Raw genomic sequence first — 67,086 nt, forward strand, 5'->3', positions numbered from 1 at the left:
ATGTGAATCCACACAAAAAATATACGTAGAATATCGAAGCTAAGGAAAAAGAATTTCTTTTTTAATCCAAACATGCAACAAAGCATATGTCACATGGAAGTCTAAATATATTCCAGTTAACAACTAGGATAACTTTGTGAAAAATTAAAAGCGGGAAAAGTACAATATATAAAAGAAGATGTGGTATGATTGCCAATGAGACAACTGTTCACAAGAGACCAAAATGACACAAACATTAACAACTATATGTCATCTTACGGCCTTCAACAATGAGCAAAGCCAATGCAGCATAGTCAACTATAAAAGGTCCCGATAAGACAATGTAAAACAATTCCAACGCGAAAACTAACGGCCTTATTTATGTAAAAAATGGAACGAAAAACAAATATGTAACACATAAACGAACGACAAACACTGAATTACAGGCTCTTGATTTGGGACAGGCACATACAAAAATAATGTGGCGGGGCAAGTACACCATTGCACATACACTAAATATGTTTTTTGGTCTGTGTAACAAATATAAGAAAGAATTGTAGATCATAATAAACATTTGACATTATGTGTTAAGAAATAATAAATTCATTTGTAATAGTATATCAACATGCACATGCATCAATTTCACTATCACTTTCATAATTCAAAATGGCGAACCATGATTGTGTGTTTGTTTTTCCTGTGTCTGTGTTTATATTTTGATTGAACTCTTTTTTCTACTTTTTTACCTAACGATATCTACATCTTGTATGTCTATGTTTTTCATAGATTTCATAAGCACAGTTCGATTCAATAACGTTTCGACATTGCCAAATTCGATGATGTCAACATTGTCTAAATTGATGATCTCGACATCTAGGTACATATTAGACATGATTGCAATTGTTTGCACATAACAATTTTTAAGTTGAGTCATATTTGTAAGACACCATTTAAACATATTGATTGGGTGAAATAAACCTTATCATATCAATGTTATACTTGAATACATGCACAAAAATATATGTCAAACATATCTTCAAACTTGAAATATGCACAAAGGTATTATTTTAAAGTCATTGATCTATAAACCTTTAATCGGAAGACATTTACATAAGTCGCATTTACTTAACTTTGATGTTAAATACCATGATACGTGTTGATTTAAAATGTAAAATTTGCCTATTTCATTTAGTCTTATAAATATAGGCAACATATATATGATATGGTATAACCTACGTATCTGTCTTGACATATTGCCGAAAGAAAAGGTTCATAAAACTGGAATTTGTTTATGTCTGTTTGTCTTTACTGTTCATTTTTACTGTTTCAAATTAGTTTGAGGTTCATACTGTTGTGGGTGTTTGAGATTAATTCCAAAATTGTATTGTGAATGACGAGTTGTTTTACCTTGAACATCATAAACATGTTAAGCCAGTTTCATTATTTCAGAGTTCATTATATTCTCTTAGAAAATTGAACAACTGATATACATCATATTGTTTTAGAATAAAGATTTTTGTATGTAAAAACAAAGCTTAAACTATTTTAGTTAAAATCAACTTCCATGTCTAAATAAAAATACTGACTGTTATCAGCTAGAGTTGGTTTGCTAGACCTGTGTTTGAATGATTATCAAACTCATTGAAATCGTAATTCTAATGCAACAACGTTTGTAACGTTCATTTTTATTGGATAACGTCACTTTCTTACATGGCATCAATTGACAATTGATGCTATGGGACCTACGCGCAAACGCAGACGGCATATGACAGATTTTAAATACATGTTTTAACGTTGTTTTCTGTCAGTTTCATTAGAATGGAGATAACAATATTGTATTTTAAGCTCCGACGGCATCAATTGGGGATTTGATGGTCGCAAATACCCGTTTACTGTCTCCGCTAACGCGTCGCCAGTAAACTTAATTTGCGACCATCAAATCCCCAATTGATGCCGTCGGAGCTTAAAATACAATACAGTTATCTCCTAATTGTCAAATCAAGTTTACAATTTCAACATGATAACTGGACCTAGACAATATTGCAGTGTGTGTTTATGTGAAATCAAAGCTTAAAGCAAAATAGTATTCTAACTTGCAGACATTGTATTGTTGGCCAATGTTTTGGACATATTCTTGCATTGCAAAATTAATTGAACAGGTTTTCAATTTTTGTATCTTTCAGTCAACAAAGTATTTTGTTTTATCTTCTTTCTATCTTCGTGTCCTCACCTTTCTATTCAATTAAGAAACTGGACAGTTTTTTTTTTCTAATTTGTTTTCAATTTCTTAATTTGGTTTGTCTCCAGAAGTATCATCCATTCATCAATCAGCACTTCGATATTTATATGATTTGTGACAAACCTTTTTAAAAGCGGAAATGTCATTCAAACTTTTACTAAATTATTCCATAGATGCAAAGATTTGATTAGTAAATATGGCTGTATCTGTAGAAAGCGAAGTATATAATGTATTTCACATAATGATTTTTACGGTAATATTGTGATTGTGTAAACTCATCGATTTTTCAAACAGGCTCATAAGTATAGGTTATCTTACCACATGTACCAATGTTGTGAATAGATCTAATATTATAGTTAACATTGGCATAACTATCGATTTTGTCATCTTCAATTTAACATATAAACTATTTTCTATGAACCAACTATATCAATGTGTCCTTTAGTTTTGATTGCGGAACATAAACCCCTTGGTGAATGGTGAAGGATAGACAAATTTATTGACATTATCTCAAGATGAAAGGGTTTAGATTAGATGATCTTTAACATATTTAGATTTTTTTTTATATTCACATCTGATTCACGCGACCTCTAGAATGGGTAGTTTCAAAAAAGCTTTGAAACCCTGATTTGGTTGCTGATGAAATTGATGTTAATTTTGGAAAATGTTTTTTTTTTTGTGTTGAGCACTTGAGAGCAGAATTTGCGACACTTCATTTTCAAGGACTTGTATTTGTATTAATGAATTTGATTAAGAAATCATTAGTTTGCTATATTTGTGATGGTTTTATTTATCAGAAAGATTTTCAATCCGCTTATGTCGGTGAAAAAATTGCTTGCTCAGGTATGTTGGTAGCAATCATTCAAAACCCTGTATGGTTCAAGACAGTCACGCTGAATTAATTTATTAACAATGTTTCAGTCCACAAGAAGAATGACACTGAGTCGACCATTTTTCGTCTTACTCTCAATAACCGTGTATGATTAAAAGGAGAAGCAATATAATAAACCATTGTAACTCAGCCTCTTATGAATAATAAAACGAGTCGACGACTGCGCACCGTTGGATCCCATGGAAATGACAATCGGTTTTTTTTTTCGTCTTATAAACTGTATAATATATTTTAACAGTTAACGAATTCAAATATCTTGAAAAGGTCAGTTTCTGATTTTCCATTAAATCAAAATGATTTTTTTTTACAAATTACGATTTATTTTTCCTACGTCAGGATAATTGTAGCTATGTTAGCCATATTTTTTCTAAGAAACAAAGCAGAACCAACTCTATCAATGTATCCTCGGTTTACATTGGGTAATATATATTTTGGTGTAAGATAACTTGTTGAAATCATTACAAGATGAAAGGGTGTTAGATTAGATGTACTCTAAAAGATTATTTTTTTATATTCACATCTGATCCACGCGGCCTCTAGAACAGGTAATTTCACAAAAGCTGTAAAGCCTGCATTTGATTGCTGATAGAATTATATATTGATGTTAATTTTGGAAAATATTTTATTTGGTGTAGAGCACTTGAGAGTCGAATTCGCGACGATTCACGTTCAAGAACTATTATTCTTATTAATTAAGAAATTATTAAACTTTTTTATATTCAATTTTTTTGGTCTTCGAAATATATAAAATCCGCTGATGTCGTAAAAATATATTGCTTGCAAAAGTATGTTGGATGTAAGTATTCAAAATCCTGTTTAGTAATAAAAGAGGGACAAAAGATACCAAAAGGGACAGTCAAACTCATAAATCTAAAACAAACTGACAACGCCATGGCTAAAATTGAAAATGACAAACAGAAAAACAATAGTACACATGACACAACATAGAAAACTAAAGAATAAACAATACGAACCCCACCAAAAACTAGAGGTGATCTCAGGTGCTCCGGAAGGGTAAGCAGATCCTGCTCCACATGCGGCACCCGTCGTGTTGCTTATGTGATTACAAATCCGGTAAATAGACTAATACTAAACCGTCACGCTGAATTGATTTTTTTAAATATTGAATCCCACAATAAGAATAACACTGAGCCGGCCATTTTTACATCTTACTCTTAATATAGTGTATAATTAAGCGGAGAAGCAATATAATAAACCACGCCTTCAGATCGAACCTCTGACATCCCAGACCCTAGATTACAACCTAGAAACGAGTCTCTAGAGAGGGTTAGGTACAAGCTATAATAAATGTGCATCCTGACTAAATTCATTATTTCGATCTATTAATAAATATGACTGTTGTTTCAAAATGAAATTTATAATCGAATATAAATTAACGAGGTATATATTTATTCCTGAAATATTTCGTAGCGTTTTTCTTGCTAATAAAATAGCGTTTCACTTTATTTCTTTTAAGTTTAGAAACTAAAGGGTTTCTGGCCATAAATCTTGAACAGTTTATTTTACTGGCCATTTCATCTTGTGGCTGATGTGAAAGGTCTATTCCATATTCTTCCAAAAGACTGTCCATGTCGCGCTGGCTGTCGTAATAAAATGTTTCTAAAAGGCTTCTCGTTTCGTTCATTATTGGCGACCTTTTATAAGTTTTATACTCCAACTCTCTACATGCCATTTTCTCAAGTACATACGGTCCTACTTCGTCTGTAAAAAAATACATTCATTTTTTTACATAAATAAGGCCGTGAGTTTTCTTGCTTGAGCTGTTTTACATTGTCTTATCGGGACCTTTTATAGCTGACTATATGCGGTATGGACTTTGTTCATTGTTGAAGGCCGTACGGTGACCTATAATGGTTAATGTTTGTGTCATTTTGGTCTTTTGTGGATAGTTGTCTCATTGGCAATCATACCACATCTTCTTTTTTATATATTCAATTAATGTTCTATAACAGGAAAATATACACTTTTGCGCATGTCACAAGTCAGGAACCCTGGCCTTTGCTAATCTTGTTTGTGTTTTTTTTTATTTTATATCTTTAGCAGTTTAGTATGACGTCATTTATTCTTGAACTAATACTGTGGATTCATTATTATTCGTTGGATACCATTTTTTGTGGATTTCGTGGGTACGGGTGAACCACGAAATTAAATGTGCAACGAATGACAGATTTTCTATAGGAGTGTATGCAGACTTTGGCAAAACCACGATAAACAAGGTATTAATTAAAACTGGAAATCAACATCAAGTTTAGAAAACCTCCATTTCTTCTTACCTCTTAATTTCATGGTGTTAGTTCAATTATTTTTTAATTTGATGTAATTACCTTTTTTTTCTGTTTAGTTGGTTTTTTTCATATTCAACCTATTAATTATGTTTTACATACATATTGTGCATTATAATTTACCTTAGGAAATAAATTGCAAAACTTGATAGTAAGGCTTAACCTTTTCATGATTTGTAAACATGAAAATTTAGAAACTAAGCTTACTCCATGCATGCATGGACGAAGGTAACTAACGTTAACTTAGTCCATGCATGCATGGACTAACACAACAGACTTAGTCCATGCATGCATGCACTAAGGCAACTAACCCTAACTTAGTCCATGCTTGCATGGACTAACACAACAAACTTAGTCCATGCATGCATGGACGAAGGCAACCAATGCTAACTTAGTCCATGCTTGCATGGACGAAGGCAACTAAAATTAACTTTTTTAAAGTTTGAAAAATTTATAAATGCAAAATATTTGAAAAAATCAAATTTTTCAAAATTAAAAAAAAAAAAAAAAGTATTTAAAAAAAAATTTCTTTTAAAATTAAATTCTTATAAAAATAAATGAAAAAAACATGAAAAATTTACAAAATCATATTTTTCCAAAATTAAACAAAATGAAGAAAAAAATGGTTAGTTATCACCACCAGATATAGGTATAAATGCCACATGAGAATATTCACGTCTGCCAAAAGATTGGAATGTGTTCACATTTCATTTCAATGGTAAAAACTCTTCACTGAACAGATCAGTTGGAGGTGATTTGTTTAACATAACCTGGACAGTAGCTGCAATTAGTTCCTGAAAGTTCCTATTCATTTAGTAGTGGTAAGTGTTATTTTAGTTTGTTGTTATTATATCTGTAATAAACATGTTTTGTTGCACTATGATTTTTGCCTTTGTCTCAATAGCAGCCAACTTTTTGTATATATTGTACATGTACATTTGTACATGCATTTAGTCGTCAAATCATCAACCCAACAATGTAAGATCTGTAAATTTGCTTTCAAGAATTTTTTGTTCTTCCCATGCCGGGATTCTAATCCATGCTACTGAGATATTGTGACACCAAATCTGTACAATTTTTAAACACCAGAGAAGAGCAGATGATTTAAACACTTTTGTGTAATCCAGCATTATATAAGATGTTTTTGTATCTAATGTTATTATTGCAGTTTGAGCATTTAAAAACATGTTCATTATGTCCATTGGTTGTGTTTGGTTGCTGTCTGCCATATTAAATGGATTTCCTTTTTTTGTTATTTGCTTAAATTTGTCTATTTGCTTTCTCTTTTGAAATTTAATAAAAACAGTTCACAAATTAAGTGTGCTGGGCTTATTTTAATTAACCTTCATCAGAAACATACTAACAAAAATTTGAAAGCAAATGATGTAGATAGCATTATCTTGGGACTTAATAAGCTCATGTATAACGATCTTTAAATTCAGGCTTTTGCTCATTGTTGAAGACTTCAGGTGACCTGTACTTGTTTACATCAATGCCCTACTATGCAGGGCTAGTAGTTGTCTCAATTGCAATCATTCAATGTATCCTTGCTTTTGTATCATTTAAAGACTTCAATTCTTTAAATCATTTCAGTTAACACATTTTAATTTCAAAACATTCAACAGATATTTCCAAATAACAAATTTTGTAAACAACAGATTTAATTGGTAACTGGTAATTATTTTACAGTCAATATGTTTTTATATTTATCAAGAGGCATCATAATCATGTTCATTAAATTCTTTCCTTGTCAGACTGTTACTGATCTCAAAACCAGTGAAAATTGCAAGTAGCTTTTAGTTTCTAGTAGTACTATTTTGATAAGATGTGTAATTTTTCGTCATTTCTTTTGATATTCTGTCATATCCAGTCAGACTATTTCACATGTTGAACTTTACTCACAATTATATTTCATCTGTAAATGCTAAATTATGCAACTTCTAATGCAGGGAGACATGAGGGTTACTAATTTTTTAAATGTATAACTAGTATTTATCTAATACAGTATATTTTTTAATATCAAAATAAAAATAACTAAAACTGAGTATTTAATAACAATATTTATTTGCCATTTTTTTTCGTTTTCCGTTATCTAACTTTAGTTTGCCTCAACTAAATGTTATGAAACTTATAAATCTAGGAAATGTGTAGAACATATTGTTGTTAATTGACCATGTTGATTTGCCATAATTTATCACATTCACACATATTCATTGCAAAAACATCTTCTTTTTCATAAGTGTCTACAGGAGGTTGTGTTTCTGTATCTTTTCTTTAAAGAATCATCATGATAGCTTCTGTTCCCTTCCCATCGAGACATAAATGAGATCTTCAGGAAAATATCTACTCTTTATATCTTAATCTGAAAAAACAAAACAAAAAATATGCTTTGACATAGTTTGACATATTTTTACAAGATTGTACATACTGAAATGTCTTGCCTGCTTTATGGTCATGATTGAACTTTCTGTTGCATGTTTCAATCTGAAGAATATACCACAATTAGTTCCTAAAACATATACACATGACTAAATTTTTCTTCCAACATGATTTTTATTTATTTACTAATCAAGGTGAGAGTAGACAATGAAAAGTAGATAAACATATATAGATTACCCTAGCTTCTCAACTTTAATTTGATATCAACAAAATGTATTGTGGCAATTTCTCAAATATCAGTGGTGGATCCAAGGGGAGGGTTCCGGTGGTTGGAACCCCCCTTTTTTTGAGACGATCAATGCACTTGAATGGAGACATTTAGTTTGAACCCCCCCCTTTAGGAATGTCTGAATTCACCCCTGAATATAATACAGGTTACCCAATCATCACAGTTGGTTGACCATTATGGATAAACCATTTCACAGATGATATCGGATGTTTCTTACTTCGTACCTACAATCCCCTTTCCTTTTCATGAATGTGACCTACCGAAATAGACTATATATATATACCAAGTTTGTAATAACATGTGGAGCAGGATCTGCTTACCCTTCTGGAGACCCTGAGATCACCCCCAGTTTTGGTGGGGTTTGTGTGGCTCAGTTTTTAGATTTTAATGTTGTTTCTAGTGTACTATTAATTGTCTGTTTGTCTTTTTCATTTTTAGCCATGGCGTTGTCAGTTTATTTTTGATTTATGAGTTTGGATGTTGCTATGGTATATTTCACCCCTCTTTTTTTTAACAGGAGGTTAATAAGCTGTTATTAGCAATGGATGTTAGTAGCCATTTAATTCTTTAAAATTAAAACTAGTCTTAAGTACTGAACCATGTTTGATTGAAATATTTGTAGATGCTATAATGACACACTTCTTCAAACATCAATAACAGTTATAATCATACCTTTGCTGACTTCAGCATTTGGTTATGTCTTCAGTTTCTTTTCTCATCTGTCATAGTATCAATATCATATATGTAGCATACCACCATCTTGATGCATTCTGTATTACAAATAGTTACTCAACAGTTTTATCTTAGCAATCTTGTGTTTTTTTTTATCAGGAACTACATGTTCTATATTCTGGAAATCTTACAATGCATGGAAAAGCTGAAATTATAAATTAGGTAAATAAATTTTAATTAATATGAAACGACACAATCAGCTTTTTTAATGATAAATGTGTACTAAGTTTCAAATTGATTGGACTTTAACTTCATCAAAAACTACCTTGACTTAAAAAATTTGTAAGGGTTCCGCGGAACCCAGTGTCTCGCCTACTTTTGCTGAAAATCAAAGGCTCAACAAAAACGAGAAAAAAATCAATAAAATATTCCTCTTGATACTATCTTTTGATTGTAAGAAGCTTCTGTCTAAGTTTGGTAAAATTCCAGGATAGTTTATGAATCTAATAAATGTTTAAAAACTTTAACTGCAGACTGTATGTAAAGTTAACTGGAAGATAAACTAAGTCCATTTATAAGTAAAATACAGATACCCAGGTACAAAATATTAAAAAAATTTCCTTATAAATACTCGCTTTTGATCATAAACAAGCTTTTATCTAAGTTTGGTACAAATTAAAAGAAGTATAAGAAAGTAATCTATTTTTCTAAAATTTAACCGCAGAGTGAATGTGTTGTTTCCTGGCAGAAAATCTGAGTCCATTTAAAAGTAAAATACGGAAAAAACAGATTTATTTTTTTACAAACTTTACTACTGTATATTATCTTTTGATCAAGAACAAGTTTCTGTCCATGTTTGGTACAAACCCAGGATAGTTTAAGAAAGTTATTAAAATTTTAAAAACTTTAACCACAGAGTGAATGTAATGTTTCCCGGCAGAAAAACTAAGTCCATTTATAAGTAAAATACAGAAAAAAAACAGATTTATTTTTTTACAACATTAACTTCTGTATATTATCTCTTGATCATAAACAAGCTTCTGTCCATGTTTGGTATAAACCCAGGATAGTTTAAGAAAATTATTAAAATTTTAAAAACTTTAACCACAGAGTGAATGTAATGTTTCCCCGCAGAAAAGTCCATTTATAAGTAAAATACGGAAAAAATGGAAATTTATTTTTACAAAATTTACTTCTGGATTCTATCTTATGATCATAAACAAGCTTCTGTCCACGTTCGGAAGTAATCCAGTATAATTTAAGAAAGTTATTAAAATTTCAAAAACTTTAACCACAGAGTGAATATTTGTGGACGCCGCCGCCGACGACACCGACGGAATGTAGGATCGCTTAGTCTCGCTTTTTCGACAAAAGTCGAAGGCTCGACAAAAACTTTAACCTGAAACTGAGGGAACACTTTTAATTTCTATGTTCATGTTAGGTAGAGCATAAAAATTCATAAAAGAACTAGCAAAAAAAGGCACCAACAAAAAGAAACAAATCTAAAGTAATTGTCCATTAACCAGGAAACCCTTGTTTTCCCCTTTTGTTGCTCCTAATTCATAAACAGATTAAGTCATAACTCCAATATTCCAACCCTTACTATCCTTTGGAGTTTTGTGGTGTGGAAACTTCAGGCAATTCTATAAACTGTACTACAAATTATTGTCTGGACAATAGAAAATTGATTATTTGGGCCCCTTTTATACCCCTTTTTCCTACACCAAAGGGACCATAAATTAACTCCCAAATCAATCCAAACCTTCCTTTTTGTGGTTTCAAACTTCAAAGATCTATATTTACTTATGCTAAAACTATTGGCATTTTTTTTAATTAAACTTAAGTTATCATATATATCTTCAAATAACTGATTTTTACTGAAGTTATATATATGTTGGTAAATTTCAAAATCACATCTTTAAGGTGGTACCCAACACTTGAACTAAAATTAATTTGGCTCGTTTAATTTTCTTAAAATTTTGACAAAGTATTTACTTTGACTCTTTGACAAAAATATAATTTTTTTTTTTTTTTTTAACCAACCGTTTTATCAGAAAAATTACACTGGTTATATAGCAGTTTGACAAACACTCATTTTGATCATTGAAAAGCTTAATATCCCTTTAACAACACAACGTAATTACAACGTTAAGCTGACTTTAAAGAGTTATCTCCCTGTGGTGTTAGGTACCACCTTAAAAGTTGTGTGAAATAATTCAAATATAACTTTTGGATTACCTCCCTTACACAGCTTTCAAATTGTCTTGACTATCCTTTAACCAGAAAAATGATTGTTTTTTATCTTTTTTGCCCCTTATTCATAAATGGTTTTATCTATACCCTCAGCCAATCCTAACCATCCCATATAGTAGTATAGAGCATTGGGGTATAATTTCAGAAAGATCATACATGTACACTTTTATTAACCCTTTCCTCCATTGACATTTTTTTTTTTCATACTTGATTCGCATAGGATTTTTCAATAAAAGGCTAAAAACATGCTTTAAAGAATAAGCAAATTGCAACAAACAACTTTTTCATCATATATTTTCAAGTAGTCAGATATTCATATGAATATATCCTTTTCATATTGGATACAAATTTTATTACTTTTGAAGCAACACTTTGTAGTCAAAGCGTTCCAACTCAGGTTCTACACAGGCGTCCAAAGGCGTCATTATGGAGTAAAGGGGGTGGCGTCAAAAGGCGTCACTATGGAGGAAAGGGTTAACTTAAAACTACGCTTGTGTTTGGCCCATCATTTGTGACTCTTTGCCCTATAACCCTAAAAATAAATTCCAACCTCTTCTTCTTATAATATTTAACATTGTGGTACAATTTCAGAGGAATTGAAATACTTATACACAACTTATTGTCCTGAAACTAGATAAATGCTTGTTTTGGTCCCCTTATCCTAAACCTTAGGGACCATAACCCCCAATATCAATCCCAAGCTTCCTTTTGTTGTTTTAAACATTGTGTTAAAATTCTATTCATTTCTATTAACATGATTAACTTATACTAAAGTTATTATCTGGAAACCATCCGTCTTCGAAAGATGCTCAGCTGACCACAAACACGATGTGATACCAATATAATTATATGATTGCAAAAATGTTATGTATAAAAAGGTATTCTAGACTTTAAACTAGAGGCTCTAAAGAACCTGTGTCGCTCACCTTGGTCTACATGTATGTGAATATTAAACAAAGGAAGCAGATGGATTCATGACAAAATTGTGTTTTGGTGATGGTGATGTGTTTGTACATCTTACTTTACTGAACATTCTTGCTGCTTAAAATTATCTCTATAAATAATGAACTTGAACCAGTAGTTTTAGAGGAAAATGTTAGTAAAAATTTACAAATTTTATGAAAATTGTTAAAAATTGACTATAAAGGACAATAAGTCCATAGGGGATTAATTGACCTTGTTGACCATTTCGGTCATGTTGACTTATTTGTAAATCTTTCTTTACTGAACATTATTGCTGTTTACAGTTTATCTCTATCCATAATAATATAAAAGATAAAAACCAAAAACAGCAAAATTTCCTTAAAATTACTAAATCAGGGGCAGCAACCCAACAATGGGTTGTCTGATTCATCTGAAAATTTCAGGTCAGATAGATCTTCACCTGTTAAACAATTATACCAAGTATACCCTTGTCAGATATATGCTCTAAATGCTTTGGTTTTTGAGTTATAAGCCAAAAACTGTATTTTACCCCTATGTTCTATTTTTAGCCATGGTGGCCATCTTGGCTGGTTGGCCGGGTCATCTGACATATTTTTTTAACAAGATACCACAATGATGATTGTGGCCAAGTTTGTTTTAATTTGGCCCAGTAGTTTCAGAGTTCTAGAAGATTTTTGTAAAAGTAACAACGCCGGATGCAAAGTGATGGGAAAAGCTCAGTAGGCCCTTTGGGCTAGGTGAGCTAAACATTACTTTTTTTCTAGTTTATAACTGAGTGAAGGCAATATCATATATATATACCCAATAAATCATCAAATTCTAAACATATTTCTATGTTGATTAAAATGAAGCTTTTTATTATTTGATGCAAATTTTATGTTCGGAGAGCATTCTACAGCTATTTTCCAGTATTCATTTAGGAATTACTTGATCATCATAAAAGCGGTGTTTAAAATATAATACAGGGGACTCATATTCATTTTAACTTTATTTCGTGCTGCTACTTTTGATTTTACACAGTTAAGATGGCTCAGACTTATTCAGGGTGGACAAATATTACTATATAGTATAAAAAGTCCATGGTTACAAAATTTACTAGTATATATTTAGTCCGATATTAGTTATATATGTCCCCAACCAAATTTTCCTAGGTAATCATGTCCTATAAAATCCTATAAAAGATTCAATTACTTGCATTTGCAAATTTAAATCTTATGTTTTAGTAATTTTTAAGAGTCACATAGTTAAATTTTTGATAAAATTTATGTCCCCAGACTATTAATTTTCCCACAAAGTCATGTCCATGTCATTAGAAGTCCTAGGTTTAAATGTCTTTGCCTTTAATTTGTTAAAGTGAATATGAATGTAATGTGTTTTAACATTGTTATAGACAAAACGAAAGAGTTGTGTATCAATCTGTTACAGCTAATTTCCTAAAGCATGTAGAGCAAGACTTAATTAAGTTAGCTTGCTTGTTTTGTATTTAAACTGTACACTCATTAGGATAATATCCAATTGAATTCAAATATTAAATATACAGGTTAAACTATGCCTATATATATTATATAAAGATGACCATCATGTCAATCATATTAACAAAGCTTGTATAAACAATTATACAAACAAAGAAGGCAAGCCAACCAAAGTTTTGCATTACATGCATTAGAAATTAGCTGTAAATAAAATTTGTCTCCAGACTAATTTTCCTAGGAAATCATGTCCATGTCATATTTTCCTAGAAAATCATGTCCATGTCATTAGTATTGAACTCCTAGGTAAAAATGTCCTAGTCCAAATAATTATGACAGCTTGAAAGGCTATTATATTTTTTTTCTTTGACGCCTTACTTCGACGAACTAAGTAAGGCGTCAAAGAAAAAAAATATAAAAGCCTTTCAACTTACAAGACGTCATAATTTGACGAAGTAAGGCGTCAAAGAAAAAAAATATAATAGCCTATCAAGACGTCATAATTATTTGGACTAAAAATGTCCATGTCTTTTATTATAAAAAATGTTATCAGCAAAGGAAACTGAATATTTATGTTTTTAATAATTAGGTTATTAAGGAAATATTCTTCATTTTTATTGGAAAAAAATTTCTTCTATTATCCAATCTTATCTATAAAAAAAAAATCTTCTATTTTAAATATATTTTATGATACAAAAAAACTATTAGAAAAACAAGTCTTGTGACATATTTTCCTAGGAAAACAAGTTACAAACATAAATTACTAGCCTAGGACTGATTTTCTAAGGGAGACAGGGAGAAAGGAGGTAGGAGAAAGGGGTGGGAAAAAGGGGGTAGGAGAAAGGAGAGGAAGGTTGGGAAAAAGGAGAAGTTGGAGAAAAAAATAAAATATGAAGAAATAAAATATCTCTCTTTTTTCCTGTAAATTAAAAAAAATAAAATAAGGAGAAGAGGGGTAGGAGAAAGGAGAAAAGAGGTGAGAGAAGGAAAAAGAGTACCCCCTGTCCTCCCCCTCATATGCATTTTCAGATCCTTTTTTCGCTTGTTCTATTAAAATCTTACCACGTAAATTCCTTAACTCTCTTTTTTATTTAATTGAATGTTGATTTTGTTTGCCTCAAAACAAACTGTTTTTCCTGTGAATAATTTTCAATCTCCTTGCTTCTAGTATGAAAAATTTGCAAATCATCTTTGACAGACGACGCGAGCACGAATCGCAATCTGTCAACAAAGTTCTAAATGCACATAAAAATAGTCCACTGTCGAGTTTTAATTTGATTTAGAATGACAAGACATTTCATCGTTCTTTGTAGAACAAACCATGATATCAATACACATTTGTATTTTATTGATCTTTCTAGGGATGTTGCGACTTTAATAATAAATATTCGTGTAGTAATATGCCCTAACTTTTCTGTACGAAGGCAGAGCAAACGAAACTTGAGGATGAACAAGATGAAGATGAAGATGTGTTGATAAGATCTGAAACGTAAAATGCATAAAACTTAAATTTTCTCGGTAAAAAGTCACTCACTATTATTTCTCTTTCAAAACTGCCATTAAGGAAACACGCATTAAAATACCCGTTTGGAAAAAAAAGGGGGGGGGGAGTCTCGGCTTGATATATAATATTTAGACGTCATGTTAAGAATGTAAATTATTTGAATTAATATGGGAAAGTTTGTTGAAATGTTCGCCGATTATGGCCAGATATTTTTTTTCCATTGATTTGTGACTAGGCCTAATAAACTTTTGAGCTGCAAAAACAAACAGTTTCTTTTAACGGAGCTATCCATTTGATTTTAGGGGGGGGGGGGGGGGGGGGCTAGGATAAAATTTGAAAAAAATAGGCAGGGCAGGAGTTTTGAGTAAAAAAAAGGCAGGATGACACACTTGCAAAAAAAAATAAGACAATTTTGGTAAAAAAGTCAGGATAAACTAAAAAAAAAAAAAGGCAGGACCAGAGACATATATTACAAATTATTATCGTCGTGTCATATGTTTTCGTATGTCATATGTTTTCGTATCAACCACATTTCGTCGATTTCGGCTGCATACGCGTACATTGTGGCGTGTTTTTCGGTTTCTATATTAAGAAGAACAACACCACTACAACTTGAAATATTTAAAACATATTCATCGTCGCTTTTTAAAGGCGTTAGAACAAATTAAATAAAACTGACCTATTTAGCCATTTTTATTTAATGTCAAAAATATGCATCACTAGAATAGTTGTGGAAAAAAATTCTGAAGGGTTAAAATAAAGTCCAGATATGTTTTTTGCAAGTCAGAAACTGGATCTTCAAGACATATGACTGTCATGTGTTTTTTTGGGCCGTTTTAATTACAAACCAGCAAGTTAAAATTAGCAGGGTTCTTATATAAAATGGTTGTTCAAAATCTAATTATTCAATATTTCATTGATAATTTTTTTTTATACATCCTTGATTCATGAAGATGAAAACAGTCTTGACTTTTTATATTTAATCCTAAATTTTGAAAACTGCATTTTATTTTAGAAAAAATAATGTATTTTGTACAAACCAGGTGCCAATCTGAAATTAATCAAAATCTTAAAATTTCAGCACACAATTCACCAACCTAAAACTATTTACTAGTAATTTTTAGTACTGAAAAGTATTTAATAACTTTTTTTATTATTCAAGCGATCATTAGAACCACGACTTTAGAAAATATTAATTTCCGGATTTTGCAGTCATTTCCTGTCCGTGTACTGATCCAATTTTTATTTCATACGAAAACATATGACGCCGTTTTTTTTTACATACAAAAATCGCAAAGTAATCGGAAACAGTAAAAAATCGTAGTAAGCATTGACAAAAAATCTAGATACCTAAAATCAATCTACAGGACATGCTTTTTAAATTTGAGTAAACACCGGAATAAAAACTCAACAGTGAAAACTGTAAGCAGTGAAAATTGTTATTAGTACGAAAACACATTACACGATGATATATCTCCTGGCAGGACCGATCACAGTGAAAAATTTAAAGGCAGGACAGAGATTACAGCTAAAAAAAAGGCAGGACAAAATTTACATCCTGCCCCCCCCCCCCCCCCCCCTCCTATAAAAATCAAATGGTAGCTAAATGGAGCTAACATTTGATTTTTATGGGAGCTACCATTTGATTTTTATGGGGAGGCTAGGATGAAAAATTTTGTCCTGCCTTTTTTTTCAAATTTCATCCTAGTAATAATGATACAACTGATACAAATCAAAATATAGAGAACAAAAATCACAACTTTTCTAATACATCCCTTAATGTCCCTATTACACGTAAAGAAATCAAAGACTGTATTAAGAAGTTAAAAAAGGGAAAATCTGGAGGTCCTGATTTGATAATTAATGAATTTCTAAAGGTGTGGTCAAACACTCTAGTTTTACTTTTGACCAAACTTTTTAATAAGATACTTAACTCAGAAAAATTCCCCAAAATTTGGAACATTTCTCTATTGACATCAATTTATAAATCTGGTGACCCATGATGGCATCTGATTGTGGGAACTATAGAGGTATAAATCAAAATCAAATATATTTTATTGTCAATTAAAGACGCCCATTACAGGCAGAATAATCACAAGTTAAATTTGGTACAATGATTACAAAATGATTACAATTATTTGAATACAATTAAATCAATGATTACAATGAAAAGACAAGAAAGACACACTAATGATCACTAATGTGCATTCATAAAATGTATCATGTTTCAACTTGACAAATACAGTGATCCTAAAAAAAAATGAATATAGGAAACTAAATTTAGATATTCTGGGTTTTCCCCTGGTGTTTTTATGATCCTACATTTAAAATGAGAAGCTTTATAAATATCTAAATTTCTAAATTATGCCTCTGTCTTTTTACAGTAAAATATATAAGTACACTAAGTTTCTAATAGTTGTTTTCGAACAACATTTAAATTATTAATTAAATTGCTTACTTGATTAAAAATGTGACTATCTTCATTGGACATTAGCCAAATAAATTGCGATTGATAGTCTAAATTGTGAAAGTTTTTGTAACTTTTAACTATGTTGGAAATAATGGAAACTCTCTCATTTTCCAAAGATGAACATTTAAGTAAAAAATGGAGTTCATCTTCCACTTCTTTTTTACAAAGATTACAAATTCTATCCATTGCCTGAAGTCACCTGTATCTGCCTCTCTCTATTTCTAAATCATGATTACTAATTCTGAATTTTGTCATCTGAATTCTCAGATTCCTATTACCTATAGCCAAATAAGGTTCAAAATATATATTTCTCTTAAAAAGTCTGTATGTTCTAAGTTTATTTCCAAATGACATATTTTTTCTGTCATCGTTTAAAGATGAATACCACAACTTATTATACTTTAATTTAAGTTTGTTTAAAATAAATCTTGTCAAGTTTGATTTCATATTAAAAACTTGTGATAAATCTATGTCTTAATATTTTGCTAATGAATTTATAGAATTAAACCAACTTTTCTTACTATGGTTTGATAAGGATTTTGATACAAGGAGAGCTTCAGACAATAATTGGTCCTCTGTACTTGTTTAACGTTATAAGTACGAAAAGGATATCTCCCAAGCTCACCTATCACTGCCATATTTGTGCTTCTCTTTCCTACTCCCAGTGAAAATTTACATATTTTAGAATGAATTGATTCAATTTGCAGTTCTTTACATAATTTTTCAAAATAACAATCTCCTTTTTCAGTTAACTTTTTTGAATCTAAAGCACCCCAAATTTCACTTCCATAAGTTAAAATTGGTTTAACTGTGTGGTCAAATATATGAAGTAAAGTTTTAATTTTGGGTTTATGACCTTTAAATATTTTATAAATTTTAAAAAGAGCTTTTAGTCCTCTTTTATATAGATCATATTTAGCCTCTGTAAAGCTTCCAGAGGCACTAAAGTTTATTCCTAAATATGTATACTCTCTAGCTTTGTCAATAGGACAATTATTTAATTTAAAAGATGAATGATTTATTTTTCCTGTACAGTTGAAAACCAAACTTTTTGTTTTTTTAAGGTTAATTTCTAATCCCCGTTTATTACAGTACAGACACAACTTATCTAAACTATTTTGTAAGCCTTCTGCAGTTTCAGACAGCAAAACTACATCATCAGCACATAATAAGAAGTTCAACTGAATTGAATCAAGTTGAACTGGTCACAAGTTTTATCAAATATTTCAGGGAGGTCATTAATGAATAATTTAAAAAGATTAGGGCTGAGATTATCCCCTTGGCGAACCCCTATATTAGATGAGAAGGAGTCTGTCATGTGAGATTTGCTCATTCTCACATTCAACTCAGTCTTTTTAAACATGCTTTTAATAACATTATAATATAAATCACTGATGCCATATTGTCTTAGTTTATAGAAGAGACCCATATATGCCAAACTGTATCAAATGCCTTTTTGAAATCGACAAAACAAGAAAAGAGAAGTTTAGGGCCTATTTGAGTATATTTTTCTATTAATGTTTTGAGAACAAACATATGGTCACTTGTTCTTTTTTTCTTGCAAAAACCAATCTGTTCTTTACATATTATATTTTTCTTTGATAAAAAATTCTCTAGCCTTATGTTTAATATTTTTGCAAATAGTTTTCCTAGTGCACTTCCAATGGTTATACCCCTATAATTTGAGGGGTCATCAGTAGAACCACTTTTGAATATTGGCACTATAAATCCTTTTGCCCACATAGTAGGGAAGGAGCCAGTTAAAAGAATATGATTAAATAATTTTTTAAAACTTGTTAATAGAAATGATTGGCTACATTTTAGCATTTCATTTAGGATCATGTCAAAGCCACTTGACTTCTTATTTTTTAATGTGTATATAGCTGTAATTATTTCTTTATCACTAATTTGGAAGTCAAGTTCTGAGAATATTTTTTCCTTTTCCAATTGCTTAAATCGATTAATAAAATTGTTATCGGTTGCATTAATTTTGCTTTTATTTAGCTCTTTAAAATAGTCAAACCATGTATTACATGGAATGTCTGGAGATGTAGATTTCTTTGTATCTTTTGGTAAATCCTTTAGTAAACTCCAGTATTTATTAGGGTTATTTTCATGAAGGTTGTCAAGTTCATCCATTATACTTCGTCTAAATTCCTTTAATTTCTGTTTTCTAGTTTTTCTGTACAATTTTAATAGTGAAAAATAAGATGTCCTAACAATTGGATCTTTGCTAAACTTTTTAAGGAGTATTTCATTACTATCTAATAAGCATAACAAGCTGTCTTGGTAAAGTCTTTACATCCATTTTACAAAAACGACTTAGTGATTTTCTTGAAACACATAATTTATTTTTTTTCAAATCAAGGTGGTTTTAGAAAAAAATTACAGAACTGTAGATCATGTCTTTATTTTAAAAACAATAATAAACAAATATTTGTTTAAATGTAAAAAGAAACTATATGTGTGTTTTGTAGATTTTAAAAGGGCTTTTGACAGTGTCTGGAGATCAGCTCTGTTCTTAAAATTACAAAATAAAGAAATACAAGGCAAATTTTATAATATACTGCATGACATGTACACTAATACCTTATATTCATGTAAATATCAAAATATGTTTACCAAGCCTTTTCTTGATAATCAGGGTGTCAAACAAGGTGACAGTTTAAGTCCAACTTTATTTACTGTAAATTCAGAAATTATTGCGAGGTTTTGATTATTGCGAAAAATGCGACAGACTTGTAAACGCAATAATTTTAACTCACATTTTAAAATCATTGATATGAATTAAACAGGATTTTTCTCAAAATCATTTTAATTAAAATCGCATTTAAGTCTAAAATGACAAAATCGCAATAATAAATGCACGCAATAATTTCTGAATTTAAGTACAGTAATATATTTGTTGATGACATAGTAAAATACTTAGTTACAAACTTAACTAGTGCAGTAAATTTAAATGGTCAAAAAGTGAACCATTTATTGTATGCTGATGATTTATTATTGATATCAGAATATGCAGATGGTCTCCAGAACTCTCTTGATTCTTTACAAAAACATAGTACTGAATTGAAACTGGACTTGAACCTTAAGAAAACAAAAATTATAATTTTCTCTAAAACTAAAAGTAAATTAAAAAAACGTTTACTTTTATTACAGTTCTAATGCAATTGAAATTGTTGATTGTTATAAATACTTAGGAGTTGATTTTCATAGCTCTGGAAAATTTATACAAGTAGTGTCAAGCCTCTCAGATAAAGCTAAAACAGCATATTTTGCATTGAAGTCAAAACTACCATACATATATAGTGAAAATTTGTCTGTTAAGACTTGGCTCCAGCTTTTTAATTCAATGATAACTCCTATTTTAACTTATGGATCAGAAGTATGGTTATCAGAATTCAAACCATTCAAAGACAAAAGTACATTAGACAAAACACAAAACTCCATATTTAAAAACATACTTGTGGTTCATGAAAAGTCTTCCAATCTAGCAGTGCGGTGTGAATTAGGCACTTTACCCATTCGCATTAAATGTTATCAACTTATGTGTAAATATTATGAGCGTCTCAATAATATTGGTGAACAGTCTGGTGGTCCGCATGAAATTTTCAAGGCTGCTTAAGCCTTTTGAAGTGGACAAAACTCTCACAAATAGAGAAAATTCATGGTCTTATAAACTATCTGAATTAATGAAATATACAATACCCTTTAAAAAGCATTGTAAGAGTAATTTCAAACAGAAACTAGAAGATTTCTACAAAAATAAAATTATATTTTAACTTTCTAAAATAAAAGATGGACACTGTGGTAAACTTTTATTTTTTAGTAAAATTTAAACAACAATAATATTTAAATTTTAATATTCCTAAATACCTTTAACCCTTTCCTCCATAATGACGCCTTTTGACGCCACCCCCCTTACTCAATAATGACGCCTTTTGACGCCTTTGTAGTACCTCAGTTGAAACACTTTGACTACATAGTGTCTGCAGTTGACTTAATAAAATTGGTATCCATTATGAAAAGGAATTTATCATAGGAATATATATATATCCGACTCAAATTTATTTGATGAAATAGTTGTTTTTCGCAATGCCTTAATACTTTAAAGCATATGTTCAGCATTTTATCAAAAAAATCCTATGCGAATCAAGTATGCAAAAAAAAAAAATTCAATGGAGGAAAGGGTTAATTGAAAAAAACTCACTTAATTAATAATAAGAATAATGCACACTCATTAGCAATAGAAACTGGGAGGTATGCAAGACCAAAAATACCATCTAATGAGAGATTTTGTAAATTTTGCACAGGAAAAATTGAAAATGAGATTCATTTCTTGATTGAATGTCTGCAATATAACAAAATTAGATCTAAATATAAAATTAATGATAATAATTTGGATGAAAATTTTACCAAAATGTTAAATCCTATGTCGGAAAAGGAATTAAAATCTATTTGTATGTATATTGAAGAAGCTCTTGATTTGAGAGACCACCATACCGTTTCATCAGATAATAGTCCTTGACAGTAGTTTGTCCATATACATATATATATATATATAAATATCTTATATTGTGTGTTTTAAGTAAATATATGAAAATCTAGAATAATACTGAAATATAAGTCTATGGTATCAATATCAGTTTATAATGTATTTGTATACATAGAATTGTTCCATGAATCTTTATTTCATTTGTGTGTTGTTTTAATATTATTAATTACATGTATCTGTATTTGGATCACGCCTCTATTGTCAGAGCTCTTTCCAATAGAATATTGAATTGAATTGAATAAACAGGAATCTCGGGAGGGGGCACTTCCTATATATATAAGGTGTCAGCTGGGAACAGTATATTTAATACATGTACACATGTTCCCAATGCATAGTCGGATCCTTGCCCCCCCCCTTTCGTGGGAAAAATTGGTTTATCAGGGGCGGATTTATCATTAAGGAGGGGGCCTTCCCCCCCTTTTTAGTTCACCTGGCCTGAAGGGCCAAGTGAGCTTTTCTCATCACTTGGCGTCTGGCGTCGTTAACTTTTACAAAAATCTTCTCCTCTGAAACTGCTGGGCCAAATAAAACCAAACTTGGCCACAATCATCGTTGGGGTATCTAGTTAAAAAATTGTGTCCGGTGACCCGCCCAACCAACCAAGATGGCCGCCATGGCTAATAATAGAACATAGGGGTAAAATGGAGTTTTTGGCTTATAACTCAAAAACCAAAACATTTAGAGCAAATCTGACATGGGTAAAATTGTTCATCAGGTAAAGATCTATCTGCCTTGAAATTTTCAGATGAATCGGACAACCCATTGTTTGGTTGCTGCCCCTGAATTGGTAATTTTAAGGAAATTTTGCTGTTTTTGGTTATTATCTTGAATATTATTATAGATAGAGATAAACTGTAAACAGCAATAATGTTCAGCAAAGTAAGATTTACAAATAAGTCAACATGACTGAAATGGTCAGTTGACCCATTTAGGAGTTATTGCCCTTTATAGTCAATTTTTAACCATTTTTCGTAGAACTTAGTAATGTTTTACAAAAATCTTCTCCTCTGAAACTACTGGGCCAAGTTAATTATAGATAGAGATAATTGTAAGCAGCTAGAATGTTCAGTAAATTAAGATGTTCAAACACATCAGCATCACCAAAACACAATTTTGTCATGAATCAATCTGCGTCCTTTGTTTAATATTCACATAGACCAAGGTGAGCGACACAGGCTCTTTAGAGCCTCTAGTTTTTGGAAAAATTTGGTTGCTTATACAGGAAATCACTGAAGCGTGACTGGAGCGGCCCCCTCTTAGGTCAGTCAGTGGGCCCCACTTATGAAAATTTTTGGATCCGCCACTGTTTATATATAGGAAATCATTGAAGCATGACTGTAGCTTAAATTTCACATTATTATACAGTTTTCTATCAGAAGCTTTATTTTGGCTAGCATACCAATTTCTAATATATTTAGTGTGAATTAATTTGCTAGATATGTTCAAAAATTTATATTTTCCGAAATGTTTTACTTCTTGTTTAATTTCAAAAACTTTTTCTACTAGCAAATTAAATGAGAACTGGCAGAAGAAGTTATGTTAGATTTGTGAAGCTCTTGGCTGCATTTATAAGCATCTTTCAATAGACTGAATTCAGTTGTAAGATTTTTAAATCTATACCAGTATTTTACAATTGACTTTACAATATCATAATGTTGGGGGAAAAGACTGAAGTGGGGACCCCCTCTTAGGCAGTCTTTGGGCCCCCTCTTATGAAAATTTCTAGATCCGCCATTGTTTTCTAGTTTAAAAATATGTGAATAGGTGTTGAAAATATTAAGAAATATATTAAGTCAACAAATTAAAAAGAAAATGTGGTACACTGTATGATTGCCAATGAGACAACTCACTATTATGTGTCTAGATAGGCAGGATTAGGGGGCCCGGTCTGACAACACCTTTTGTTAGAAAAATTTAGTTGATTGTATAGGGAATGACTCGAGTAGGGACTCCCTCTTAGGCAGTAAAAGGGCCCCCTCTTATGAAAATTTCTAGATCCACCATTGATTTCTAATTTAAAAATATGTGAATAGGTGTTAAAAAGAAAATATGGTATACTGTATGATTGCCAATGAGACAAATCTAGTCTCTAGATAAGATAAAACCATGCAAGTACAAAGGTTACAGAGAAGTTTAAAAAAAATATACATGTATAAAACAATTTATGCATTTAAAATGCACACATTAGACACAATTACATTCGAAATTAACAACTTTAGGTCACTGTATGGCTTCAACATTGAATGATAAAACCAGAAACTACTATAAGTTACAATAAGGAGGCTTGAGGGTACATGTATAAAAATTTAAGAGAAAAATAAACATTTATTTTTTCATTACAAAGGAGTAGATTCAGTAAGACCCCTTTTTGGCCCCCCAAAAAATAGCAGTTTTACAAAATTGTGAAAATGTAATCCTTAAGCTATTTATTGGAAAGTAGCATGCTTCTGCTAAATAAATATAGGATGTTTTTGACAATACAATGCATATATCAGGTACTAGCATCATTAAGTTATGCTAAATTACTGAAATCTTCAAAATTTTAGATATTTTGGTAAATTTTAGACGGTTTCTGTCTTAAATAAAAGTGTAAATTTTCCCCTTACATTATGATATTGTAATTATTCGTGTTCATTTATAATATTGAAATGTTAATTATACCCCATGCAACGAGTTGCGGAGGGTATAATGTTTTTGACCTGTTCGTCTGTCCGTCAGTCCTGTTTCTTGTCATCACAACTCCTTTCAAACCATGCATCAGAATTTCATGAAACCTTTTCAGATAATAAGGACATACTATGTAGTTGTGCATAATGACGGGAAATTGCGATTCAATTTTTTTTCTAGGAGTTACGCCCCTTTGAACTTATTTACTTTAATGTACTACTGCAACAGTTTGTCATCGCAACTCCTCTCAAACCACACAACAGAATTTCACGAAACCTTTTCAGATAATAAGGACATACTATGTAGTTGTGCATATCGACGGGAAATTGCGATTCAATTTATTTTCTAGGAGTTACGCCCCTTTGAATTTACTTGTAAAATGTAGATCATCATTAAAATTGCTCAAAATTATCTCCCTTTGGTATAAAAATGCCATTTTTGGAACTCATCTGTGACCTTTATTTTTTATTATTATTTTCAATTAAGCTGTTCTTAAACTTAACTATTGTAAAATTTGAGCGATTTCTGTAATTAAGTTCTCTTATTTCGGTATTACCTCTATTTCTGCTATTAGTTCAACAGAAAAAAGGTACCTTTACAAAAATGTATGCTTCTTTCGAAGGCAGGTTGTGAACGGTGACCCCATTTTTTTTTATTAAGTACAAGATTTAAGTACGTTTATCATTTTTACAGAAACAATTTTTCCTTGTAGATGTTGCAGATACATTCATACAAATGATGTTGAAGAAACAAAGAGAAAAGGAACTTGGACTGAACCAGTTTGTTTGCAGCTTCTAAGGTGAAGTATACTTATTTAAATGTTTTGTAAAAATAAGAAGATGTGGTATGATTGTAAATGAAACAACTCTCCATGAGAGACCAGTGAGACAAAAATTAACAACCATAGGTAACTACATCCTTCAACAATGAGCTTTACAACGTCAAGGACTTGAAATTACCAATGAACAACTTAGGGCCTGATTTATTAACAAAACATTGAACGATAAACTGTTATGATATACAGCAACAAACTACTGAATTACAAACTCCTGAATTGAGACAGACACATGGAGTTTGTAAAACATTAAAAATGGTTGCTGGCACAAAACCGTCCTTCTAACCTATGACAGAGGTGCAATATTTCAACTAGCAAACTATAAAAATCATTTGAAAAGGGCTTAATTCAAAGATCAATACAAAGTCAAAGCACAATAAAAAATCCTAAAACAAAAACACATGAAATACACATCTGAGATTTATAGCAGTTACTGAAAGCATGTTCTTATAATCAATATTTTATCCTTGTCCTGAGTTACACAATGGCCTGAATTTCTCTTAAGGGCATACCGTACAGTTTTGATCCTGTATTTACAAGTTCGTGAAAATTTGCATATAGGCTATTTTTACCTGATTAAATCAAATATGTAATAAAAAATATACCTTCATGTGCTACTTTTTGAGAAAAATGAGGTCGAAATTTTGTATATTTGCTCAAAATTCAGATATGTGGCCGTATTTTCTTCTTTCTAAAAAAAGACATATTTTTTTTGTTATAAAAGATAAACACAAATTGTTTTTTGTTAAAGTCATATGAAACGAGTGAGTGGTGAAAAATAATGTTTGTCCAATTCTTGAACCAATGGATGTATACATTCATAAACTTAGTCCTATGTGCAGGATTTTATCATTATTTTCGCAAATATATCATAGAATCGCCAATTTTTTTCTCTCTCTGTTTGTTATGATTGAACAAATATGGCTGCTCATTAAATGCCGTGATTTGAAGCCGTGATTTGAAGCCGAGTTTAACCGATTGTCACCTTATAGTAAACAAATCACAAAAAGCATGGGTATTGAGCACGTGTTTAACATGTATAATCAGATATTTGTTTATTTCAATGACAGATCCATGCGTATTGTGGTCACCGGATTTTTACGAGGAGGGTTACGCTCGGGTCACTATGCATACTGAAAATATGTCGGCAAATTGCTTGCTGGCAGCAAGCAATTAAAAAAAAGTACTCTTCTTCTAAATGTGAACAAATTAAAGAATTTTCATCAGAAAAAAGTATATGTACATAAGTTGTTTAATGAAAACTAACCATTTAGTTATAAAAAACATACGCATATTTTTTTTAAATTTGAGGTTTCTTATGACTTTAAATAATCGGTAATTTCTGTATTTTATAAGTATCCTAAAAAATTATGCATTTTTTATTCCGAAATAACTCGTCTTTGTCAAATGTTCATGAATTGAGGAAAAATATGTCAATTTTGGCTTTATGTCATTTTGTATGTTTATCAAAATTTAAAAAAATCCTTTATTTACAGTTTTATAAAATTTGGGTCACATAATCTCCCTGCAAATTGAAAGTCAAACAAATTGCTGTTTTGAAAAATGGGGTTCCATGAACTCGTTTTCAAATAAATTCAGTTTGAATGATAAAAATCAGTCGAAAAATGCATTTTTCTCTGGTATGTTAAAGTTTGATGTCGCGAAAATAACATTTTGCATTAGCAACGTCATTACCTCCTCTGTAACTGTATTGTATGCCCTTAAAAGCTAACCTAGACCTATAAATGAATGATTATAGCCATCACTTGATGTCATCTAAACAAATAACATATAGATGGAGAGAAATTTTAGTTTAAGTCGCAAAAATGATCAACAAGAAAAGATCATCAAATAAGTATCATGAATGGTTGAAATTGTCAGTCAACTCCTAATTAGGATTTTTTTGTAGATAAAGGAGGTAAATTTCCTCTGTTGACAAAAAAATGGTTGAGGAGTCGGAAAGTTTGACTGAAGATTAAGGATATCAAATGAAGGTAAACATAAATTTAAAGTAATGTTTATATTTGTATTAATACATGTACCTCGAGTATGCATCAACGATGTATTGGGTAAGATGGTAATAACTGTATGTGAAACAATAAAATTTGTTTAAAGTGGGCAGTACATGTATATTAAAACATACCATCAACATTAGCACAACTAAAAATGCAATCATAAAAGCATCTGCAAAGTTTCATAGAAATCTGTGAAAGTATGACACAGTATCCATGGTATCAGTTATTTGATGTCCATGTCATTCAAGGTGGATATTGTGTCATTGGCAATAGACAAATTTCCTATTTACATGTACCCACTTTAATCGGAACAAATTTGAGGGAAGTTAACTGTTTAATGCATATGCCATTATGTTTTCTATACATGACTAAATCATCAGAAAAAAGTAAACCTTCCGCCAAAATTGCACCATTTATATTTTTGAATTTATTTCTTTGGGGTGTTTGAAGTGACAGAGTACCAAGATGTCTTACCACAGAGAAGGTATTAAAACCTGTTGAAAAAACATAGAATCCGAGTCAAAAGTTGATAATGTGAAAATAGACTATTATACCACATCATCTTAATGTCGAGCCTGCAACTTTTGTTGCAGAAAGCTCGACATATATATAATGTTCTGGTGGCCAGCAGCGGAGTTAGCTGAATTCTTAAAAGCTTTATATTTTAGAAGGATGAAGACCTGGATGCTTCATACTTTGAATATATACCAAAATGCCTCAGGTTACCAAGTTTCTCTCCGTCACATGTCTAATGTCCTTGACCTAATTTTCATGGTTGAGTGTCTACTTGAAAAAAAGTTAAGATTTTTATACGACTGCAAAAATTCAAAATTTTGGTGGTATATAATGTATGAGGTTGGCGTCGTTGTCGTTGTCATCCGAAGACATTTGGTTTTCACACTATAACTAGTAGAAGTAAATAGAAACCTATGAAATTTAAACACAAGGTTAAAGACTAGAAAAGGAAGTTTCAAATTGATTTTGGGAGTTTTGGTCCCAACAGATTAGGAGTTAGGGGCCAAAAAGGGCCCAAATAAGCATTTTTCTTGGTTTTTGCACAATAACTTTAATAGTATAAGTGAATAGAAATCTATGAAATTTTAACACAAAGTTTATGACCACAAAAGGAAGGTTGTTATTGATTTTGGGAGTTTTGGTCCCAAACAGTTAAGAAATGAGGGTCCAAAGCCAAAGGGTTCAAAATTAAACTTTGTTTGATTTCATCAAAAAATGAATTATTTGGGTTCTTGTATATATGTCAAATCTAACCGTGTATTTAGGGTGCAATCAACAGTTTTTTTCTATGACGTCATATTTTGAGGGACCATCTATAATTGACCCTTAGTGGTGTTAATGTTAATGAAGATACTTGTATAAAACTAGATATCATTAGAATCATATGTATAAGTTTGTGATAAGGTCAGTTCAAGGGGAACCATTAGTGGTAGGCCAATGTTAATTGGTGTTCAGTTTTATAAACATTAGCACATCTCATTTCCATGGAGAATATTTGGCCCTGCCCCCTCAGTCATGGTCTTGACTTTAAAACTTTTGCTTAGTTTACATGTATTAGTGTGTGATAATATCAGTTTAAGATGAGCTGCTAATGTTAAGTCAATGATATTTGGTATGCAAATTTATTGTCATTTGAAAGTGTTGTTTTCATGGAGATTATATAGCCCCACCCCTGATCATGGTTCATTGACTTTGAAACTTTTACATAGTTTAAAAGTTAATGTTTGTGTTTAGGTTCTTTTAAAGGGAGCTACTTATTATGAGTCAATGGTAATTGGTATGCAGTTGTATTATATTTATCATTGGCACATCTCATTCCATGGAGATTGTTTAGCCATGTACCTTCAGTCATTGTTCATAGACTTTGAATATTTGCATAACTTACATTTTAAAATATTGCTATTTAATTTCAACATTGCATTATCAAAATTACATGTATATTTGCATAACTTACATGTTAAAATATTGCTATTTAATTTCAACTTTGCATAATCAAAATTACATGAATATTTGCATAACTTACATGTTAAAATATTGCTATTTAATTTCAACATTGCATAATCAAAATTACAAAAAAGGGATACATATCTCTGTGAAAACAGTTTATTAAGTGTAAGTTCTTAGACCACATTCATTCTGTGTCAGAAACCTATCTTGTGTCAACTATTTAATCACAATCCAAATTCAGAGCTGTATCAAGCTTAAATGTTGTGTCCATACTTGCCCCAACTGTTCAGGGTTCAACCTCTGTGGTCCTATAAAGCTGTGCCCTGCGGAGCATCTGGTTTGTAAAGTGAAATTCTCTCTTATTATAAGTAATAGGATAACTATATTTGGTATGTGAGTACCTTGCAAGGTCCTCATGGCTGTCATACAGTTTTCACTTGACCTCTACCTCCTTTCATGGATCAGTGAACAAGGTTAAGTTTTGGTGGTCAACTTGACCGTCAAGTCCATATCTCAGATACTAAAAGCAATATGTCTAGTATATTTGGTGTATGGAGGACTGTAAGGTGTACATGTCCAACTGGCAGGTGTCATCTGACCTTGACCTCATTTTCATGGTCAGTGGTCAAAGTTAAGTTTTTGAGTTTTTGTCTTTTTATCTAATACTATATGCAATAAGTCTACTGCTATAATAACTATATTAGGTGTATGGAAATATATTAGTTGTATGGAAGAATTATTAGCTGTTTAGATGTGTGCCTTGTATGGTTCATCTCACCTTGCCTGTCCTTGGCCTCATTTTCATGGTTTAGTGGTCAATTTTTAGTTTTTATACGACCGCAAATTTTGAAAAAATTTTCGTCGTATATTGCTATCACGTTGGCGTCGTCGTCGTCGTCGTCCGAATACTTTTAGTTTTAGCACTCTAACTTTAGTAAAAGTGAATAGAAATCTATGAAATTTTAACACAAGGTTCATGACCATAAAAGGAAGGCTGGTATTGATTTTGGGAGTTTTGGTCCCAACATTTTAGGAATTAGGGGCCAAAAAGGGCCCAAATAAGCATTTTCTTGGTTTTCGCACTATAACTTTAGTTTAAGTTAATAGAAATCTATGAAATTTTGACACAAGGTTTATGACCACAAAAGAAAGGTTGGGATTGATTTTGGGAGTTTTGGTTTCAACAGTTTAGGAATTAGGGGCCAAAAAAGGGCCCAAATAAGCATTATTCTTGGTTTTCGCACAATAACTTGAGTTAAAGTAAATAGAAATCAATGAAATTTAAACACAATGTTTATGACCACAAAAGGAAGGTTGGTATTGATTTTGGGAGTTTCGGTCCCAACAGTTTAGGAATTAGGGGCCAAAAAGGGACCCAAATAAGCATTTTTCTTGGTTTTCGCACCATAGCAGGAAGGTTGGTATTGATTTTGGGAGTTTTGGTCCCTACAGTTAAGGAAAAAGGGGCCCAAAGGGTCCAAAATTAAACTTAGTTTGATTTTAACAAAAATTGAAACCTTTGGGTTCTTTGATATGCTGAATCTAAAAATGTACTTAGATTTTTGATTATTGGCCCAGTTTTCAAGTTGGCCCAAATCGAGGTCCAAAATTAAACATTGTTTGATTTCATCAAAAATTGAATAATTGGGGTTCTTTGATATGCCAAATCTAACTGTGTATGTAGATTCTTAATTTTTGGTCCAGTTTTAAAATTGGTCTAAATTAAAGTGCAAAGGGTCCAAAATTAAACTAAGTTTGATTTTAACAAAAATTAAATTCTTGGGCCTCTTTGATATGCTGAATCTAAACATGTACTTAGATTTTTGATTATGGGCCCAGTTTTCAAGTTGGTCCAAATCAGGATCTAAAATTATTGTATTAAGTATTGTGCAATAGCAAGTCTTTTCAATTGCACAGTATTGTGCAATGGCAAGAAATATTTAATTTCACAATATTGTGAAATAGCAATTTTTTTTTTAATTAAGAGTTATCTTTCTTTGTCCAGTATAGTAAGCAAGAAATATCTGCAAGATTTTTTTTTAATTGGAGTTATCTTTCTTTGTCCAGAATCAACTTAAATCTTTGTTATATACAATATACAATGTATATTCACTTTTTACTACCAACTGATAAATTTAAATAATCTTTACCATTCAGTGATAACAAGCAGTTTTTTTACATCTTAATATTTTATGATTTATTTAAATGAGTAGTAATTGTTGCAAACTCCATTAGAATATTTTAATTGAAATTAGTTTTGGAATAAGGGAGAGGGGGATGTGATTAAAAAATTGGGTTCAATTTTTCTCATTTGAAATTTCATAAATAATATTCAAATGCATAGTGAATTGCTCTAAGAGAAAACAAAAATTTTAAGTTCATTTGAATACATTCATTCTGTGTCAACTATTTAATCACAATCCAAATTTAGAGCGGAATCCAGCTTGAATGTTGTGTCCATACTTGCCCCAACCGTTCAGGGTTCAACCTCTGCGGTCGTATAAAGCTACGCCCTGCGGAGCATCTGGTTTTGGTTAATGTTAAGGTTATGTTTCAATTGTAATAAAGCTTTATTTTAAGGACTACAAAAGAAGGCGAGACATTTCAGCGTGTGCACTCTTGGTTTTATATTAAACCCTAGAAAGAAGCTACAGATTAATGTTAACTGCAAAAATACTAAAATCCTTTATTAATTAGATCATATAGATACAGGAAATGAAAATATTTTGAAATTTTTTATCATAAAAATGGTTATGCTTATATATTCAAGTTTCACTAAATTCCAAGAAGGGTTTCCACAAATAACAATGACTGATTTTCAAAATGATCATCATGTAAAAATGAAGAGATGTGCTATTCTTAGTTTGCTTTCAGCCTTTAGCAAAAATAATTACCATGTATATTGTAATAAGCTATAAATAAAAGCCCCCCATTGTAAAATGTTAAACAATTAAAAAGTAATTAACAGCGTCCTGATCTTTATAAGTTCGAAGAATAAAATTGAGTCATATTATGGTATGATGTTGTTGTTAGCGATGTATGTCGACACATATGGTTTCCGGATAATTATATAGTTTAAGCGAATGGATATCCATGAAATTTTAACACAAGGTTTAATACCAAAAAGGAAGGCTGGGTTGATTTTTGGGGTGATGGTACCAACAGTTTAGAAATTAGTGGCAAAAAAGAAGCATTTTTGTAGTTTCCAGACATTAACTTGTGTACTAATCTCTCTGAAATTGTTCTTCAAGGTTCCATATCACAAAGGGTAGACTGGAATTGTTTAAATGGGTAATTGCCTCAAACGTTCAGGAAATAGGGGGTCAAAAACAATCATTTTTCTAATTTCCAGACAATATTTTGTGTTTAAGTGTATGGATTTCTTTAAAATTGTACTGCAAAGTACCATACCACAAAGGCTGGGATTAAGTTTTGGGGTAATTACTGAAAGGGGGTTGAAAAAAATTGGTGGAGGGGGATTTTTTTTTCTCATAATTCTGATCAAAATCCAAATACAGACAGTCTATCATGCTTGAATATTGTGTCCAAACATGCACCAACTGGTCAGTCAAATAACAAGGCTGCGCTGCACATCATTTTCTTAATCATATTAATCTTACATGTTAAAGTTTGTACATTATGAAGTTACTAACATGTTGATTTTGTGTATTTCAGATTATTATTAAAAAAAGAGCACTTTGAAGTACTAGGAGAATTTGAAAACATCTTGGTGTAATAGTCTGACTGATTATGACAGAACATCAAAAGAAATGACGAAAAATTACACATCTTATCAAAATAGCACTACTAGAAACTAAAAGCTACTTGCAATTTTCACTGGTTTTGAGATCAGTAACAGTCTGACAAGGAAAGAATTTAATGAACATGATTATGATGCCTCTTGATAAATATAAAAACATATTGACTGTAAAATAATTTCCAGTTACCAATTATATCTGTTGTTTACAAAATTTGTTATTTGGAAATATCTGTTGAATGTTTTGAAATTAAAATGTGTTAAATGATTAAAGAATTGAAGTCTTTAAATGATACAAAAGCAAGGATACATGGAATGATTGCAATTGAGACAACTACTAGCCCTGCATAATAGGGCACTGATGTAAACAAGTACAGGTCACCTGAAGTCTTCAACAATAAGCAAAAGCCTTAATTTAAAGATCGTTATACATGAGCTTATTAAGTCCCAAGATAATGGTATCTACATCATTTGCTGTCAAATTTTTGTTTGTATGTTTCTGATGAAGGTTAATTAAAATAAGCCCAGCACACCTAATTTGTGAACTGTTTTCTTTTAATTTCTAAAGAGAAAGCTAATAGACAAATTTAAGCAAAAAACAAAAAAAAGGAAATCCATTTAATATGGCAGACAGCAACCAAACACAACCAGTTGACATAATGAACATGTTTTTGAGTGCTCAAACTGCACTATAACTTTAGACACAAAAACATCTTATATAATGCTGGATTACACAAAAGTGTTTAAATCATCTGCTCTTCTCTGATGTTTAAAAATTGTACAGATTTGGTGTCGTAATATCTCAGTAACATGGGTTAGAATCCCGGCATGGGAAGAACAAAAAAATTGCGAAAGCAAACTTACAGATCTTACATTTTTGGGTTGATGTTTTGACGACTTGCATGTACATGTACAATATATACAAAAAAAATAGCTGCTATTGAGACAAAGGCAAAAATCATAGTGCAACAAATAAAATTGAGAAAGGAAATGGTGAATATGTCAAAGCGACAACCACCGGACCACAGCCGAAAGCAACCAATGGGTCTTCAATGTAGCGAGAATTCCCACACCCGTAGGTGTCCTTCAGCTGGCCCCTAAAATATGCATAATAGTACAGTGATAATGGATGTCATACTAAACTCCGAATTATACACAAAAAACTAAAATTTAAAATCATACAAGACTAACAAAGGCCAGAGGCTCCTGACTTGGGACAGGCGCAAAATTGCGGCGGGGTTAAACATGTTTATGAGATCTCAACCCTCCCCCTATACCTCTAGCCAATGTAGAAAAGTAAAAGAATAACAATATGCACATTAAAATTCAGTTCAAGAGAAGTCCGAGTCCGATGTCAAAAGATGTAACAAAAGAAAATAAATAAAATGACAATAATACATAAATAACAACAGACTACTAGCAGTTAACTGACATGCCAGCTCCAGACCTCAATTAAACTGATTAAACATGTTTATTACAGATATAATAACAATAAACTAAAATAACACTTACCACTACTAAATGATTAGGAACTTTCAGGAACTAATTGCAGCTACTGTCCAGGTTATGTTAAACAAATTTTCAGCTCCAACTGATCTGTTCAGTGAATAGTTTTTGTCATTTAAATAAAATGTGAACACATTCCAATCTTTTGGCAGACGTGAATATTCTCATGTGGCATTTATACCTATATGCAAGGGTACCTATATCTGGTGGTGATGATACACAGTGATAATTAACCATTTTTTTCTTCTTTTTGTGTAATTTTGAAAAAAAATGGAATTTAAACTTTTTTCAGCATTTTGGAAAAAAATAATTTTGTAAATTTTTCATGTTTTTTTCATTTATTTTATAAAAATTAAATTTTAAAAGAATTTTTTTTTGAAATATTTATTTTTTTTTTTTTTAATTTTTGAAAAATTTGATTTTTTTCAAATATTTTGCATTTATAAATTTTTTAAACTTTAAAAAAGTTGATTTTAGTTGCCTTCGTCCATGCAAGCATGGACTACGTTAGCCTTGGTTGCCTTCGTCCATGCATGCATGGACTAAGTCTGTTGTGTTAGTGCATGCAATCATGGACTAAGTTAGGGTTAGTTGCCTTAGTGCATGCATGCATGTACTAAGTCTGTTGTGTTAGTCCATGCATGCATGGACTAAGTAAACGTTAGTTACCTTCGTCCATGCATGCATGGAGTAAGCTTAGTTTCTAAGTTTTCATGTTTACAAATCATGAAAAGGTTTAGCCATACTATCAAGTTTTGCAATTTATTTCCTAAGGTAAATTATAATGCACAATATGCATGTAAAACATAATTAATAGGTTGAATATGAAAAAAATCAACTAAACAGAAAAAAAAGGTAATTACATCAAATCAAAAAATAATTGAACTAACACCATGAAATTAAGTGGTAAGGAGAAATGGAGGTTTTCTAAACTTGATGTTGATTTCCAGTTTTATTTAATACCTTGTTGATATTAAATACCCACGAACATGTCATTTTTCCTTCATCCACGAAAATTGGTACCCACGAAAATAAATGAATCCACAGTATTTATTTTGTTTAGTTATCAGCTGTCGTCGGACTCCAGTTTTGGTATTTTCTCGTTGTGTCGAAGTGCCATTGTGCCGTCGGATGTTTTTTTACTCTTTTGTCGGGTTATTGTCTCTGCTTACCCTTCCGGAGCACCAGAGATCACCCCTAGTTTTTTGTAGGGTTCATATTGCTTATTCGATCTTTAGTTTTCTATGTTGTGTTATGTGTTCTATTGCTTGTCTGTTTGTTTTTCATTTTTTAGCCAGAAGTTATCAGTTTATTTTTGATTTATGAGTTTGACTGTCTCTCTGGTATCTTTCGTACCTCTTTTACACATACCCCATTTCCATTCTGTATTTTTAACAGTGTATTACAACAACATAGTACATCATACATGACGTAACAAAGACTTAGCAGTAAAATATGTACCTCTGACGAAAACCTAGATTCAAGTTAGTGACATCGGTAACGAAAAATGTAAAAACAATTTCAAGCATTGCTTTACAATAGTTAATTATATAACTATTGGTTGTATAATTATGTATCGTATAATAGATGTAGAACACGCATGCAATCTGGAACGATTAAAAAATATGTTTGCAGGACAATATCCATGTACTTGTCTACTGTTTATTAGAAAATATACACATATTCAAGTCTCACGATATGAAACTATGAAAAGCATTAAAAAAAGTAGTTTAACAGTTCGTGTACTTTTTCAACAATTTGCTTTTTTATTAATACAGAAAATATGGTTCAGTAAAATATTCCATACACTTTGTCTCACAATAAGGGGTGCATGTTTAGTTACTGTGGAAATTCCATTATTTGACTATAATAAACAAAGGCAACAGTAGTAAACCACTGCTCGCAATTCATAAATTGATTGAGAAAAAACAAATACGGGTTACAAACTAAAACTGAAGGAAACGCATTAAATATATGAGGAGAACTACGACACAACAGAAACAAGTCATTAAAATGTAACACACACATAAACATAATAAACGAACTATAATACAACAATGGACATTTTCCTGACTTGGGACAATATATTTTAAGAAATAAAATGGTGGATTGAACCTTGTTGTGTGGCATGCCAAACCTCTCGCTTTTATGGCAATGTCAAATATAACAGTTAAATGACAACATTACATGACAGGACTACAATACAAATAAATGGGAGAACATATAGGACAGAGGAACACATGAATAATAGCTCACAAAAGGTACCAGGTTTAAAGTTAAATACGCCAGAGGCATGTTTGGTCAACACAAGACTAATCAGTGACGCACAGATGGAAAAAGTTCTAAAGCCAAAACAAGTACAAAGTTGAAGAGGACCGAGGACCAATAGTTAAAAAAAGTTTTAAAAAAAAGTGCAGAATTTTTATGATAAACTAAAGCATATTTATCAATAAAGAAAATATTATAATCATGGCGTGGATTACATAATCTGATCTCAAAATGTAATTAGTAAATTATTTTGAATCCATTAGATATATTTATCCTCCATTTTTTAAATGAACTCCGATGCTCCTTTGACTTTTGAGTATTCATCTTGTCCGGACACCTTACACACTTCTCAAATTATCTTCAAGTTTCCTCGTTTTACGATTCAAATTCTTATTATTCAAATGTACGAGGAAAGAAACCAATGTGCTTTAAAGAGAGGGACGAAAGATACCAAAGGAACAGTCAAACTCATAAATCTAAAACAAACTAGCAACGCCATGGCTAAAAACGGTAAAGACAAAAAGAAAAACAATAGTACACATGACACAACATAGAAAACTAAAGAATAAACAACACGAACCCCACCAAAAACTAGGTGTGATCTCAGGTGCTCCGGTAGGGTAAGCAGATCCTGCTCCACATGTGGCACCAGTCGTGTTGCTTATGTGATAACTAATCCGGTAAATAGTCTTATTCGGTAGGTCACATTCATGAAAGGGAAGGGGATTGTAGTTACGACGTAAGGAACATATCCGATATCATTTTTGAAACAGTTATTCCATACCGATCAATCAACTCGTGATCGCGTCCGTAAAATTTACGAAGGGATGATTTCAACTTCACCATTTGGAACTCTTGGTTTAATAGCTTCATTGTGAGCAGCAACTCTCTATTAAGAAAATCATGATAGGAAATGCAAGCACGGGAATATCGTATCAATTGGGAGATATATAGCCCGTATGCAGGTGATGCTGGAATGTTGCTACTTAGAAATGGAAAGTTCAAAATTGGAAAGCTGAAATCACCTCTTCTTGTAGAGTTTTGTTTTCAACCGACCCTCATTGTCAATTTATAGATGTAAGTCAAGATATGAAGCCGTAACTGTATCTGTAGTATCCCTTATCTCTAGTTCGATGGGATAGATGCGTTCCACATAGTAACCAAATTTTGAATTATTTAGTAAAAGAACATCATCTATATAGCGGAAAGTAGAGTTAAAGGGTATTGCTAACTTCTTATCTTTTTCCTAAGAAGTTCCTGCATAAAGTCAGCCTCATAGTTATAAAGAAATAAGTCGGCTAGTAGAGGGGCACAGTTTGTTTCTATTGGAATGCTGACAGTCTGTTGAAAAACATGTCCTCCTTACGTAACAAATATGTTGTCAATCAAGAAATCAAGCATCTTGATAATATCAGTTTGAGAGATTTTTTTGTTCGTACCAGAGTGGTCCTTTACAAAGTAGGATTTATTTCTCCATAAGACAAGATATTTGTATTTACGTTGGCCATTTAATTTTATGAAGCAAAGAAATACCAACTCTTTCAATTTGTCTTTTAGTTTGGAATGTGGAATACTTGTGTAAAGAGAAGAAAAGTCAAATGTTTTAATACTGTTACAAGATGAAAGAGAGTTAGATTGTATGTACTCTAAAAGATTTTTGGAATGTTTAAGTATCCACATCTGATTCACGCCACCTCTAGAATATGCAGTTTCAAAATAACTTTGAAGCCCGTCTTTGATTGCTGATAAAATAGATGTTAATTCTTTAGAAAGAGGTTCGTGGAGCACTTGGAAGACCCAGCAATATACCTTTGGTTGTAAGGCCACTTATGTAGTTTAGGTATTCACAAAAAGTGATGGAAGATCCAGTTCTTCATCTTTGGTTGAAATTCCAAAGAAACAAAAAACACACCTATGATTATCCAGGATTTCCTCTATGGTAAGTGTCGTGACGGTATATGTTGAGTTTCCAAGTGAATTGTCAATACCTGATTCAATTATCAAGCAGTTTATGTAAAAACACACACAAAAACAATGTTATTTGCGGCTTTGTCTGCGGGGACAACACCTTATTTGTCATGGAGGTCGGATAGGTGTTTTGCAACATTTGGGTCTTTAAAGATTGACGTAGCATGGGCATTGATGGACTCATTCAGTTTCTTAACTCTGATTTGTATCAACGACCTCACTGCCTTAATTCATTCGGAAACAGTGTCTACGTCTTCCTTCTCTCGCGTAGCCCATTGCCTGGCATAATCCTCGACTGAATCCATCAAAATTTTAAAGTTGTATTTCCAATTGATGGATTTAGGCTCGCGATATTTCGGACCTTTTGATAACACATTTCGTAGAGAAGTGTAATTAACAATGTTGAGGTCACCGGTATTAACGTGGTCAGCAGGATTATATGTGAATTGGGAATTAGCACAAGTGCAATCAGGAGCTTTAGACTTGAAGTCGTCAATATCGAGATGCTGCAAAACGTGTTTGTAATTGAAAATTTATTTGCAATAGGTTTGTTATAGGTATAAGAAATGACTGGTACAGACTGGTCTTTGAAATAAGGAGGTATTTTCGATTGAACTAATTTATGATGAAGGATATTGCCTAAGTTGACACCATCGAGACTTTGTTGGCAAAGGAAAGATTAAGGAAAGATATTTTATCTTTTTCATCTTTTTCAATGCGGACTGGCTGGAAAAGTCTGTGACTTGCAATATACGAAATTATAGCTTCAAGTTTGTATTGGTTTGAATGAGGGTTTGTAACAATGGATTCCAAACATAAATTGAACAGAGAATGAAGTTTTCAAAAGAGTAATGAATAAAGTTTCGTGCGAATGTGATGAATACCTAACGGCTTTTGTATAAATGGCAGCAAGTCATTATTAGAGACATCATGCAGAGAAGGTGATGTATAATGACGATGACCATGACTGCGTCAACGTCGAGGAGTCGAGTTGAAAATATTCATCACATTCACCGAGTTACACGAAGGACTAGATAGAATACCCATACCATCAATTTTGTCATTGCAACCATAAAGTGTCGCAGTTCCCAATTGTCTAATCCAGGATTCTTCTTTTTGTCTACGAATAGTCGTTGAATGATTAATATTGTTGGAGCTATGGTATATCTTTTCGATAATGCGAACTGTCATAGAAACGATAGAATGGTCGGGCTGATTGAAATGCTGGTATAGAATGTCGTTACCATTGAGGTTAATGTCTGATCTATGGCCGCGCATACGTTTGATTAGACTTACTTTCGTTCACCGACGCATACCAATCCGTAAAGGTTGCACTCTAACCCGTAGACGACATTTATCGATTTACAATTCCGATCATCGTTACTTCTGGTAAAATATGACTCCTTGGTCAATTTGCTAGTGAATTCAGCATCTGTAATTAAAATTGCACAAGTTTTGCAGCCTTTGGTCTCACATTTCGAAATGCGACAGTGTTGTACTGTGTCATCAAAAACCAAAATGACTTTAAAGAGAACTGAACAAGGCTGTATATGTGTTATATTGCTATTGTCACTAGGACGATGATCTGAATGAGTCATGTTTGAGATATTTGTCATGTCTGGTGATGAGGAGACACCTGCCGTATCAGACGACACCGTGTCCATGGTGACGTCTGTTTCGGACCTTTTTATACTGGGCGACGTCCGAGCCAGTTTTCTGTTTGATCTTCGTAAATTCATGCAATGGTAGTTGTGCTACTGGGCGGATGATGTCCCCGGGGACAAAATGTCCACCAGCAGAGACTATTGTGGTCGCCGGGAGAAACAGAAAAGTTACATGTACGTCAGGGAAATAACTAGAGGTATTACCGTATGTATAATAGAAAAACTCGACAAACATACGGGGAAGTAGAGAGAACGTGCGATTAGTTTAGGAGGCAGGTTAGTGGAAATATTGAATTTAACTATTCATTTTAAGGATTAGATTATTGTACATATAATGACCCTTCATTTGTTATAGTGAAATCACCATTATATACAATTAGAACATTCGAATTGCATAATTTTCTGCCAAAGGTAACACAAAAACCATGGAGTGTATAACATTTTTTTAAGGAAGAGATTATTGTACATACCTAGATTTAAGAACTTGAACACCTTCATGAGAGTTCCGGCTATATTACGGCGGTAGTCTTCATTGCGTATAACCATAATCTGATCTTTTTCAAAGACCTTTAACCAATCACGCAGAAAAGTACTGTAAAACCCTGAGGATATTGGTGCCTGAAACGTAAAAACGGTATTGAGATCCAAATGGAAAATAAAAAAATGTATAACGTTTTCAAGTTTCACTATGTTTTATCTATCTTAGTTGTGGGATTAATAATTTTAAATCTAATAAACACATATATAGTGCGTATAGACAAAAAAATGCGACATTTTCACCTCGAGAATTACTGTAAGAGATATATGAATAAGGAAATACACTAACCTTACATTTGTTTTTTCTAAAATTGTTTTGTTATACACTATGATTCCGTTTGTTTTTTTGTTAATTGAATTTTAGTCGATTATAATGCCAAACACAAAAAATCAAAATCAAATCAAAATTATATAGTAAGTTTTTTGTTTTGCTGTTCGTACGTATAATACTGTCGTAACGTGTCATGAAGAGTAATGTGTATGCATGGCTTTTGATTTTAAGTGGAGCAATATTTTGTTCTTAAAAACACCATGTGACTGTTATCTGCCAATCAAAATGTATTACTAATGAATACGAACTCGAATAATTCAAGCCCTTTCCGTGTCCGATTCTCTCCTCCTCCAAAGTAATCGTAGTGATAGGAATATAACGACCGGATTATTTGGGATAAATAAAAATAAAAAAATTAATTGAAGTTAACACCATGTAGTTGTTTTTTAATGGCAAGAATAAAATGTCTTTTGCTATCATCTTTCATCATAATCAAACGTACCCGTAATCTTTTATATAGAACTGTATCATATAAACATGCCCGTAGACTTTTTCTAATGGTACAATTAGCAAAAGTAGAAACAGCATGTTGAACATCTTCATGGAATTCCTTGGCACTGGGATATAAATTGATCCCCAAATTCTTATGAAGGTAATGACTGTAGAGTCTAAAATGAAATAATTCAATTTTGGATGAAACGCGTCTTCTGATTGGCTGACAGTGTTTTGTCTATTAGCTGATAGACATAATTTTATAATGTGACCATGACGTTATCAACGCTTTTTTTCACGATTTACTCTGGTTAAAAATGGAAAGGTAATGACTAATATTTTGTCTGTCTATTCGAAAGAACATACTAAATGTGGTGCACACTTCAAAATACCACGCTATGCAGGTTATTCAGTGTGCACTAAAATTTGTATGTGTAACTTAGTTCTTCATAGAAAAAAAATAACAGTCATTCCTTAATTATATGTATCTTTTATTACGTATTAATATAATGATACGGAACTAACTGTCAAGCAAAAGTTTAAATGAAGTGAATGTAAGCAGTAAACCGCAACCGTACGGCCTTCAACAACTAGATGACACATAATGTATAGCTTGCTATAAACGACATGAAACAATTCAATTGCAAAAACGAACTGTCTAATTTATACAAAATATAAATATGCCAGACGGAACCAACAATAACCACTGAAATCCTGACATGGACAAGTACACAATCATATAGTTACTAAATAATAAATGATTTTTGCATCCTAGAATCTACGTTTTAATAACGCAAATGGTAAGATTAAATGGTTGAAGTGTTATGTCCAGAAATAAATTAACTTATTGGATATATAAATATGTGGTATGAGTGCCAAAGAGACAACTCTCCATTCGTGTCACAATTTATAAAAGTAAACCATCATAGGCCAAGGTACGGTCTTTAACACGTAGCCTAGGGTCATCTCGAACAGCAAGCTATAAAGGGCCCGCACAAATAACTAAAAAACTATTCAAACGGGAAAACCAACGGCCTTATCTATATAAACAAATCAAAGGTTTTTATTTGTGCTAGCTAATTCCCTGGTTCTCTTAAGCTTCCTCCACCAATAAAAATTAACCACCAAGAAATATGACAATAATGTAAAATTCTTTCTCATAAAATTACCTTTCACCTGGGTCTCGTATAACCAGAATTAGCCTGATATTTGGATTTAAATGGTATATCAGATTCGGTGTAATATAAACTGGTTCTTCTGATGTAGGATTATTTTGCGGTATCGATGTCCAATCAAAAGGATACCAGATGTCCATTGGATCGCCATGACCTTAATAAAAACAGGGAAAATGAATAAACTGAATATTAAGCTTTCTTTTTTTCTTCATTTTCTTTTTTATTGGTGTGGTTTATACTACTCTGTCCTTACTTTTCGTTCTTGTGTTTTTGTACGCTGTTTTATGTCAATTTGTTGTTTTTTCCAAGGCATTCTCTTGCGTGATAAGTTTAAGTATACCTTCGGTTTATTCCTCCTCTATGTTATGAATACTTAACATTGAAACTTCTCTCATTCGTGGCAACACATAACATACTAGTTTTCACTATTGTTTTGTTGATAGTTTAAGATATGGAAACTTTTTTGGTTTGACTTTTATTTTTGTTTTAAAAACAAGAGGCTCTCAAGAGCCTGTATCGCTTATTTGTTTGCTTAGATCTTTCATCAGTGATTAGTTTTGCCTTTTAATATATATTAATGACTGGCTTAAAAATGCTATTTAAATGTTCACTGTATCTGTCATATTTTCTTCAAAAGCAAATCAATGCATGTTACCCTTATGATACAGTTAACCTATTGTGTCAATGTTTCTTAACGCATAAGGAAATAAATCAAAAAATTTTTACAATATTCATTTGAAAATATTTGTAAAGTTAAAAAACATAAACAACTTGTGTAAATTGTCCTTATTGGGTAATAACTCTTAAAGGGGTCAATTGACAATTTTGGCCAATTTGTTTGGTAGTTCTTACTTTGCTGAACATTTTCTGTTTACAGTTTATCTTTATCTTCAATAATATTTAAGATAATAGCTAAACGCTGCAAAATGTCCTTAAAATAACAATTAAGTGCAGCAACCCACTAATTGGTTACTTTGTTTTGTCTGAAATTTGACACTGATAAATCTTTTAAACATGTTAACCCCATGTCAGATTTGCTGTAAACGGTTAGTTTCTGAGATATAAGCCAAAAACTGCATTTGATCCCTATGTTCTATGTTGAGCCAAGGCTGCCATGTTTGTTGATGGATAAAAAATTTGGATACAATTAATTTAGTGACAGCAGGTCAACAAAGTGTTCGTCTTAAAATTTCATGAAAGATTGATTGTGACCATCTGAATAGTTTACCCCATGTCAAAATTTTTTTTTTAAATAATGTATAAGCAAAACACTGCATTTGACCCCTATGTCCTTTTTTTAACCATGACGGCTATGATTTTCAATGAATCAAATCTTCGGATACAATTTTAATATAAACAAGATAGCCTAAGGAGTTATTTAGGTAGTTGGCCCAGTAGTTTTAGAGGAAAAGATTTTTGAAATAGTTTACGACGGCAGACAACGACGAACGCCAAGTGATGGCATAAGATCACATGTGGCCCATTTGGTAAGTTACATAAAAAAGAAGATGTGGTTAATTGCCAATGAGACAAATATCCACAAAAGACCAAAATGACACAAACATTAACAACTATAGGTAACCTTCAACAATGAGCAAAGCCCATACCGAATAGTCAGCTATAAAAGGCCCCGATAAGACAATGTGAAACGATTCAAACGAGAAAACTATACTAGATGTAATTGCTCTTCAACTTTATACTTGTTTTGCTTTTTAACTATTCTGATATAAGCGTCACTGATGTGTCTTATGTAGACGAAACGAGCGTTTTGTGTATCAAATTATATGCTTGCTACCTTGATACATGTAACTATTGCTAGGTGATAAGATTTTTTTCCCATTTCACATGATATATTTTCTTAACGGAGTAGGTCCGGTAATGGCCGATTTTGGCCTCAAATTTCAGGTTCATCTAACGAAAGATTTAAGACACTTTTTAAACATTTAAGCGTCTAATTCAGTTGATTCGATTAGTCTGTGTGAAAGATATTTACTGATTTAGTCATTCGATTCATGTTAAATATGAAATGTCTATTAAATATGTCAAAAAAACGTCACTTTTCAGATGGTTTGTCAAAAATTAAAGTGGCCGCATCCGTGTTTATCCTCAATCTTTATATATATTATGTATAATCATCAAATACATCTTACATTTCAATATTATGAATGAACACAAATGCGGCCACTTTGATTTAAAACGAAAACCGTCTCAAATTTAACTAAAATGCTAAAAGTTTGAAGATTTCAGTAATTTAGCATGACTTTAAAATGCTAGTACCCAATATATGTCCATTGTATTGTCAAAAACAGCCCATATTTATGTAGCAGAAGCATTCTACTTTTAAATAAATAGCTAAAAAATTACATTTTTACAATTTTGAGAAAAAAAATTGGGGCCAAAAAGGGTCTTACTGAACCTACTCCTTGTTTTGTTTTTAACATTCAAATGAATGCTTGAAGTAGTGTTATAATTATTATTTTACCTGTCACAAAGTGTGAATAGTATATATCTATGTCATAACTATATGTAAGTCGTTGTGGTAATACATCAAATAGGTCGGTAAAATTCTTCAGTGTTGAAATTTGACCATCTGAACCTGAAAAAAGCGAAGTAAAACTTACTTGTTATCCAATTTGATCACTCTTGACAATTCGTTTTAGTAATGTTATACTTGTAATTATACGTAATATTTTTTATACAAAGAACCCACTTTATATTTCATACATATCAATAAGACACCTGCGAAATCGCGGGAATTAAAGTCGAAGTTTTGTGTTTATTTTCCAAATGTACACGGCAAACTGAAAACAATGAAATCAATGCTAATGTTGAACGGTAATGTGTAAGTAAACTGGTGTCGTCAAGATATTCTTTTCCATTTTCGTTTGTCCTGTTAAGTTTCCTACCCTTTTTTGTTTTCGTTTTAATAACATTGTGGTTCGTTGTCGTTTGAATTGTTTTTATATCTTTGGACCAATCGTATTTCATCTAAATAGAGTTGCTTTCCTGATCATCATCGTGTGATACATGTGGCTTATATAAGAAACAATAATATAAAATCCGAATTTGATGACGGGGAAGATTTGGAAACCATCTTCATTTCAAGACCTGAAGAAAGTAAAGACACGCATTAAGTATTGACATACTTGTGTATGATATATTTACACATAAATTAAGTGTTTGTTTATTTTGCGGTAACATCTCTTACGAATACTAACCTTTCTGAAATACAATTATTTCTGGATATTCAGAAACTAAAGCCCAAACAAAAATTAAATTAGCAACTTAAATGTTCTACGTAGTCAATAGTGCTGTAATATTAGTAGATAGATCTCATCAATAAACGCGTTTCCTCTTTTTTGATATGCATGGAATATTCACATCTAGACGTATAAAAAGTAACCAAATAAAGGGATGTCTGGTATATGATTCACAATGAGACAACAATCAATCAAAGTTCAAATAAACTCATCATAGACATGATAGATACCAGGACTAAATTTAGTATATACTAGGTTATCTCCCCTGTAATGGCTTCGCCCATGAATGGAAATTTGTAGCAACATAAACTGAGATATTTGATAGTTTAAGGGAATGTAGAGTCGTCAAAAGATGTAGAGATGATTATTTTCAACGACTGTATATAATAACCACACAAATATAAGGTCTCGATACTACACGGCTAAATGATTATGATGATAAGGTGAACGCTACTTACAGAGTCAATATATCATATATCTTGAATGATGAATTAACATTTCTTGTGTCTTTAACACTATAAGAATCATAGTTTGTGTTGTATTAAACACAGTATTTTATCAGTGTAACGAACAATAACGTTGATACTGGTCCAATATCAAAACAAACTGTAAACAATATGTATATATATACAAAACTATCGTTTCAATATAGTGTGATCTGGATTGGACGCTATATATATATTCGTTGACATTTCATCTATAAATTTTATAAATATATTTACATAAAAGGTGCTTCTAAGCGAATATGGCATCAGTAGAACAATTTGAGGAATTAAAATCCCTCATTTTGGGTGTGGATAAGAAGGTCACAGTTTTTTCGGAACAGTTACCTAAAGTCGAACGTAACCTTACCATTATGATAAATGAGGTCAAAGCGGATGCTAAAGTCCTCAATGTTAAGTTTGAAACGTCGCAAAAAGAAATAAAAACTCTTAGACATGATTTTACAGAGCTAGAGAGAGGTGTCCAAGGTATGGACTTACAGCTTCAAGAATTAGAAAATGACAAGCTATTCAAACAAAAATTTGAGTTGTAACAGCAAATTGATGAGCTTAAAGAAAAGGCGATTTTACTCGAAAAGCATGACAGGAAATATAATATACTTATTTATGGTATGGATAACAGCAATCCAGAGGAAAATGTCTATGCAACAACACGAAAGCTATTCTCTGAAAAGTTGCTTAGAGATGCTCCAAAAGCCAATTCCATGCCGCTTGCTAACGCCCATAGAGTTCCAACACATGGGAAGGGCCCAAAGCCTATTCTTGTTCGTTTTGTACATTTTGGGGATAAACAACTTGTAATGTCCAAAGCCTATAATTTGAAGGAAACAAAGATTCGCCTACTAGATGATCTGCCGGTTTCTATGAAGGAGGAAATATTCTTGTTTTCTCATAACGCATTCACAATTAGAAAAAGGGACAAAGTGCAAACACGTATTAGAGCAAAAGGGGCACATATGACTTTAGAGACCCGTAAAAACAACACAGAAAATTGGGCGTTATGGGAATAACTGTTTATTTGTCTGTAACATATACATATACACTCAGAAAAATATAGTTTATACATACAAAATTAAATTATTAATTTAGCTTTGTGACGGTTTACAGTGCATATATCATGTATATTTTCTTACATTAATCTTTATTGAAAAAAGTACTATAATCTTAGTAAATCAATGATGCTGTATTGTTAGATATCTTTTTGCAGGCTTTGATATGAGCATTTGAAGTAAGTATAGAAAAGAAAGAAAAAAAAAGGTTTTTATGTTCATTTTGGTTGCTTGTTTTTATTTAGCTTTTTGACTTTGCTTATTTTTTAGCAGAATAGTTCAATTTGCTTACTTTGCCATCTTAGTTTTGCTTTCTCTTTTTGCCGCATAAATGCATGCCTTAGCTTGTTATATATAGTTATATGCTACATTTATATGAATGTTTAATCTGATGTTTAAGTTTTGCTTTTTCATATGTTTAGTAAATGCATGTCATAGCTTGTTATAGATACTTTTAGATATGCTACAATATGTAATATTCTATGCTAAATTTGTTGATTTAGTTTTGCTTGTTTCATATTATATTAAGTAAATGTATGCTTGCGGTATAGCTAAGTCAATGGGCAGCATTATGGTTAAAACTTGTACATACACAATTACAGAAATGTAAGACAAAATTTTCTTAAACAATCCAATAAGATTATTACTGAAATTCATGATTACAAATTTTTTGACGCAAGATATAAATCTTTTCACATCTCAACAGTGTAACGGTCAGAACATTGATAGTTTCATGTAAAATACAATGAAGTTTATATCCTTTATTCATGTATCATTATCACTTAACTCTACATTTCAAAAACAAAAACTTTGGATTTAATCTATACATCAAGCATGCATTTTTAGAGGAAATCACTGTCAGTTTAAGTGAGCTGATATTATATGTTGGTGATTCTTGGATCTCTCTTATCTATTTTTATAATGCCTTGTGTAAGCTTACATTGAGATGTGAATTTCAGATGGCACCATGCAGTACTGATGATGATATAAATTTTAGGCAAGTTTGACCAGATCAGATGAGAGAGCACAAAACAATGGACATTTTGTGGTAATGTGCTTCTTGTGTGATCTCTTCTCTTTTGCCATACTAATCCTGTTCATTATTCAAATGTATTATAGAGTTTACCAATTTGAATAAATATTTATGATAAAGGTGTCAAGATAAGTATAGATTATTACATGGCATTTTTCATATCAAACCCTTTATCGGCCCAAGGTTGTGATATCAGCCCAAGAGCCACAGGCTCGAGGGCTGATATCATAAACGAGGGCCGATAAAGGGTCTGATATGAAAAATGACATGTAATTATCTTTTTATCATATACTTCAGCAGAAGATATACAGACAAGAACTATTAAAATTTAATTTTGTTTGTATTTGCACTTTCAGAAAATATTTACAGACAACCAAAACAAATTCTTTACTTTAATTGTTGTATTGATAAAAAAAAGCATTTTTTTTTTTTATGTTCTTCAATAATATTGTCACCTCATTTATGTCTTTCAAAACAAGTTTTTATTCATTTTTGCTCCTCAACTATTTTGGGAAAAGTCTTAGCACTCAGTGCCGTTTTCCGCGTTCTGTTGTTTCAATCAAATTTCCGGAAATGCACGAAGTTGTATGTGATAAACGTCACGGAAATTAACGGAAAGGCATGTGATAACATTCCGGAAGCAGTTAATAAAGGTACCTTTATCAGCCCGCTATGGAAATTCTTAAGAATCTGGTCAATAAACCTAATAATCCTTTCATAGCCTTTTGATATTTTCAAATGTTATTGAACTGTAAAATTTTAGTGATATTTTATACAAGTATATGATAATGACATGTATTACAAATAATGAAGTAGATCAATATACATTAAAGCTAACATATACTAAAACAAATTTAAGTTGTCTCCCCTTTACCACAAGTGTAAATCTGCATTAGAATATGAAATATCTAAGTCTTTTAAATGTGCTTCCCTTTAACTTGTTTTAGTTTATTTCATGTATATATTTTATATAAAATATGGAATTTTGTTACTTGGCACATATATGGTATATTTTTGAAGCAAATAGAGCATTATGTAAACAGTCCTGATATCTCAACTAAACCTTTCACTCCTTTGTGTTGGCAGCTATCCACTTTCAATCGTTTGAAGATTTATTATTGTAATGGAGGGTAAAAATATTAAAATAATGTCTCATAATTGTCAAGGACTTCAAATGAGAGAAAAAAGGAGGGATATTTTTAATTATCTGCATTCAAAAGATTTTGATATATATTGTCTTCAAGACACACACTTTGTAGAACAAGATGAAACCCTGATAAGAAACCAGTGGAAAGGTCAATGTATATTCAATTCTTACGCATGTAATCAACGAGGAGTTGCTATCTTGTTTAAGAATAATTTTGAATATAAAATACACCAAGTTAAAAAAGATGATGATGGCAATTTGTTGGGATTGGATATTAATATTGAAGAAAAGAGATTTACTCTGATAAATGTGTATGGGCCGAATACTGATAATCCTTGCTTCTATGACAAACTAACAGAAACCATAGACTTTTTTGATAATCAATTGTGTCTGATTTGTGGGGACTTTAATCTTGTTCAGAATTTTGACCTAGATACCCATAACTATAAACATATAAATAATCCAAAATCTAGGGATAAAATTTTAGAAATTATAAAATATAAGACTCTTGTGGATCCATTTAGAGAGAGATACCCTGATCTTAAAAGATTTACATGGAGAAAAAAAATCCATTTAAACAATCACGGTTAGATTTCTTTTTGATCTCTGAAAGCCTTAAAGATGACATATGTGATATAAACATTGGCAATAGCTACAGATCTGACCATTCACCAGTAATTTTGACTTTAAAGATAAATGAGTTTATAAAAGGCAGGGGCCTCTGGAAATTCAACAACTCTCTCCTTCAAGATTCTGAATATGTAAAATTAATTAAAAAAACAATTATTAGCACAGTTGAGCAATATGCTGTGCTAGGTTATAACAGAGATGCTTTAAACAGTATTATTGATAATTTTGATATACAATTTACAATCAGTGACCAATTATTTTTTGAAACACTTCTCAATGAGATCAGAGGTAAGACTATCTCTTATTCGACATATATAAAAAAGGAAAGGGTAAAACAGGGAAAAAAACTTACAGAAGAAATACAAAAATTAGAACAAAACACAATCACTGAGGATAATATAAATGTAATAGAGATTAAAACATGTGAACTTAGAACTTTGCGTCAAAACAAGATTAAAGGTCAATATGTTAGGTCAAGAACACAGTGGATTGAAGAAGATGAGAGACCAACTAATTATTTTTGTAACCTAGAAACCCAAAATTTTATAAATAAAACTATTAAAAAAATTAGTATTAATGATAACACTGTAGTAGAAAATCAAAAAGAAATATTGACACAAACAAAATTATTTTATGAGAAGCTTTACAGAAGACAAGAGTGTATAAAAGATGTCAATCTATCAGAGGAATTACCATTTCAAACACCTAAATTAAGAGATAATGAAAAAGATTCTTTAGCAGGTAATATTACTTTTAGTGTGTTAACACAAGCATTAAAAAGGATGAAAAATAATAAAAGCCCTGGTTCAGATGGCTTCACAGCAGAATTTTTTAAAGTTTTTTGGATAGATATTGGAAAATTTGTCTTCAGGTCAATAAATGATGCATATGAAAAAGGGGAAATGTCTGTCACACAGAAGCAGGGAGTTATTACATGTATCCCAAAGGAAGATAAATCAAGACAGTTTTTAAAAAATTGGCGTCCAATTACCCTTTTAAACTCAACTCAACTCATCTCAACTCAACTGTATAGCAGAGAGAATAAAGTCGGTTCTTAATAAACTAATTAATTCTGACCAAACAGGCTTTATCCCGGGGAGATTTATTGGGGAGAACTGTAGACTTATATACGATATTTTACATTTCACAGAGGAAAATGACATCCCTGGTATATTACTCTTGATTGATTTTGAAAAAGCATTCGACTCTATCTCCTGGTCTTTTTTTATTTGAGACACTTAAATATTTTAATTTTGGAGAATCCATCATGAACTGGATAAAAACATTTTATAATAATATTTCATCAACAGTAACTCAAAACTGTTGTCTGTCAGATTTTTTTCGTGTGGAAAGAGGTTGTAGACAAGGAGATCCTTTGTCTCCTTACCTCTTTTTGCTATGTGCAGAAATATTTGGCATTTTAGTCAGAAATAATAATGATATTAAAGGTATTACGATAGATGATACAGAGTTTGTATTGTCTCAATATGCTGATGATACATCACTTATTTTAGATGGATCTCCTTCTTCTTTAGATACATCTCTCCGTATCTTACAATTCTATGCTGAGATATCAGGACTGAAAATTAACTTAGATAAAACGAATGTTATATGGATAGGAAGTAAAAAACACAGTCAAGATAAAATATGCGTAAAGTGGGGATTGAAATGGGGTTCCAGTACCTTCAAATTATTGGGTATCACTTTTTGTATTGATTTTGATAGAATGTTAAATCTAAATTATGCTCCTCGCTTACTCCGTTTGGTAAAATAACTATTATAAAATCTTTAATTATATCAAAATTGAATCATCTGTTCTTATCCATACCAAGTCCAGATGAAAATGTATTACAACAACTCAATGGTAAAATTTATGCTTTCATTTGGGATGGTAAACCTGACAAGGTAAATTGGGAGCTCTTATGTCAATAATACTGCAGAGGTGGCTTAAAAATGTTTAATTTAAGAAATTTTATACAAGGGCTAAAATTGACCTGGGTAAGAAGATTATTTAATTCAAATTCAAAGTGGGTCAAATTATTTACTGCTACACAAAATATAAATTTTACAGAGTTGGCTTATTTTGGAACAACTAAAAAAATAGATAACGTTTTTTGGAAAGAAGTTATGCGTGCCTGGAAAAACATGTCGAGATTCCGACATCCTCGCTATTTTGAGGAAGTCATATCTTCATCTATCTGGAATAATGAGAACATTAAAATTGATAACGTCAGTGTTTATTATAGAAGTTGGGCACTAAACGGGGTATGGACTGTAAATGACCTTCTAGATGAGCAAGGAAATATATTGCCTTATCAAAATTTTGAAAAGCTATATTCTTTTAAACCCACATTTTTACAATTTTATGGTATTAAAGTAGCATTAAAACAATGGCTACAATCTATGGGAATCAACACTCAAATGGAAAAACAACAACAAGCTCTGTTACCTTTTAATATAATCATTTTTTTCAAGTCAAACAAAGGTTCAAAAGACATGTATAATATATTAAATCTAGGTGCGATACCAGTTGTAATAGCAGCTGAGCGAAAATGGTAGGGTATATTAAATAAAGTTATAGGGGATTGGAAAAAAATTCATAACTGTGTCACTAAAATTTCAAAAAATACCAAGCTCTGTTGGTTTCAATACCGAATTATACACCGTATTTTAGGTACTAATACTTTACTTTTAAAGATGAACCGTGTACAGTGTAATTTATGTACATTTTTCAAGGAAGAACCAGAAACCATAGAACACTTATTGTGGGGCTGTCATATTGTAGCAGACATTTGGCACCATCTGAATGCCTGGATTTTTGAAACAACACATATTGAAATTCCACTTAATATAGATATAGTCATGTTTGGTCTTTATGAAAACTATAAACTAAATTTTATAAAAAATAAAGTCATTTTTAATTTACTAGTTAAGTATTTTATATACAGATCAAAGATGCGAGAGGAACAACCTCATATAGAGGGACTTAAAAACTATATCAAAGAAAATTTGATTTTAGAAAAACATATTTCCTCAAAAAATATGACTGTGAAAGATTATAACATGTACTGGAACCCCTGGGATAAAATCATTAATTAATTTAATAGTGAATTATTTTAAATAGATGTGCCTGAAATGTAATTTCCATTATCACTATATATTTTTTGATGAAAATGTTATACTTCATCCATATTTATATCATATCGTATTATTAGTTAATTTTGTTTACTCTTTTTTGCTTGATTATGTTTATTTTTCTTGCTTGCTTTATTATGTGCCACTATAGATATTTTATGTAAATGCCTGTTAATCCATGAATAAAAAAAAAAAAATATAAAAAAAATGTTTTAGTATATACGCCAGACGCATATATAGTGTATTTAAACAACGGCCTTTTATGAAATTTCTTTGTTATGACAACTTACGTTAAACAGGCCGTCCCCATGACAACTTACGTTCACCATAACGTTTCCATGACAACTAACGTTCACCTTACCGTTGCCATGACAACTTACGTTCACTGTATCGTTTCCAGGACAACTCACGTTCACCATACCGTCGCAATGACAACTTACGTTCCCAATACCGTTCCCATGACAACTTACGTTTACCATATCGTTTCCATGACAGCTTAGTACGTTCACCAAACTGTTTCCATGACAACTTACGTTCACCATACCGTTTCCATGACCAGAACCAAGTTTCTTTTTTCATCAATCCTTTATTTGGCATAATCTGGTGATGTATCATTAACCGGCGGAATAAATCTGTCGTTCCTGATTTACATACACCAAAAATGTGAAAGTATGGGAGACAACGAAGGTGTCCATCTTCTATCCAACACGGATTCTTATAATTCTCCAGAAGTCTTGGTCTTTTCTATAACAAATATATAGCGATGCACTTAAGGGTGTTAGCTACTATTTTTTTCAAAATAACAAAGTTTCTAAAGACTGCACAAATTTCTTAACACACAAACTTGAATATTGTCATAACATTAATGGAACTTTAACCCTTTGTACTCTACCAGATTATCATTTCGAAAAGGAATGTATATACTGACAAGTGTAATGATTGAGGACAAATATGTTTGAAATCCTTAAATTTATACAAACGTTTGTAGCATGTGTTATGCAGAGTCGTAGAATGTTTCCCCGTCTTTGAAGTGGATACGAATGTTCTTAATATGTCTCTACAAGAGACCAAATGACACAGAAATTAACAACTATATGTCACTGTACGGATTTTGCCATTGAGAAAAGCCCATACCGCATGCTCTATAAAAGACTCGGAAATAACAATGTAAAACAATTCAAACGAGAAAACTAACGGCCTTATTTATGTACAAAAAGATGAACGAAACAAAAATATGTGATACACCAACAAACGACAACCACTGAATTACAGTCTTCTAACTTCGGACAGGCACATAACAGAATGTGGCGGGGTTACAAAGGTTAGTGCTTTCAAGGACTTGTATATTTTGTTAATTCAACTGTATTGCAAACGATTACATGGATTATAAATGTGGTTTTTTAACTACTTAAAATGAATATTTAACACTATAAATCTTAACATTCGAAATTATCTTCTTTAGGACCTGGAACGCTCAAAAAAATAAAATTAAACAAAAATGTACAGCACTAGAAACACACGAATAGCTGCATGCATACGACAAAACATAGTGTTATGATAATGTAATTATTGTATTTAGTTATGTTGGTCTGATTTGTGTTGTGTGGCCTGATAGTTGTTGACAGAATAATCTTAGAACTGTGCAGTTTAGAAAACACTGGAACAATCACAGAAATACATAATGATTCTAGAATGATCCTAAATAAAAGATGCATTATATAAACTTCTACATTTTACTAGAAACTACAGTTGTAACTTTCTAGGACGTTCCATTCTAGAGTGTTCTAGAATTTTCCGTGACAACTATATATATACAGACACTAACGTTAAACTCTCAGACTTAGACTTAGACATCGATAGACATTAGTATTCACAGCATTTAGATAGACATTTTCATTCTACAAACAACATCATATTGGATTGTGACCTTAGTAGTGAACGTAATATTCAGATTGGATTCCGAAAGATTTCCGGATACAGATAGAGATAAAAGATTGGATTCAAATTTTGACAGAATTTAAGTTGACAGTAATATTTGTGTAAATACCTTTTGTAAAATTTTGTATAATAAATGTTGATAAATATTATTATTGATTTGTGTCTTTTGTTTTCTACAATTTAAAGGGGATTTCTGACCGTAACAATAGTTATTTATAGTTTATGTTACCTTTGAAAATCTAGCAATTATAATGATGATTAAAACCTTTTGATATATGTTTCGTACTCATTATTTGATTAAGATAAAAAGAAAAAAAGCTATCATTATTGTTTAATTGCAAGGGTCCTTTAAGTGAACAGAACGTGAAATTCTTTTACACGAAAAGTGCACTCTTTAACACGAAAAATGCACAAAAAGTGGCACTCTTTTACACGATGTCCCTATTCTAACATAATGTGGCTGCGTTTTTATACATCCTACACGGCTTACTTAAGCAGGCTCACTTTGACAAAGGTTGACTGCCAATCGGAAGAAGATCAAAAGTGACAATATTTATGGGCGTTTTTCAATAAAAACGTATTTTTCTTGTCCCAGCCACTTTAAAAAAAATGTGTTTGATCTTTGCTAGTAATTTTCTATGCAGTCAGTACATTGAATTAGATTTAACATTTTTAAACAAAAAAAAACAGTTTATTTTTAGAGGGATTGATAAGATATTGACTCCTGAATGGTCCAAAACAACCAAACTGGCATGTCCCTAGACCGCCTGTTCAACATTCATACTCTAAAATATCGTAAAAAAATGAAGAAAAACAGGTTTTTTTTACTTTACATACGTTCTTTAATAAATCAAAAGTATCTTCAGAGCCAACATCTTTTAATAAACAGCTTTCAATATAGGTATTCTAATTTCAGAGGGTGTGTCCCTCACAAAATGTCCACTACGAAACGGAGTCATTAAAATTTGCCAATAAACAGTTTTATAAAATCAATGTAATTTTTGTTTGCAAGAGATATAAATATTAGGGTCTTACAAAAGGAGTGATGCTTTTATAACGGCAATTAAATTCTTGGTAAGAAAAATTGAGCACATCAAATCGACCAGAGTGATACTGTATTTTTGATAATGTCCACTAGGAAACGGGTCAAATCTCCTTCGGTTGGGATCCCGCTAACATGTTTAACCCCGCCACATTATTTATGTATGTGCCTGTCCCAAGTCAGGAGCCTGTTTTTCAGTGATTGTCGTTTGTTTATGTGTTACATATTTGTTTTTCGTTCATTTTTTTTTACATACATAAGGCCGTTAGTTTTCTCGTTTGAATTGTTTTACATTGCCTTATCGGGGCCTTTTATAGCTTACTATATGCGGTATGGGCTTTGCCCATTTCTGAAGGCCGTACGGTGACCTATAATTGTTAATGTTTGTGTCATTTTGGTCTTTTGTGGATAGTTGTCTCATTGGCAATCATACCATATCTTCTATTTTTTTTTATATTTTTCAGTATCTGGTTTTAAAATTATGAAAAAATATCAGTGTACAGCTTGATAAATGCTTTGATGAATACACTCAGTCGTAATATAGGGATTGTGTGGGGGGGGGGGGGGGGACATGCGAACATGTCCCTTACGAAACGGTCCCCTACGAAACAAGAAGGGGAGAAAAACGTTTCGTAGTGGACACTACCACTACCATACAGTCTTTTGTAAATCTCTTTTAAATTATATTCGTGCAAAACAAATAACAAGGGTTAGTTTCATGTAAATTTTTTTATGTTTTTATTAACATATGATAGGGTTGATGTCAACTACGAAACGTTTTGTCCACTACGAAACGCATCAAAATGTCCACTACGTAACATGAGTTGAACCTTCATATCTGAAGTACTGGCTTTATCAATAAAAATGGTTTACCAACTCAGAAAAAAAATGATATTTTTCTAGTATTTAAAGTAAACAAACTGGAATGTTTATAGGAAACATCTAAAATTGCAAAAAATATGTGTTTAGAAGTTTCATAGGGGACTTTTTTTTCGAAACAGTACACAATTTATGAAAATAATATAATTTTAAGAATATTTAAGATTGCATTTTTGTTTACAAACAGGTCTAATATAGAGGTATTCAAAAAAACTCTTGAAATTAAATTTTAGACAAGTTGATTTTCCATTTTTTTTTAGGTCTGAAATTTACGCTTTTATTGAAAAACGCCCTTATATGTCCTAGTCATCCATTAACATAGGTGCTTATTCGTTGGACAACATTGAAAATATGATGAAAAAAGGAGGTATTTATGTTGAAAAAATGCACCAAGCAGTATATATGCTTAGTTTATGAGAGCTGCATTGGAGTTTACATAACATTTGATTATTGGATAAATCTACAGCACAATGGCTACATAAAGTCGCATCGAAAGATAAGTTATAGAGAAAATTATGCAATTAAATAAGGAAAAGCGACAAATTTAGGTGCTAAAATATAAAGAATAGAGAATTAAGATTAAAAAAAAATTGAAGAAAGAACCGAAACATTAAAGATTACAAAATGAAAAAGCCGAACAAAATCCTCTATGTCATGTCCATCCAAGTCAAATTTGTAAAAGTAAACTATTATAGGTCAAAGTACGGTCCCAACAAGCAGCCTTGGCCCATACTGAATAGCAAGCTATAAAGAGCCCAAAAAAATATTAGTTTAAGTCCATCTAAACGGGAAAACCAATGGTCCAATCTATATAAAAGAACGAGAATGTTTGGAAATCAAATACAACTACAAACATTGCCCACTCCTAAATGGGATTCGAGTCATAATTAAAAAATCACTTACCATGCAAAGAATGTCCTCGACTGGTCCCTGTATTTTATGAAGAAAACTTTGAGGTTCCAGATCTAATGTTCCAGTACAATTAAAAGGATAAGAAATATTGGGCAAAGAATAGTGCACGAACTTATATTCTGTATTCCGAAAATCCTTCACATTAATATATGAACTGTCAAACACTTGAAATGAACGCACATGTTTGTCACGTGACTGATTATGGACAGTTGGAATCTTAATATGGATATTATTTTCGTACTTTTTGCTCATATATATCCATACAAACAAGGGAATGTATCCACAGAACATAACAACAGAGGCTAGACATCCTAACTTTAATCTGCAACTAGAAATAAAATAAGTATTGTAGTCACTAAAAACCCAAAGTACTAATACTAAAGTTTGAACATAAGAAATCCTAAAACAAAATATGACCTGAAATCACCTACTGATTTTAGTGGATTTGTGTTGCTTAGTCTTTAGTTCTATTTGTCTTTTTTCGTTTTTCGCCATGACATTAGCAGTATGTTTTCGACTAATGGTTTTGGATACCTCTCTTGTATTGTTTCGCGCACTCTGTCAGTTTGTTTTCAACTCCTGAGGTTTAATATCCCTTTAGTATCATTCACCTATTTAGAAATAAGTCGCAATGCTGTATATTAAACTTCTGCAATTAAATATGGATTGTAAAATTGCAAAAAAAGATTCAGAAAATAATATATATCATAGAAAAACAACTTTATCAGATACTGAAGATATATAACATTTAAAACGCAACATTTTGAGGTTTCCTTTTAACATGCATGCAGAAAAATATTCAGTATAGTTATATTATTGTACTGTTTATAACACGTATCCATGGTAACTCTGACTTAACAATGGAACATTTAAGAATGACATAGTTTATATAGACTGGTTTACTGTCCCTCATCTGTTGGCATAAATTGGACCCCTATTGTGTTCACTTATCGCTACACTGACAACAGGTATGGCCTGAATCCCGTGTTCAGAATTCTGACCGCGGGATTTGATAATTCGACGAGACTAGTGCATCGTGTGCTATGTTTATTATGTGTTATACTGATAGGAAATCAAACAAGAAATTAACACATTTATAACCCTACTGAGTTCTTAAGGGAATACAAGATACTCGGTTTGCCAAGAACATGTTAACACGTTCGTTGGTCATTTATCTGCGCTACCACCATGGGGTTAATTAACAGATACTTATTTATTTTGCGGCATCACAGTATTAACATTTGAGGTCAATTACCTATCACTATAATTGGTAAATTTTATTAGCGAGTCGTTGAATTTGTAAAACTTGTCCAATATATGTCCATGTGACAATGGAACCAACCCGTTCCTTAGGTGCAAAACTATAGATGGAACGGCGGACCAGTTTACTGCTTGGCACTGGAACAAGGATGACTTAGATACCCGTATGTTGTTAGGGAGAGAACCAACATACGAGTTTCAATAATTCGTAAGTGAGAGATAGATATTCAACCCGTTAAGATTTGAAACATTGGTATACGAATTTGATAGAACATCTTGTGATAAATTAAGATAACACAAAACTCATGTAAAACATATGTTGTGTTGCACAAATGTTGCACCAACTTCTGAAGAAATGTGTAATATGCTGTTCATTTCTGTGTGACATTTTGGTCTCTTGTGGAGAGTTGTCTCATTGGCAATCATACCACATGTGGTTTTTTATATCTACTTCCTATAACTGATGTATCAATAACGAGACGCATTTAGTTTCCTTGCACGGTTTATATGGGTTTTTGTGTGCCTCGTGTTTGATTAATTTATTTTACAATGTTAAAAAAAAATCGAAATAATGATTCGTAAAGGTGAGTTAAGGCTCTATTTGATATTGGATAATATTATTATTTGAGAAGCAAAGTCCGTCAAAAGTTATCTATATGTAAAAGAGTGACCACATTAAAAGCTTTCAGCGCATTTTTGTTAAATATGGTGTACTTACGTTATCATATCAAAATTAATTTCTGAACATTTTTACTTTTCCAAGAAGCTGAAAAAAAGATATAACATAAGATTTGTAAAAAAAAACATAGAAATAAAATGGCGAACTTGTCAAAGAGACATTAACCTTACTTAACAGCTGGTCCGTAATTAACAAATAATGTATTTTACTAGTGAAGCGAAATGGACACCATACTAAACACCGAACATATAAATGAACATGAAAATCACACACAACACAAATAAAGGCCATGTAGATGTTTAACAAAAGCCATAGACGATGTTTGTATGCTAGAGCATTAGCAATATGACACACACAAACTTGTCTTGTGTGTTTGCTGTATGTACCCTGGAGTATTACCAATATGACACACACAACATCTGTCTTGGTTATATGCTGTATGTACCCTGGAGTATTACCAATATGACACACACAACATATGTCTTGTGTGTATGCTGTGTGTACCCTTGAGTATTACTAATATGACACACACAACATCTGTCTTGAGTGTATACTGTATGTACCCTGGAGTATTACCAATATGACACACACAACATCTGTCTTGTTTGTATGCTGTATGTACCCTGGAGTATTTCCAATATGACACACACAACATCGGTATTGTGTGTATGCTGTATGTACCCTTGAGTATTCCCAATATGACACACACAACATATGTCTTGTGTGTATGCTGTATGTATGCTGGAGTTTTACCAATATGACACACACAACATATGTCTTCAGTGTATGCTGTATCTACCCTTGAGTATTCCCAATATGACACACACAACATATGTCTTGTGTGTATGCTGTATGTATCCTGGAGTTTTACCAATATGACACACACAACATATGTCTTCAGTGTATGCTGCATGTACCCTGGAGTATTACCAATATGACACACACAACATATGTCTTGTGTGTATGCTGTGTGTACCCTGGAGTATTACCAATATGACACACACACCATCTGTCTTGTGTGTATGCTGCATGTACCCTGGAGTATTACCAATATGACACACACAACATCTGTATTGTTTGTATGCTGTATGTACCCTGGAGTATTACCAATATGACACACACAACATCTGTCTTGTGTGTATGCTGTATGTACCCTGGATTATTACCAATATGACACACACAACATATGTCTTGTGTGTATGCTGTGTGTACCCTGGAATATTACCAATATGACACACACAACATATGTCTTGTGTGTATGTTGTGTGTACCCTGGAATATTACCAATATGAAACACACAACATTTGTCTTGTTTGTATGCTGTGTGTACCCTTGAGTATTACCAATATGACACACACAACATCTGTTTGGTGTGTATGCTGTATGTACCCTGGAGTTTTACAAATATGACACACACAACATCTGTCTTGTGTGTATGCTGTGTGTACCCTTGAGTATTACCAATATGACACACACAACATCTGTCTTGTGTGTATGCTGTATGTACCCTGAAGTATTACCAATATGACACACACAACATCTGTCTTGTGTGTATGCTGTATGTACCCTGGAGAATTACTAATATAACACACACAACATCTGTCTTGTGTGTATACTGTATGTATCCCGGAGTATTACCAATATGACACACACAACATAAGTCTTGTGTGTATGCTGTGTGTACCCTGGAGTATTACCAATATGACACACACAACATATGTCTTGTGTGTATGCTGTATGTACCCTGGAGTTTTACCAATATGACACACACAACATATGTCTTGTGTGTATGCTGTGTGTACCCTGGAGTATTACCAATATGACACACACAACATCTGTCTTGTTTGTATGCTTTATATACCCTGGAGTATTACTAATATGACACACACAACATATGTCTTGTGTGTATGATGTATGTATCCCGGAGTATTACCAATATGACACACACAACATCTGTCTTGTGTGTATGCTGTATGTACCCTGGAGTATTACTAATATGACACACACAACATCTGTCTTGTGTGTATGGTGTATGTATCCTGGAGTATTACCAATATGACACACACAACATCTGTCTTGTGTGTATGCTGTATGTACCCTGGAGTATTACTAATATGACACACACAACATCTGTCTTGTGTGTATGGTGTATGTATCCTGGAGTATTACCAATATGACACACACAACATCTGTCTTGTGTGTATGCTGTATGTATCCTGGAGTATTACCAATATGACACAGACACCATCTGTCTTGTGTGTATTCTGTATGTACCCTTGAGTATTACCAATATGACACAATTAACATCTGTCTTGTTTGTATGCTGTATGTACCCTGGAGTATTACCAATATGACACACACAACATCTGTCTTGAGTGTATGCTGTATGTACCCTTGAGTATTACCAATATGACACATATAACATCTGTCTTGTTTGTATGCTGTATGTACCCTGGAGTATTACTTATATGACACACACAACATCTGTCTTGTGTGTATGCTGTATGTACCCTGGAGTATTACCAATATGACACACACAACATCTGTCTTGAGTGTATGCTGTATGTACCCTGGAGTATTACTAATATGACACACACAACATCTGTCTTGTGTGTATGCTGTATGTACCCTGGAGTATTACCAATATGACACACACAACATCTGTCTTGTTTGTATGCTGCATGTATCCTGGAGTATTACTAATATGACACACACAACATATGTCTTGTGTATATGATGTATATATCCCGGAGTATTACCAATATGACACACACAACATCTGTCTTGTTTGTATGCTGTATGTACCCTGGAGTATTACCAATATGACACACACAACATCTGTCTTGTGTGTATGCTGTATGTATCCTGGAGTATTACCAATATGATACACACAACATCTGTCTTGTTTGTATGCTGTATGTACCCTGTAGTATTACCAATATGACACACACAACATCTGTCTTGTGTGTATGCTGTATGTACCCTGGAGTATTACCAATATGACACACACAACATCTGTCTTGTGTGTATGCTGTGTGTACCCTTGAGTATTACTAATATGACACACACAACATCTGTCTTGTGTGTATGCTGTATGTACCCTGGAGTATTACCAATATGACACACACAACATCTGTCTTGTGTGTATGTTGTATGTATCCTGGAGTATTACCAATATGACACACACAACATCTGTCTTGTGTGTATGCTGTATGTATCCTGTAGTATTACCAATATGACACACACAACATCTGTCTTGTGTGTATGCTGTGTGAACCCTGGACAATTACCAATATGACACATATAACATCTGTCTTGTTTGTATGCTGCATGTATCTTGGATTATTACCAATATTACACAAACAACATCTGTCTTGTGTGTATGCTGTATGTACCCTGGAGTATTACCAATATGACACACACAACATCTGTCTTGTGTGTATGCTGTATATACCCTGGAGTATTACCAATATGACACACACAACATCTGTCTTGTGTGTATGCTGTATGTACCCTGGAGTAATTCCATTATGACACACACAACATCTGTCTTGTTTGTATGCTGCATGTATCCTGGAGTATTACCAATATGACACACACAACATCTGTCTTGTGTGTATGCTGTATGTATCCTGGAGTATTACCAATATGACACGCATAACATCTGTCTTGTTTGTATGCTGCATGTATCCTGGAGTATTACCAATATTACACACACAACATCTGTCTTGTGTGTATGCTGTATGTACCCTGGAGTATTTCCAATATGACACACACAACATCTGTCTTGTTTGTATGCTGCATGTATCCTGGAGTATTACCAATATAACACACACAACATCTGTCTTGTGTGTATGCTGTATATACCCTGAAGTATTACCAATATGACACACACAACATCTGTCTTGTGTGTATGCTGTATATACCATGGAGTATTACCAATATGACACAAACAAAATATGTCGTGTGTGTATGCTGTTTGTACCCTTGAGTATTACCAATATGACATACACAACATATGTCTTGTTTGTATGCTGTATGTACCCTGGAGTATTACCAATATGACACACATAACATGTGTCTTGGGTGCATGCTGCTTGTTACTGGAATATAACCAATATGACACACATATCATTTGTATGCTGGAGAATTAAAAATATGACACACACAACATTTGTCGTGTTTGTATGCTTCTTGTTTGCTAGATCATTAACAATATGACACACACAACATCTGTCTTGTGTGTATGCTGCATGTTCCCTGGAGTATTACCAATATGACACACACTACATCTGTTTAGTGCTTTTGCTTTATGTATCCTGGAGTATTACCAATATGACACACACAACATCTGTCTTGTGTGTATGCTGTATGTACCCTGGAGTATTACCAATATGACACACACAACATCTGTCTTGTGTGTATGCTGTATTTATCCTGGAGTATTACCAATATGACACACACAACATCTGTCTTGTGTGTATGCTGTATGTACCCTGGAGTATTACCAATATGACACACACAACATCTGTCTTGTGTGTATGCTGTATTTACCCTGGAGTATTACTAATATGACGCACACAACATGTCTTGTGTGTATGCTGTATGTACCCTGGAGTATTACCAATATTACACACACAACATCTGTCTTGAGTGTATGCTGTATGTACCCTGGAGTATTACCAATATGATACACATAACATCTGTCTTGTGTGTATGCTGCATGTATCCTGGAGTATTACCAATATGACACACATAACATCTGTCTTGTGTGTATGCTGTATGTACCCTGGAGTATTACCAATATGACACACACAACATCTGTCTTGTGTGTATGCTGTATGTACCCTGGAGTATTACCAATATGACACACACAACATCTGTCTTGTTTGTATGCTGTATATACCCTGGAGTATTACTAATATGACACACACAACATATGTCTTGTGTGTATGCTGTATATACCCTGGAGTATTACTAATATGACACACACAACATATGTCTTGTGTGTTTGCTGTATGTACCCTGGAGTATTACCAATATGACACATTTAACATGTGTCTTTGGTGCATGCTGCTTGTTACTGGAATATAACCAATATAACACACACATATCATTTGTATGCTGGACAATTAAAAATATGACACACACAACATTTGTCGTGTTTGTATGCTTCTTGTTTGCTGGAGCATTAACAATATGACACACACACAACATGTTTATCCAGCAGCATAAACGATATGACACGTGACACAACATTTGTCTTTTGTGTATGCTGCTTGTTTGCTGGAGCATTAACAGTATGACACGGGACACAACATTTGTCCCTTTTCTTTTTTTTTGGGGGGGGGGGGGGGAATTCGTAGAATCCATTTATATGTGTGCTTGACTACGGTTTTTAAATTGTAAACGAGAGAACATTTTGAACATGAAAAGTCAAGTTTTCACTTGAAGTTTTATTCTTGACGTCAATCTGATTGATCACCGCATAAGATCCAGCGGCAAGTATTACATACATATTCAGGGCTTGCAATTGCAATAAAAAGATGTCCTGTTTTATTTTTGCGATGAAGCAGATTTGTAATTTTCAATGGATATATTCAATATCATGATGAGCATCATTATATTGAGTCAAATGTTGCTATTAATATAGTCTGGTCCCCGACAAATATAAGCTGTGTTTTAAATAAGCTAGTTAATCGGTATTCCAAACGGAAAGTTTTCTACTCAAACTGTTGTAATTCAATGTTGACCGTAGAATGGCAAGACTAATGTGCATCGAAATATATATGATATTAAAGGGGCACTATCTACGAGATATATAAAAATCTAAAATATGATTTTTTGTTCTTCAACCATTAACAAAATTGAAAAAGTAAAATGATAATTCGCTTAAAGCAGCCAGTATGAAATTTCTAATTTTTGTTTCTTATGTATAATTTGGAGTTTACTATGACGTCTATTATCAATGAACTAGTAAAATATTTATTTAGGGGCCAGATGAAGGACTACCCCGAGAGCGAGAGTGTTTTTTTTTGCAGTATTGTCGACACTTGATGGCCTTCAGCTGTTGTCTTATCCATGATTGGGTTGTTGTCTCTTTGTCACATCCCCAATTTCCATTCTCAATTTTATGATTCAATTTTGTCAAAATAAGCTAAGACACATTTATGATGAATTATTAACGTGCGTGTAAATAATCTAACCTCATTGAATCCGTAGTCATTCGAATTTTAATATAACCCCTAAGATAGAGATGGAAAACGCATGGACTGTGTGTGTTCTGTTATTTTAAAGGAAAAGAATGTCAAGATTGAAAGGTACATCATTTGATTGAATGATTCGATCCACAAAAATCATTCTTTTACCTGTAAAAACGAAGATTAACATATATCTGTAATCTATAACATGGAATTAAACAGACTTAGAAAAATCCAAGTGCACGAGTTTGCATGTTTGTGCCTGTCCCAAGTCAGAAGCCTCTGTTAGTCTTGTATTATTTTAATTTTAGTTTCTAGTGTGCAATTTGGAAATTAGTATGGCGCTCATTATC

The 67,086-nt window shown here is 32.1% G+C and overlaps 1 protein-coding gene and 1 long non-coding RNA gene across 2 annotated transcripts; one reads left to right on the top strand and one right to left on the bottom strand.

Moving 5' to 3' along the window:
- Positions 1–14,841: 14,841 nt before the first annotated feature.
- On the top strand, positions 14,842–33,398 carry LOC134701010 (uncharacterized). Its single transcript, XR_010104010.1, has 4 exons — positions 14,842–14,938; positions 25,329–25,415; positions 27,361–27,445; positions 33,104–33,398. It is a non-coding gene; the product is annotated as an uncharacterized LOC134701010 (long non-coding RNA).
- Positions 33,399–40,219: 6,821 nt separating this feature from the next.
- On the bottom strand, positions 40,220–60,622 carry LOC134700939 (carbohydrate sulfotransferase 15-like). The gene is made up of 8 exons (XM_063562086.1): positions 60,573–60,622; positions 58,586–58,922; positions 54,357–54,567; positions 45,549–45,662; positions 43,061–43,220; positions 41,902–42,067; positions 41,062–41,209; positions 40,220–40,359 (listed from the first exon to the last, which is right to left on the bottom strand). The coding sequence occupies exons 1-8, from the start codon at positions 60,578–60,580 to the stop codon at positions 40,220–40,222; spliced, it is 1,284 nt and encodes a 427-aa protein (XP_063418156.1). The 5' UTR covers positions 60,581–60,622.
- Between the last annotated feature and the right edge of the window lie 6,464 nt (positions 60,623–67,086).

The sequence above is a fragment of the Mytilus trossulus genome, unplaced genomic scaffold, assembly GCF_036588685.1.
Source record: "Mytilus trossulus isolate FHL-02 unplaced genomic scaffold, PNRI_Mtr1.1.1.hap1 h1tg000210l__unscaffolded, whole genome shotgun sequence".
Lineage (NCBI taxonomy): Eukaryota > Metazoa > Mollusca > Bivalvia > Mytilida > Mytilidae > Mytilus > Mytilus trossulus.

Coding starts and splice junctions, on each gene's coding strand:
- LOC134700939 (XM_063562086.1), bottom strand. Junction 45,663..54,356: donor ATGGAAACGGTATGGTGAAC/GTAAGTTGTCAT, acceptor CGCTTTTTTCAG/GTTCAGATGGTCAAATTTCA. Junction 42,068..43,060: donor ATACGAGACCCAGGTGAAAG/GTAATTTTATGA, acceptor ATTTCATTTTAG/ACTCTACAGTCATTACCTTC.